The sequence below is a fragment of the Cannabis sativa genome, chromosome 4 (assembly GCF_029168945.1).
Source record: "Cannabis sativa cultivar Pink pepper isolate KNU-18-1 chromosome 4, ASM2916894v1, whole genome shotgun sequence".
In the NCBI taxonomy this organism is placed as follows: Eukaryota; Viridiplantae; Streptophyta; class Magnoliopsida; order Rosales; family Cannabaceae; genus Cannabis; species Cannabis sativa.
In genome coordinates this window covers 47,265,670-47,337,758 of record NC_083604.1, presented here as the reverse complement: position 1 = coordinate 47,337,758, position 72,089 = coordinate 47,265,670, and the positions used below count along the sequence as shown (strand labels likewise).

Below are 72,089 nucleotides of genomic sequence, written 5' to 3'. Positions count from 1 at the left end.
GGATTTGAAACCCTACTTCTGGTGGTATGGGATGAAAAGAGATGTGGTGGACTATGTGTCCAAGTGTTTAACCTGTCAGCAGATTAAGGCTGGACATCAGAGGCCGGCAGGGTTATTACAACCTTTAGTCCTTCCAGAATGGAAGTGGGAGGACATCGCAATGGATTTTGTAACTGGTTTACCTAGAACTACAGGGATGTATGATTCTGTATGGGTCATCGTGGACAGATTCACAAAATCGGCTCACTTTCTACCAGTGAAAATTACATATTCCGTAGATCAGTATGCTGAATTGTATGTGAAGGGGATAGTTCGTCTCCACGGAGCCCCTAAATCCATTGTGTCAGATAGGGATCCAAAGTTCACATCGAAATTTTGGGTGAGCCTTCAGAAGGCTATGGGTACCAAGTTAAAGTTTAGTACAGCCTTTCACCCTCTGACTGATGGTCAGTCGGAAAGAACTATCCAGATTTTAGAAGACCTATTGTGAGCCTGTGTCATGGACTTTGAGGGTTCATGGAGTAAGTACTTGCCTTTAATTGAATTCTCCTACAACAACAGCTACCAAAGTACAATAGGGATGGCTCCCTATGAGATGTTATATGGTTGAAAATGTCGTTCTCCTATTCATTAGGACGAGACAGGAGAAAGGAAGTACTTGGGTCCAGAATTAGTGCAGAGGACCAATGAAGCTATTGATAAGATCAAGGTTCGGATGCTTGCTTCTCAAAGCGAGCGAGTAAAAGTTATCAACGATCCGAAGCGCAGAGATGTTACATTTCAGGCAGGGGAACATGTTTTCCTGCGAGTTTCACCAATGAAGGGTATTAGGCGCTTCGGGAAGAAGGGTAAGTTAAGCCCTAGGTTCATTGGGCCATTTCAGATACTCGAGAAGGTCGGGTAGGTAGCGTATCGGCTAGCCTTACCACCAGCTTTATCAGTTGTTCATGACGTATTTCACATTTCTGTGTTAAGGAAATACGTGTCAGACCCGACTCATGTCTTGAGTTATGAAGCCCTTGAACTACAACCAGACTTATCCTATGAAGAGCAACCTGTTCAGATTTTGGATAGAAAAGAAAAAGTTCTTCGCAACAAGACTATTGCACTGGTTAAGGTGCTCTGGAAGAACAGTAAGGTGGAAGAAGCCACCTGGGAATTGGAGTCAGAAATGAGGACTCAACATCCAGAGCTATTCAGGTTAGATTTCGGGGACGAAATCCTATTAACGGGGGGATAATTGTAATGACCGCTCTAGTAATTTGGATTAGTAAAGGCAATTAGCACTAATTTATATTATTTTATTATTATTTATGAATTTATTTAATTGTGGACCCCAATATTTAGAAATAAATATTAGAGTTATAATTTCTCAATTTCGGAGATTTTATTAAACTCTAGGGGTATTATCTAGTTTATATGTATAATATGTTATTTTTGTAATTTTTGCTCGGCGACAACGGAAAATGCGATGGATGGCTAGATTGATCACATGAGTAAGTTTAGAACCCTATTTCATAGTGGGGAATATTTTAGAGAAAATAAATTATCGGGATTGATCGGGGTTATGGGATTTGACCATTTTACCCCTAGTTTTAGAAATACCCAAGTTATAACTTTAAGGGCATTTTAGTCATTTTATTTGGTAAAGGTTTAGGTGGCTGCCTAAAGGAGTGACACCTAGCAAATGATTCAGCTGAGATTAATTCTTTTAATCTTCCTTTTTCATTTAAGGACAAAATCAAGAAAATAGGAAAATAAGGAAAATGACATTTTCTCTTGAATTCTCTTTCTTTCTTTCCTTCGGCTGAGGCAACCAGGGCAAGAACCTACCTTTTCATCTTGTTTTTCTGGAATTCAACTAGGGAATCAAGCACTCTTGAAGCTAAGGTAAAACCCTAGAACCTTAGAACATGTTTTTAAAGTTTTCTTCTTAGTTTGAGCTTGTGTTTTTGAGTATTGGTGGCTGTTTTGATTTGAAATGCTTAGGGATCAAATTCTAGGTTTAGTTTAGGTTAATTAAGAGTTATATCAGCTGGTTTGGTTGGTTGATTTAGGTGTTGTGTTAATTTGAGCATAAAAACCTTAACTTAGGTCTTTAATGGCATAATTTGAATTATTGGTTTGTTCTGTGATTTGTTGGTTGGAAATGGATGTTTATGCATTGTATAGGTATACTGGAGAGTTTGGTAAGGTTTGGGATTGATTTGAATTAAGGGGGATGATTTTTTGGTTCCCGGATGAACCGGAATTCCGGTTCTGGAAGGCCAATACCAACCGGTCGACCGGTTGGTGACCCGTAACCGGGATGCGGTTGGGAAGCCGATGCACTGTTGGGGGAATTTCCAGAACCCTAGTTTTGGCCAATTTTGAGATATTTAGGGTATTGCCATGAGGTTTATCGATAGGGAAACTTTTAGTTTCAAGTTTTAAGCCCCGGAAAGTGATTTAGCGAGTCACTCATCTGTATTACTATTATTGTGATTAGGGCATCCATCTAGCACGTGAATTTCGTTCAGGTCGGCCAGCACACTTGAATTCGGAAAACAGGTAAGAACTGTGTATAATGTGTGATATGAATATTCGAATGTATGTATGTGTTAATATATATACATGCTTATTTGTTGTGATTCATACACTACCAACACTTGTACGGTTGTGGTACAAAGTGCATTGGTAAGGTGTATGATGTTTGGAAGTACATCATGGTGTTACCAGCACTTGTATGGAAAGGTACGAGGTGTCTGTGGTACAACACTTAATGGTACTCAAGGTGTGGTCCATACCCTACCTACACTAGTACGATGGTATACTGAGTGCATGTGGTACATGGTACATGGTCGTATCCTAGTTAGAACGTTCATACTCATCTGTTAAGCTCTGCAAATAGGTGTATGGGCGCCTATTTACAGGTCGGAAATTATATGATGTGTTATATGCATTTCTTACTGAGTCTGTTGACTCACAGTTTCTACTTTCATGTGTAGGTAAAGGAAAGGCTATGACTGAACAGGAGTGAACCCGAGCTCAGATGGGATTGTACATGTCAAGCGGCGCGACCTGGAGTGTTCGGTCTCGGGACATCTGGGAGTTGTATTTTGAAAGTCGTTGTGCGACCTAGAACTTGTGTATTTTGAAATGTATAATTTGAAAAGTAAATTTTACAAAGTTTGAAAACGGGATCTCGGGATTTGTAAATATTATATTATATTACAAAGTTTAATATTTAAAGCAAAAGTTTTAATTTGACACGTTTTTCGAGAAATTTCTTTGATTAGCAAAGATTGCACAATAATTGAAAAAGCACTGTAGCGTGCCTTAGCATTAGGGTGTTACACAAGTTTACTTTACTAATGTCTTGGAAAAGACATTCTACATATATAAGTGTAAATAAACCACATTGTTAATTATCATATCATTGTAAATCGATAAATCATGAGACTAACTAGTTTAATCACATAATTATGATTATTTTCTACTGTGTAGATAACACAATAATCATGAATAATAGTGTGATAGAAATTTAATAAAATTTGTATATCAAACATATGATCATGAATAATAACATGTAAAACAAGCAAAGTACTAAAATAAATAATGAAATAAATTCTATTCTTTATTGATAAATGAAATTAAGATTATATTGAAATTGAGTTTTAGGCACAAAAACCCAACACGGGCGCCTTCGCCCCACGAGCTAGAATTCTATCAGTGAGCCTAAAGTCATGTATTTACCTCAATAGTAGGTCTAACTTATACAAAAAAACCCTAATGGGTCATGGGTATGCTCAAATCCAACTTCTAGCTTATAAATATTACTTCACACCTTCATACAAATTACAAAGGGTTGGAATCTATAAGGTTAGAAAACTTGTAAGTAAGAAAACACTATAACAAGAATCTAAGGTTCTTGAGCTTGTAAACCTTATTGTAATACATCAAGATCATTTGGCTAAATACAAGTGACTCGTGAATCACATAAAAATTTATATCTCCATCTTGTACTAATTTATTTAATTTCTTAACTCTCATTTTAAATAGTTTCTTCGTAAATAACATGTATGTATAAGAATATTTTATTTAAGGAAATATATTTCTATTTAAAGAAATAAATTTCTATTTAAGGAAATAAATAAATAAATGATTTTTTGATAAATGAATATTTTATATTCATTGAATTTGGACAAAATCAATTATGTAATATTCTATATATGGTCAGATTTCTATATTCATTACCTGATTTGATTTCCTGAATTAATTGTCAAAATATTCTGACAATTAATATGGCGCAGATACTGATGGAGTATCTCACCTATAAATATAGGGTCTCGGTCCCCGAGCTCCTCACTCATTCTGTTCATAACAGCAAAATCCATCTAAAGAGAGTTGAGAGAGAGAGGAAGCCCGATTACCCACATCAATCGGTTTCGTTTGCAGATCATGCTTATGTGGGACTAAAGCTCAAAGATTCAATGGCTGGAGGTATTTCGATCCTTAAATTATAGTGCATATATGATTTATTAATTCCGCACTTTATTCATAATCATGTATGTTTTAGTCTATACAAATAAATGTCTAACAGTTGGTATCAGAGCGGTTTTTATCTCTGCCTTGATTTTAGTTGAGTTTCATATATATACACATATATACTGTTCATATATATATATTTGTTTTCGGTTCAGTTCGTGTGTATATATATATACTTATATTCATACCATTTATATTATATATACATTTTCATCAGTATATACATATATATATATATATATCTTTATTCATACCATTCATATATATATACTATATACACGTACGGTATATATAATTTTCATTTTTTGGTATATTTACATATATATGTATATATGTTTATATATATTGTATATTATATATATGTTTAATCGCATAATAATATTCATAATATTCATTTTCATTTATGTGATATATACATGCATATATATATATGCATATATATATAAGATAAAGTTATCGGTGTAAAGTTTAATTTTTTCCGTTTTTCATTTTTTGGGTGTTTATTTCGAATTCTATATATATTACTATATTCGTATAGTATTATAGATCGATCTAAGCATTGAAAATCTCTTGAAAAACTTAAAGATGAAAAAAAAAATTCAGTTAAAACTTTTTCGGACCCGATTAACTTCGTGATATTAAAGTTTATATTTTTTCGTGTTTTCGTGCATAAAATCTATGTGGATCTCTTTATTATTTGATTTAGAACATTTTAGATTTGAAAACACGCAATTTGGTCGTCGGAAACGCAATTTCATATCGGGTTTGGGTCGGGTCCGTCGGACACGCATGCAGAAAAACGGGTCAAATTTGACCCGGATGGAGGTTGAAGAAGCTGCCAAACGACGTGTCGTTTTTCGTGGATTGTGGCAGCCGTCGTTGGTCACAAAAGACATGTCGTTTCTGTCGTTCTGGACAGCTTCAGTCGATAAAACGACGTGTCGTTTTTTCCCCCCTGGGAAAACGATGTGTCGTTTTTTCCTTGTGATCAGCCCTCCATGTTGAAAAACGACGTGTCGTTTTTCCCTTTTGCAAAAACGACATGTTATTTATAGGCAGTGCATTTTTCAAAAAAAAAAAAAAAGAGGGAAAAATTCCGAATTTTTTATAAATTTTGTATTTATTTGGAATATTAATTATTTTTCCTATTTTGTGTTAATTTAGTCCATAAATTGCATTTAGTCAATTTTCTATTTTTGTTTAATACATATATCTAGTATAAATTGAAAATAGAAATTTGTTTTAATTTGGTAATTAATTACATGATTTATTTAGGCATGTAATAATTGTGCAATTTGTATAATTGTGCATCTAATTATTTATTACCAAATTTATGTAATTTATTGTTTAAATTAATAAAATTTGAAAAATCTGCCATTAAGTATAGTCTTTAATTCTGCATTTAATTCATTCCATATAATTAATTGTTCTAATTTATATATTTACCTTATTTATACAAATTAATTATTAGTATAAATATTTAAGATATTATATGGTCATAAATGCATAATTAATTATATATTATGGAATTAAGCATTTAATTTATTATCATACAATAATTGTATTAATTTGTATTTATTTGGCAGACTTATTTTTAATACAATTAATTTTGATTTGTATGATTTAAATGCTATACATAAATTCCTTTTATAGTGCTAGATATATTTAGAAATATTCAAACATTAAGATAGGTTGAATATTTTATGTAGCACATTAAGTTTCATAAAACTTCATAAAATTATTCATAAAATATTCATAAAACTTCCTAAAATGAATAAAATATGAATAAAATGTAAGTAATTTTGTGGTTTGACATAAGAAAACATGAACTTGGGACAAATGCTCATATCTAGAACGGCTTTTAATGATCTTCAGACGACCACACTAGGAGCACTAATCTCAATGATTGTCTATTAGGTTAATAACGAAATTACTTTTAGGTAGAGCCCAATACCTAATGTCAAAGTGAATATATAATTTTATATAATTAGGGAGTAGCCACAGCATCCTTATTTGTATAAAATTATATATTAATTAAAATTCACCTTAATGGACATAACTTGTAATTAATTATATAGGTATAATAATTTTACCCCACAGGGATTTTATTATATTTGTATAATTAATTAGGATAATATGTTAAATTAAATTTTCTTAATTTACCCCACAGGGAGTTATGGGGATTTAATTTAATAGTGTTATCACAAATTTAATTAAGGATAGATACTAACCTTCATTTTCCTAAACTAATTGTTTAATTAAATCTATCATAAGGTTCATCTAATTTTATTAAATTTAAAATTTAGCCCACAGGCAATTTTGGATTTAGTAAAATTTTAATCTTCAGTTTATACTTTGGTGTCTAGTGAACCACATAATTTTAAATAATTAGGGAGTAGCCACAGCATCCTTAATTATATAAAATTATATATATTAAGTGGATCAAGATCACATAATGGACATAAATTATGTGAACATAATAATCTTACCTTACAGGGATTTTATTATATTTACATAATTAATATATTAAATTAAATTCTCTTAATTTATCCCACAGGGAATTATGTATATTTAATTTAATAATTTTATCATAAAGTATAAAATTTTAAAACATTTATAAGTGTTTCATACCTTTCATTGAGATAGAAATATTAAACTTTAAGTTTTTTCATAAATTGTGTAAATCTATCATAATCTACATCTAAATCTAATCTTATTAAATTAAAAATTTAGCCCACAGGCAATTTTTGTTTAATAAGATTTCATATTTAAGCATGTTTATTCATTGGTAAAAACATGATTCATTTAAACCTCAAAACTATATATGTAATTTTATTACATCACTATTCATAAAGTTCTTCTATACCAGTAGAAATTTCCAAAATTTATTCTGATAACTTCATCTAAAATGTACAGTTTTCACTGTATAATTAAGAAAAACAAATCACACTCTATTATCACCAATAAATTTTAATTTATTGTGTATGGATTCATTCTAATATAGTTGATGTGATTATCATTAACACACAGTGGATTATTTTAGATTGTTATTCCACATTCATAATTTCTTGCAAGGTTTACAAATAAACCTGAGAAAGTCAGTAACTGTGAGCAAATCTTATCCACAGACAAGATAAGTTCTCACATTTAGAAGTTTAAGGAACAAGCAATATAGTAGTGACTTTGTTTTAAAATTGGCAAAGACCTTTATGTTCCAAGTGTTGGGTTTAATGCCCTAAATAAAACTCATTTCAATATAATCAAATTTACTTATTAATATAGATCAGAAACAACATTTAATGTTGCATGGTTCACATGATTTATTTCTTGATTATATGTACATAATGTATAAATTCATCTGAAACCCTTTTCACATACTTGATCCTGTTTATTGTGCCGTCAACACATTGGAAAGTAAACATGACTATGTGAATAAAGTTTCCTAGATTTATCAGACACAGGGTTTTACTGATATGATAATCTACAACAAGAGTTTACTTGTATTTGGAGAAATACTATGTTCTTTCCAGAACATTGGTTAAAGTAAAGCTTAGGTTGGATGCATGGAGTATGCATCGGAAGGGACCGATATTGAACTTTGACTTAGATTTATTAAACTTACCGTAATATCTATTCAAGTCAATATCGCCAAGTTGATCCTAGATCAAATGATCTTAATCCTGATATGATTAGGCTCAATCTTGAAAGGCTATTCGTGTTCTTTGATTTGTTAGTTAAGCCTACTTTTAGGTCAGGGTGATACGTACATTTTGGGAACACGGTAGTGCAATTGAGTGGGAGCGCTAGCATAAACATGGAATCTATAGCTTCTATCTGGCGAATAGTAAGCAAAGGATGATCTCCTTCGAGCTTGACCAAACGAACATAAATGGTGGAGTACTCATTTCACATTAGCTGAAATATCATTTATACGGGGTCAAGTGTTTTAAGGAATAAATACATTGTAGGGTGTAACGGTAATTTAATCCCTTTACAGTGTAGATCATTCATATAGAGGATCATTGATCACATTAGGATTATAACAATGGATAACTAATGATGTGTCTATATGGTGGAACATATAGAGCATTCTATATACTGAGAGTGCAATTCTAAGTTCTATGCGTGGATTCAACGAAGAATTAATAAGTTAGTGAATTTTAGTGCTAAATTCTTGATCTACTTATTGGAAGCTCGGTTATATAGACCCATGGTCCCCCCACTGGTTGAGATAATATTGCTTGTAAGACTCATGTAATTGGTTTTGATTAATCAATTATAATTCTCAAATTAGACTATGTCTATTTGTGAATTTTTCACTAAGTAAGGGCGAAATTGTAAAGAAAGAGTTTATAGGGGCATATTTGTTAATTATGATACTTTCTATGGTTCAATTAATAAATATGATAAATGACAATATTATTTAATAATTATTTATAGTTATTAAATAGTTAGAATTGGCATTTAAATGGTTGAATTAGGAAATTGGTATTTTTGAGAAAATCAGATACAAAAGGTGTTAAAATTGCAAAATTGCAAAAAGCAAGGCCCAATCCACTAAGTGTAGGGCCAGCCACTTTTGTAGGAAATTTAAACTGATTTTTTCATTATTTTAATGCCAAATAATTCAAACCTAACCCTAGTGGAATGCTATAAATAGATAGTGAAGGCTTCGGAAATTTACACTTAAATTTTCTATTTTTCCTTCGCAGAGAAAACACGAGCCTTCTCTCTCCCTATCTTTAGCCGTCACTTCTTCTCTTCCCTCTTGAGAATTTCGAAATCCTTAGTGATTACGATGGTGCCCACACACATCAAGTGATACCTCAATCATAGTGAGGAAGATCGTGAAGAAAGATCATCGAAAGGAGTTTCGGCATCAAAGATTCGAGAGAAGAGATCCGAGGTTCGGATATTGATAATGCTCTGCTACGTAAAGGAATCAAGGGCTGATATCCGAACGGAAGGAGTCATATTATTCCGCTGCACCCAATGTAAGGTTTCTTAAACTTTATATGTGTTTATTTTATCGTTTTAGAAAGTTCATATTTAGGATGTTAATAAACATACTTGTGAGTAGATCTAAGATCCTGGTAAAATAAATTTCCAACAACTGGTATCAGAGCCATGGTAATTGATTTACTTGCAAGAAATTTGGACTTTAAAACGATTGTTTGTATGTTCTTTGGATGGTATCATGTTGTATTGAGTGTTATTTGATGATTGATTGATGTTTGTGAAATTTTCGTGAAAAATAATTGTGATTTCGTTTCTGGAATTATTTTTATTGGATAGTATGGAAAAAATTAAGCAAGTTAGCCTTTTACAGAACTCAATTTGGATTTTATTTGAATTAGTTATGATTTTTTGAAGATTTGACAAAATCGGGGGCTGTCTTGATAGTTTCACTGATCAACGAACTGTCCGTACAGTTTCGGATTTTTCCTTTTTCTTCAATTTTTCATACCTTTTCATGGAATTAACTTCCAATTTTTTGTATGGTTTTGTATATATACTATTACTATTCCTAATTCAATTCTAATTATCATTTTGAATTAATTTAATTTTTTTTAAATTAATTCAAGATATTAGTGTAATTTGAATTCGAATAGAATTAGTATTTATCTTTTTGCTTAAATATCTATCTTATTTTTAAATTTGATTATATTTTTTTTAAATTTAAGGTCAGATTTTTTAGATATTTATAATATCTTTTAAGATATTTATAATATCTTTTAAGATATTTAAGATATTTTAAAAATATCTTTTAAGATATTTATAAAATCTTTTAAGATATTTTAAAATATCTTATCTTTTAAGATATTTAAAAATATCTTATCTTTTAAGATTTTTTTTAAATCTTTTTAAGATATTTTGACCTTATTTAAATTTAAAATAGACATTTATAATCATGTAATTTTAAATAGATATAAGATAAAAAGTAGGTTTAATTTTAAATTTTTTTTATTTTCGAAATTTAATTTTAAATTCCGAAATTAATTTTTTTTATTTTTCGAATATTAAATTTTTATTTAATTATTTATTTATTCGAAATTATTTATTTAAAATTAAATAAATCCTACTTCCAACTATCCGTATAACCATTGCGGGGAGTATGTGTTTTTAGCTTGTTTGTAAGTTTTCAAAACCTATTATTACTTGATTGCAAATAGCCATGGTTACTTTTTGCCGGATCTAATGATACGATGGCTCCATGGTCAAGATAATAATTTGTAACGAGGTATATTTACAATCTTCTTTCATACATGTATGACCTTTAGCAACATGATAGGACCCATCCAAAGTGTGCTGTGTGAGCCTATGTGTTTAATTTGATTATAGATACATATAGGTTGTTGTTGCTAAAATAAATTATCATAGTTCTTGATAGAATTTATTTAGGCCCATTTAGTTATTGGGCTTATTCAATTAATAACGAGTTGTTCTTATTAAGGTTAAATTCCTCTCTTTTAGGCCTTGTGTAAGAGTTGGGAGCCATAGAAGTGGGTACGACATACGAACCCCACCCTCACACAAACCACCCCAAATTGTGAAGGCCCATTTGCCTGATTTGAATGACTGTACTAGGTTAATTACACTAGTTTAACCTAATAAAAATTGATTAGCAACATAATTAATTTCATTTATTTTGAAATTAATTTAAGAAAAACATAGTTTAAAGAATTTTTTTTATTCTAAGCTAAACTGTGTATTTTCTTGTATTTAATTAAATATAGAATTATAACCATCTAGATTCTTTCCGGAACTTAATTTAAATTTTTCATTAAATATTCCTATTTAAGTTGATATTTAGTTATCTTACTAACCAACTTAAATGCAATATCTTTTGAATTCAAAATTTCAAAATTAAGTTGAGGAATTTTAGGCATTGGTTATTAAGATTCTTTAGATATTTTTTAAGTTAATATCTTTTCGAATATTAACTTAAAATGGAATATTTTCAAATTAAGTGGTTACAACTTAATTTTTGATATTTAATTAAATTTAAATTTGAAAAATATTTAAGTTCTAGATTTTTTTCTAATACAACTTAAATTAGATATTTTTTCAAATTTTGTGGAAAAGATACTTAGTCAAATAAGATATTTTCTAGATAGTTATTTCTAGACTACTTATTATTTCTAATATTAAATAGGAAAATATTATACATTGTGAAATTAATTATTTAAATAATTAATTTTGGTACAATTTATTTTAAGTATATTTTTTCCTAGTATTAAACTAGAGATTAATAATTAAGCCTTCTCTACACTTAATTATTTATTTCTTGAATTTAATACATTTAATTAATTTGAAAATTAAATATCTAAGTTGATTTTTATCATCATACTTAAATATTTCTTTTTCATGACATTTAATTAAATAGAAAATTATTTTTAGTTGAAATTTATTTTTTCAACTAAATTTAAATAATTTTCAAAATATATTTTTTCTTTATTTTATTAATCAATTTTCGAAATTGCATTTCTTAAATGCTAGAATTTCGAATTTTATCTTGAAAAATAGATTAAGTTGTAAATTAATTATTTTAATTAATTCTTGGATCAACTTAAATCAATGATTTTTTCATTTATTGATTAATTTAAAATAAATTGAATTAAAGTATATTATTAGAAATAGAATTAATTAGTCAAAGGAAAATCTAGATAGGTGATATTTTTGCTTGAAGTATTTTTCTAGTGTATTTAATTAAATAGAAAATTAATATTTAAGTTGATTTTCATCATCATACTTAAATATTTGTAATTTTTCTTATATATTTAATTAAATAGGAAAATTATATTTTTTGTTGTAAATTAATTTTATTAATTAATTTTGGGCCAACATTAAATTAGAATAATTTTTTCCAGGATTTATTTTTTATTTTAATATGCATTTTTCGAAAATTGTATTCTTATATACTTTAATTTTTCGAAATGCAATATATATTTATAGAAAATTAAATTTGAGTTGTAAATTAATTTAAATTAATTTTGTAACAACTTAAATATTTTTTCTAAATATTTATTGGAAATTATTACTAAGATGGAAATAATTCATGTTATTTTCATATCCATCTAAGTAAAATTTATAAATATTAAATTAAAATTTATATTTAGAATTTTTCATTCTAAATTGGAAATTGTAATTAAATAAATATATATTTAAAATAAATAGAATAAATAAAGAGAATAAAAGAAAATACAACTCTTTTCAAATATTGAGCTTTATTATAGAGACATTCGATCTCCATTGTGGGTTTTACACCGCGTTTGTTTTAGTGAGTAATCCTCCTAATGGAGGAACGTTCATTAAGCAATTTCGCACCGTTTAACCTCGCATGATAAGTAGTTTGTAAGTGTTTTGTATGGTATGGATCACCCTAATGGTGGCGACCATACTTGACTTGCAAATTATGAAACAATGGTGGAAGCTCATAAGATAGAATTGCCTTGACTCTCGCCTAAACGGGACAACGGCCCCGAATTCCAATCTTGATCGAATAAAAGGTTGCTAGAATGTTTAACATTTTAGACGAGGCCGACAACTCTATTCAATGAATGGTAGCTTTGACTCTCGCCTAAACGGGACAGCGATATCGGTTGTTGAAAACCTTGGAAATTATTTAGGATTGTAAGTTTTAGTATTTTCACTTGTCATTCCTACTTGCTATATGCTTATAATTTACGGAATTGTGTATGAATTTATATTGAACCATGTTATTTTCTCGTTATTAAGTTGTAGTTTAATTTCGAATCTTCATTGTTGGTCTAACTTGGCTTGTTTATCTAATGAGATAAATCCACTAGTGGATTTTCACCATTAGACATACATAATAGTGTTAGATCTCGAAAGATAAATATTGTATATGCGACATCTAGTTTGTTCATCCATTGATGACACCTTAGACTAGTATTTTTATGATATGAAACAAGAAGATTATATAAATAAGATTACTTTGACTTTCGCTAATCGAAGCATCGTTGGATTCTTATTTTAAACGAAATTATCCTAATTCCTCTTAGCTTATTCATTTCGAATTAGCTTTCAAAACATATCATTGGATGAATGGTCTATAAATCATTTCATGTCATTTTATATGACGCATATGATTATAATCCCGAAATTCTATTCCCAATTGATATAAATCCTCAATCTTAGAAATCTCCTACTTGTATGGGCAAATCGACTTAGAGTTTGTATTAGTAGTGTTTGGTCCAAGATAGAATTACTCATAATATTTGGTATAAATTTAAGTCTTTGACTTTAATTTTAGATTCCAAATAGAAATTTTCTTATATTTCTAATTCCGAGAATACAATACGGTTACACTTTTTCAAGTGTTTAATATCCATCTTCTATTAATGGATTAAAGCTTGTATGGAATATGAGTTAGGTATTCGTGACCGGGATCCACTTGAAGTATTCTAAGAACTCTTTGATGTAACTAAACCTATGTCATCATAGACAACTACCACATTTTCTTAATCTATGGCATTTGTATCTTGTTCATAGTGGATTTGACAAGATCAATCTCCGCAAAGAGTTAATATGCCTCGTATCCACCGAAAGTAGTTCATCTCAATCGCGGATGAATGTACATTCGGGGGTGGATATGAGTTTTTCGTTGTATTCTTAAAACGATAACTCTAGATTATACCTTATGCAAAGAAATTTGAAATGTTTGAAAAATTTCATAAATTTCTAGCAATGGTTAAAACCATTAAGGTAAGTGGTTAAAGATCTTGCGGGCGATAGGGGTGGAGAAATAGTTAGTAGATATGCGGTTCAAAGATCATTAAATTGATTTTTGAATTATATCCAAACTTACCTCTAGAAATTTCGAGTTGCAGGTTGATGATTAGTTACTAGTCGTTGCCTAAATCCTTCTATGGTAATACAATTTCGAATGATGTAATGGTTGTATACTTAATGTAAATCATTACTAGATTCATGGATGACCTAATCAAAATCTTAAGAAAGGCTAGAACTGTTAACCATGGTTTGTTAGCTTTTCTAAGTGATTAGGGGTGGACCATCCCATTGTCAATAGATAAGAAAGTGTTTGTTCAAACAAATACTACTTTTCTAAGAAAATGACTAAGTCTGAAAAACAAGTAGCAAATAAAGGAGATATTTATTCTTGATTCCAAAAGTGTTCTATCATCTTATAACATATGATGATCCCACTTTGCCTACGTTGTCTTGTCACAACCGAAGAGATCAATACCATTTAGTTTTCTTCGACATAATTCACAGTACCTTGTCGTAGTGGGAGAGTTTCTAGGAACTCACCTTCTTATGACTTGGGAGACACAAGTGATTAAAATCCATTGTGAGTTTAAACAAGTAATGGATTGTCAAGATAAGAAACTAAGAAGAAAGCCAATAGAACTATGGTTTAATCCATTCACATGGAATGACCTAAAGTTTTCTATTACAAGGACATAAAAGGAAATTTTCGTTAATAAGTCTATTCTATGGACTTAACAAAACTTCCTGTTCCTAGTATTATAGGTTTGAGTTTATCTAAACCTATGGCTTGTGGTATACCAGTAATTACTTACTCTAATGCAAGCAACTTACTTTAGTAAGATCTTTGAAGCATTTTCTTTCTAATGGCAATCTATAGAAGCTTCACAACTTCTTAGGTATAGATTTTATTTATCTAAGGAAAAGTCTTAACTATTCCGGAAAAGATAAAACCATGAAAGAATTTCTTACATCAACGATGAGAGGTCTTAGATATGCTTTTGTATGCCTTAGACCGGACACACAACTTGTTGAGTGGGAGTAATGAGTAGGTATCGGATTAATCCGGGGAGAAGAACATTGGAAGACAATCAAGTAAATCCTAAGATAAAGAAGAGGAACTATATGTTAGTCAATAAGGGTGTGTTTAAAACTCTTAGACTACACCATATCAGATTTCGAAATTTGCCTATGTGCTAGTAAATCTTTCTGATAAGATGGTGATTACTGCAGGGGTGGAATAGTGATTTTCGGAGAAGTGTAAAAACCTATACGAAGTCTAGGTCTACCGGAGAGGGGCGGAATGTTAAAGAAAGGCTGCAGGAAAGGTACTTATTCAGTCTAAGGAAAGTTCTATACATCTTTGGCACCATTCCAAATTGCCTTAAACTACTAGTGTTAATTTCCTGATTAACCAAAAGTAGTTGCCAAAGGTATAGAATCCAGTATCCCAAGAGAGTAGACATATAGAGAGGAATTTCACATTATCAATGGTTTTGTGATTAAGGAAGAGTAATGGTGGAGAAAAGGTTGTGTTTAATTCAACCTTTCAGATCCTATTACGAGGAGTTTACTACTACTACACTTGATTTGTATATCAAGGTGTTGAGATTATTTGAAACGCACTTTTTGTTTTATATTAGTGCAAGTGGGAGTTTGTTGGGTTTAATGCCCTAAATAAAACTCATTTCAATATAATCAAATTTACTTATTAATATAGATCAGAAACAACATTTAATGTTGCATGGTTCACATGATTTATTTCTTGATTATATGTACATAATGTATAAATTCATCTGAAACCCTTTTCACATACTTGATCTCCGTTTATTGTGCCGTCAACACATTGGAAAGTAAACATGACTATGTGAATAAAGTTTCCTAGATTTATCGACACGGGGTTTTGCGATATGATAATCTACAACAAGAGTTTACTTGTATTTGGAGAAATACTATGTTCTTTCCAGAACATTGGTTAAAGTAAAGCTTAGGTTGGATGCATGGAGTATGCATCGGAAGGGACCGATATTGAACTTTGACTTAGATTTATTAAACTTACCGTAATATCTATTCAAGTCAATATCGCCAAGTTGATCCTAGATCAAATGATCTTAATCCTGATATGATTAGGCTCAATCTTGAAAGGCTATTCGTGTTCTTTGATTTGTTAGTTAAGCCTACTTTTAGGTCAGGGTGATACGTACATTTTGGGAACACGGTAGTGCAATTGAGTGGGAGCGCTAGCATAAACATGGAATCTATAGCTTACTATCGGCGAATAGTAAGCAAAGGATGATCTCCTTCGAGCTTGACCAAACGAACATAAATGGTGGAGTACTCATTTCACATTAGTGAAATATCATTTATACGGGGACAAGTGTTTTAAGGAATAAATACATTGTAGGGTGTAACGGTAATTTAATCCGCTTTACACCGATTGTAGATCATTCATATAGAGGATCATTGATCACATTAGGATTATAACAATGGATAACTAATGATGTGTCTATATGGTGGAACATATAGAGCATTCTATATACTGAGAGTGCAATTCTAAGTTCTATGCGTGGATTCAACGAAGAATTAATAAGTTAGTGAATTTTAGTGCTAAATTCTTGATCTACTTATTGGAAGCTCGGTTATATAGACCCATGGTCCCCCCACTAGTTGAGATAATATTGCTTGTAAGACTCATGTAATTGGTTTTGATTAATCAATTATAATTCTCAAATTAGACTATGTCTATTTGTGAATTTTTCACTAAGTAAGGGCGAAATTGTAAAGAAAGAGTTTATAGGGGCATATTTGTTAATTATGATACTTTCTATGGTTCAATTAATAAATATGATAAATGACAATATTATTTAATAATTATTTATAGTTATTAAATAGTTAGAATTGGCATTTAAATGGTTGAATTAGGAAATTGGTATTTTTGAGAAAATCAGATACAAAAGGTGTTAAAATTGCAAAATTGCAAAAAGCAAGGCCCAATCCACTAAGTGTAGGGCCAGCCACTTTTGTAGGAAATTTAAACTGATTTTTTCATTATTTTAATGCCAAATAATTCAAACCTAACCCTAGTGGAATGCTATAAATAGATAGTGAAGGCTTCAGGAAATTTACACTTAAATTTTCTATTTTTCCTTCAGAGAAAAACCTGAGCCTTCTCTCTCCCTATCTTTAGCTGTCACTTCTTCTCTTCCCTCTTGAGAATTTCGAAATCCTTAGTGATTACAGTAGTGCCCACACACATCAAGTGATACCTCAATCATAGTGAGGAAGATCGTGAAGAAAGATCATCGGAAAGGAGTTTCAGCATCAAAGATTCAGAGAAAGAGATCCAGGTTCAGATATTGATAATGCTCTGCTACAGAAAGGAATCAAGGGCTAGATATCTGAACGGAAGGAGTCATATTATTCCGCTGCACCCAATGTAAGGTTTCTTAAACTTTATATGTGTTTATTTTATCGTTTTAGAAAGTTCATATTTAGGATGTTAATAAACATACTTGTGAGTAGATCTAAGATCCTGGTAAAATAAATTTCCAACACCAAGATTCTATTGAAACTTGATTTAGCCATATTTAGAGGTCTTTACTATAAAATGATGTCACTCATAAAGATATGCAAGTTCAATCTGACAATAAAAAATGTGTTGTTAATAAGAATTCTTCTACATTATAGCACCAAAAATTATGGAACATATATCCATAAATAGAATAAATGTTAGTAAATGGTGGGGATATTCATTACACTGATTTTACTAACTTTATTTAGAGCTTGTGTGAAATTCATTAAGAATATGTATTCCAACAAGTCAAAATCGGTGCATATTAGAATTCTATCATATTAGAAATCATACAAGTTAATTAATTTCGAAGACATGGACTCAAATTTTGCATCTCTTTTTTAATGATTACTCACATAAATTATATTTCTACAAAAGTATAGATTTATATGTTTCAAAGACATTTAAATCTTAAGTAGAGAAATAGTGCATATTGCATATTAAGATAGTGAGATCAAATATAAAATGGAGAATACTACATTAAAATTCGTGAGTATGGATAAACTCGCAGTCCATTTGCAAAGTTTCTTTAAAAGCATGGGTTCATTGCCCGATACATATGCCTGGTACACCTAAATCATAGTGTGTGACAAATTTAAGAAACTAAGCATTTTTTGGACATGGGGTGGAGCCTAAATAGCAAACTCCGAACTTTCCTAAATCTTTCTCTATTGATACTCTTCAATGGGGTGTACATATCGAATCGTGTTCTAACCAAAGTTGTTTCTCAAACATATTTTGAGTTGTGATAAGGTTGAAAACCGACTTGATGACATGTACACATTTTATAAATACCCATATACAGTTAGAGTACAATTGTCAAAAAAAAGATATGGGCCCAAATACCATAAATAAGCATTTCGTCATAAAAGCTATAAGGTCTAAGGGTTACATATTTTATTATCCATCTCACAATGCTAGAATTGTGGAATTAAGAATTGACTTGATCAGTGGGAGTGATCAATCTAGGAACCTAGTTTCTGAGAAAGATCATTCATATTTTCTCAAACTTCCACCTCAAGTATTAGATTAATTATGATTTAGTACAACAACCCTTAAGGTTAATGGTTATTGAGAATTCATAACTAACCATTAATAGTCTACAAGTCATTGATAAAATTCTAATAAGTTATGTTATTTAGTAATTGCTTATAATTTCTAAAATAACATGCATGTTGAACCATTTGCTCTTTTAAGAGTTTGTTGGTCTATCCTTAAGATGACTTATTAGAACAATAAGATCAATGTTTTCTAGTGATTACATTTTGTACAATAAGAGTTCAACTACAATATTAATTTGAGACACAAATTAAATTATAGAATGATAAAGAATTGAAGTTGTAGTACAACATGCCATGAATGAAGAAATGAATATCTTAAAGAACAATAAAGTTTATCTTTAGTAAAGTTGCCTAATGGGGTGGAGAACATTAATTAAGCATAAGTTTTTTCACCAATAATATTCATTAGGCAACATTGAGAAACATAAAGATATAAAAGAATATTCATTGCTAAGAAGTTCATTTTGAAATAAGAATCAATAATAAAGGAGATTTACATTCTCACTTGTTTTTATAAATGATTCTATGATAGACCTTGGCATTTGTTGCTCGTGTCAATTCATTAATCAATTCCAAACAGTGAACTAGAGAAGAAGGTATATAGACTACCATAAATTTTTCCTCTAATAGTGGTGAACATATGCAAGCTTAAGGTGTCTACCTATAGATTAAAACAAACATCTCACAAATTGGTATTATATCATCTTTTCCTTTAGGTTTGAAAAGAGAATTATGGAAATAATTATATACCAGAAGGTTAGTGGGAGTAATATTTGTTTTATACGTAGACAATATGTTACTTGCAAATGATGATAAAAGTTTTCTATATAAGTTGAAATAATTCATATCTCAAATTATTATTTTGAGATAAGGAATATAAATAATATATATAATTTTAAATAATTAGAGAGTAGCCACAGCATCTCTGATTAAATAAAATTATGTATTATTTATCTGATATAACTTTTATTTTTAAGTGTGATAAATTCAACTCGAACCAGCATCTGAAAAATGATCTGGAGTGATAATAAATTAAGAACATTCATTTGCTTCTATTTTAGAAGCCTAATGTATGCCTAAGAGTCTGAATAAAACTTTGCATTACATTTGTTTCAAGATCGTTAAGTAGTATCAGAATAACTAAAGTTAAGACCACTTTATTCTTCGTACAAAGTGATGAGGTATCTTTAAGATACTAAAAATCATATTCATACATATTTTGTTAAGATGAATTGACAATCTGGAAATATAGTTAACCAATCAGATTCCAACGTACTTCACTGGTTGTATTGATTCACGTAAATCAACATTTTATTACAACCTTAAGATTACCAGTAAGATTATATTGTGGAGAATCTTGATTGTTATTTCCACTATAGAAGTCGGATTCATTTATTGTTTTGAGGATACATCTCGTATGATGTATTATAGAGTTTCATAGTAGGCCTAGAGTTCAGAATTACAGTTTCATTAGGCCATTAAGAAAATTTTGCGATAAATTCAGCTGCAATATTTATGGCTAATAACTATAAGAGTACTGGTCGAAGCTAGCATATCGACATTAAGTATTTAGCCATAAAAAGGCGTGATAAGTGGTCATTAATCACGCAAACTGAATTGGGTGATCGCATATATCCTTGACTAAAGGCATGCCGCAACACAAATTCAAGGATCATAAAGTAAATATGGGATTCAGTTAACCTATATGCAGTTTTTTATATTTGTACAACCAAAAATTATTCAATGAAACTCTAATTTCGATATTTTCTTATATTTATGTGCACCTTAATTTCATCTGAGAAAATTATCGTAAGAGGACCTGAATAAACATAAGGTTTAGGGTTTATTCACTTAATTACATTGTCACATTAAGTACATTATTATATAATAAATATATCGTAATACATGGAAAATAATACTCGACTTATAATGAGGACATGTCGCTATGATTCGTATGTTTATTATATAATGAGGAACGTTTGGGTTTGAATGTTTTAGTCTAAATGCTGACCAAGTGGGAGAATATAAGAATATTTTATTTAAGGAAATATATTTCTATTTAAAGAAATAAATTTCTATTTAAGGAAATAAATAAATAAATGATTTTCTGATAAATGAATATTTTATATTCATTGAATCTGGACAAAATCAATTATGTAATATTCTATATATGGTCAGATTTCTATATTCATTACCTGATTTGATTTCCTGAATTAATTGTCAAAATATTCTGACAATTAATGTGGCACAAATACTGATGAAGTATCTCACCTATAAATATAGGGTCTCGATCCCCGAGCTCCTCACTCATTCTGTTCATAACAGCAAAATCCATCTAAAGAGAGTTGAGAGAGCGAGGAAGCCCAATTACCCACATCAATCGGTTTTTTTTTGCAGATCATGCTTATGTGGGACTAAAGCTCAAAAATTCAATAGCTGGAGGTATTTCGATCCTTAAATTATAGTGAATATATAATTTATTAATTCCGTACTTTATTCATAATCATGTATGTTTTAGTCTATATAAATAAATATTTTATGGCGTTTTTAAATTTAATGTGTCGATGGCTTAATTTTATTTCCCCATTAAAACTTTACGCGCTCTTCCCAAATTATATATGTTGATAGAATTAACAGGGTATATGCCCTGTGCAATATATAGGGTACATGGTCTATAACAAAACTACGACTACTGGAGGTCACTGATAAAATTCAAGAAAACAAGAAAAAAACTGTAAACAAAAACCCCCATAGCGAACCAAGAAACTCATGTCAAAAGAGTATGGCAGCAATTGTTTTTACTCTTGTACACTTCCATAAAAGCAAAAGTAAAGAAGAAAAAAAATCCCAAACAAAGCCTATGCACCCAAACCAGAAGCAAATTAATGGTCAAATTCAAATGAAATTTATATGAAAGATCTTCAAATCAAGAAACTGTAACTTTTAAGTAGCTACTTGAGAGGTAATCTGCTATGTTAACTTCTCTGGTATGGGAGATTTCACCAGATGGTCGGTAAGACTTGAGGCAACTTAACTTCATACTAAACCTCATAATGTTTGAGTCGCCCTTCGAGGTTTTATGTTACAACCAAAATAAACCTCATAAGGCTTAGCTTGTGTCTTCCTCATGAGGTTTATTTTAGTATGCAATTCTTTCACATTCTCATAAGGTCTAGCTGGTTTTTGTCAAAAAACCATCATTCGGACAATGTTTTACACTGAGTCACTTTAATAATGAACACATTTTAGCTGTACATTTGTGATTGAAAATGCCTTTTTGAAGTACATATACACTCGGGGTATGGATTTTCATAGAAAGATTCTTCAGTTCTGAACCGCCCTCGCCCTCTGATTCCTGGCAGTGGACCTTTTCTTTTCCTTGGAGCTCCTTGCCTGCAGTATTGGAAATTTTCTACATCATAAATTTCTTTCAGCATAAATATAAGCATAACTACATTTGTAATTGGTTTTAGTGGTGCAAACAGTTATAACCAAATAAAGTTACACTAGAAGAAAAATAAATCAAAACACTAAAAAATATCAATGTAATAACATTAACTATAAACAATTTCTAATAATATCATAATAAAATTATTTTTGAATAAATATAATATTTATACATGTATTATAATTTAGAATAAAATTATTAATTTTACATAAATAAATTTATAAAATATATATATTTTATTAAGATATAATTATTCTTATATAAGGTGTACTTATTTGTAATTGTTCCAAATTGGGACTTAATTTTTTTATAATAAATTAGAAATTATTCCTGGATAGAATATTCTTAAATAGAGGGTTTACTGTATCTAATTTAAATAAAAATTGTTGATGATGCACCAAAAATGGATATCTAAATAAAAACAGCATGGTTTCAAGAGATCTGTTGATCCTAGTAAACTTACCTGTTTTCATGCATTCGCTGCACAATTTGAGACAATGCGGTTTCTCTCAGCTGTCCGCTTTCCAGCATGTCAAAAACTTCAACCAGTCCTTTCCTACAAACAAATTTCATGAAATGCTTTAAAAGTACAACCACTTACGAAGAAGTGATCGTTTCCTCCATTTTTGTACAATGGCTTCTTAGGCTAATCAAGCATTTCATAGGGAAACACAACAAATTTCAGTGGCTCCATAAACTGAATCTTTATTGTATTTTGAGTTTAATATATTGGATGAAGAAGAAACTGATAGATAATGAAATTATGATAGTATCAAAGCTTTTCTAAGTTCAACAGGCACTAATGTAAAAAAGTGAATCAGGGCTAAAGGCCAGGAAGCACATTAGAAACTTGGAATTGGACCTTCATTTTCAATTTCAACCAGTAAAATGACAGAACTCAAAAACTTGAGTTTTTCTTTTTTTTTTTAAGGAAAAGGAAAATGATAGAATAATTACCAATACACAATAATAATTGTCTATAATTACCTATCGGGGGATATTGTCTTGCGGTACCCTAAGAATCTGCGATGCCCCTCAACAGCTCTTGCCATGTTACCAGAGTATGATGGAACAAACACATCACTTTCTATAGAAATAATGTAATCAAGAGCAGCACTCTGAGATGCGTGGTTAGCAAATGCTTTCAACTCTTTCTGAGTAGCAAGTGTTTCCTGTTACCAAAATAAATGAATTGAATTGATTGTACCCTAAGCGAAAGGTAGCTCTGCGAAGCTACTTTTCCATGACAAAAAAAGAGCAAAATCACTGACCGACCTTGAAAACTATGTTCGGAAAACGAGATTTGAGCTCCAAAAGATGAGTATCACCCCCATAGATTTCCCCAGCAGCAATATAAATTAGTGTTGATGGCGGATAGCCAAGAGCTCGAAGAAATATCCCCACCTCCTTGGGAGTTAATGGACAATAGCCTCCTGCTCTTTGCTCAGTTGAGTTTATCCTTTTCACTTTCCAGTGGTTTGTGTTTTCCCTAGAAAATATCATTATAAATAATTGATAAACTTAAAACAAATGCCACATACAGAAAACTTAATCACCAAATTTGCTTGTTCAAAATAGAGAAAAGAATAATAACACAGCATCCTATAAAAGATTTTTTTTTTCACTTACATAAATGAATAAAATATAGTAATTTGAATTTTCACAACATCTTGCTTTGGAAGGTTTTAATATTTTAATTTTTCTACAAATTATTTTTTATGAAGATTTTAATAATACTTAACCTTAAGTTTTCATCCATGTCCTGATCATACTATTGTTCAGATTTAAAAAACTAAAATAGGTTAAAAGGAATTTGAAAGGCCTAACAATATCACAAAATATCCAAAAAAAAAAAAAATCACAAAATACAGGAACAGGATCACAATTTATGAAGAATTCGCAAGCACAATAACACATAAAAACTTGTGGAGCACACTGTTGGCAAGAGTATGTTGTGATTTTATTTTAGTTAATTTGTCACGGTGTAGCAGAAGGAAACATAGGCATAGGTATTGCAGGTTTCACAACAAGCCAAGAAACATGAGCAGATCAATATCTATTAAATATGCATGTCAATTTCTTAACACAAAATTTTCAACATCGTTTAGAATAATAGAGAATAATATTGTATCAGAGAAGTTCTTGAAACAAAAATATTAACAAAATTGAAATGCTTTGATTTCCCGACATTAATAACTTAAGCTATGATGAGTTTTTTGTTGATATGAAACAGAAAACTGTAGTTATTAGAAATTTGTCTTCTTTCCCTCAAAAAAAAAACCTTTAAAAAGGTGGCCAGAAATGCAAATGATGCAAGACAAGGTGTCCACACAGCTTAAGGGGAAAAAAATGGCCCATACTGACTGGATAACAAAGAGTAATCCTTAAAATAATTTGACAAACAATACTGAACTCCTTCACCAACCAATGGCACAATTAGAGAAAAAGATGACAATGAACATACAAAATCAGCACTAGCATCCCTTCTGCAAAGAAAGGACCAGCTACATGACACAGACACGACTGTACATATTCTTCAGAAAATGGCCTCACACTTATTTTCCTAAACTTGTGAAGAATAGACTTTGCCCTTTCCTCTCTTTATCCGCAAATAAAGTTAAAAGAGCTCGCCTCTATCGAGCAGCATAGACATACACTAAATAGATCTTCTTACCTCATTATTCTGAGCTCTTCGGATTCAGCATCAATTAAACCATACGTACATCCAGTGAAGGATAACATGTCTTTCTCATATCTCAGATGTAGAGCAATGTATCTCTCTCCCCGCGATCTGAGCCGCTCCACCAGCTTCTGTGGTGTCACCGTCATGCATGCTCAGAACCTAATGTAACAGGAATCCCCATAGGAGACCTCTTAAATGCACCAATACTAAAAGCGAAAACATGTTTGGGAAGGTGGAGATTAAGTTATCATGGATAGTGTATCGGAGATATGTTGTAAGGTTCATATTATATTATCTAAAGATTTTTGGGGAAAAGAAAACTGCCATTACTGCTAAAGTTTAAGTTTGACCAACCTTAACTAATAAATTTCCATATATTTTCTAAATAAGAGAAGTGGAAATTGAGAGTTAAAATGTATTCATTGAGCATGAGTTAATGTGAGAAAACCAAAGAAATCATTCAAACCTTTCCTAGGTTCTCTATTGGGGGAGCAAAGCGGAGAGCTTGATATAGAGCTCGACACCTCAACCTTTGAATATCCAGAGGTAAATCATTGTTTGCAAGGCGAGAATCTGACTTTGCAACATGAAGAACCTACAAAAAAAAATATCTGATAAGTACACTAATTAGGCATTCAACATTTTAACTAATACTCCAATCATGCAAATCAAACAATTTGAGCCTGACATTTAAAAGCCCCCAACCAAAAAAACAACTAGCCGACAATACTCAATCTTGTTCTTTTCAAAAAGCATAAAACTACAATAGGAGAAAATTTAAAGCCACAAATCAACTTTAGGTAGGCCTGGCAAGCAAACAAGTCAGACTTATTCAATTATATATATATATATATATATATTATCATCCTTCAATGGAATAAAAAGTAACATGGTAGATTTGACACGTTCAAAAGACAATTTTCATTTGATTATGATTTTGGCATTGAACCCCATTATTGATCATAAATATGTAGTTTGTCATCATTTTAGGCAATGAACACATCTTCCCCTCTTCCTAGTAGGCCAACAACTGGTAATCTATTCCAATGGTTAGATCTAATCAACATAGTAACATACCCAAGTATATTTAAAGCTGGGCTAAATTCGTTGTATTACTTTAGCTACCAACGTTTTAACTTACATGGTAGACTACCATTAAGTATACAATTGATGCAGCAATATCCCATGAGTCAAAAACTGTTGGTTTTCTTTAAAAATAATTAAGTACTCATTTTAGCAATGTATAATAATCATTTGATCATATCCTTATGTTTGGGTAAATTAAAAAGTAGTAAAAATATACATAAAAATCTATACTTTCTTTTAGGAAATGATATGCACATCTTAACATTTAATAAGAAAAAACAATATAATCAAATGACCAATAGATTATATTAAAATAAGCACACAAAAAATTTCCGTCAAGAAAACTAACATGTTATCACATATGGACTATTGTTCCAACAATTAAATAATTCAGATAGTCTAGTATCTAAGTTAAACCCTTTATGGGACACAGTGACAATAATGGGTACAGCTCAGGGTCAAATACTAAAATTAGATGCCTGTAAATCAGTCAAAATCAGCTTGCAACAGCATCGGCTAAAGCTAAAAGAAGCTAACAAACTGAGCATGCACTCAATAGAACTATACATTCCTAGTTCAACAAAGAAGCCAAAAGATGTTTTCCAGAGGGATTTCCTAAGGTTAAAGAAAGATGCCCATATCACTGACTCATGAACATCGTTAAAGAAATTTGAACACTCTGTTGAAAACTCAAATAATAAGAAGCTGAAAGAATCATGAAAAATGCACTTTTAGTAACATGCCATCCTAGTTTGGTCAAGAAGCTCAACCTGATAGTCTTTCCAGAGCTGTGTCATGTCTTCATAGTAACCAACACTTGACCAGGAGGTGAAATGCTTCCGAGCTCGAGGAGCTGTTTCCAGTTCTTTAGGGAGCTGCTTAACTATCCGAATATCTTTTTTTAAGGTTTCAATAAAATGAAGTTCATCAAATATATCTGAAAACACACTGAGAATTTGGACATTTCAGTATATGAATAAACCAGCTAAAGATGGTATCCAAAGAAAATGTAAGAAATAAAAGAAACCCAAAAATGTCAAACATGAAATAATAACACTTGTTACCTCGAATCATGCCAGAATGACCGTTTATCCAGCTGAGGAATGACTAAAGTTGCATTCATAATGCGTGCCACAGCCACCATGTCTGATATCTGTTAAAAAGGTGTCAATGTAAAATTTGACTAAATATTGAAAAAGAAAATGTTAAATAGATAAAACTGATTCTCAATATAGAATCAAGAAGCAAACCCACATGCGTGTTTTTTATTAAAAAAAAAAACCAACTTCAAGAGGTCAACAAAATGTAATGTGCAAATCCCACATATGGAGATGAAAAAAATAATAAAATAAAAGGAATTAATCGATCTCATCAACTTACACCAGTGCGCATCTGATTCAGTCCTCCATTACTTCTCACAGTTATGTAGCGTTCTGAACCTACAGCCGCTGACATTGTAAAATGTTTGTATTGTAGCTGATCAGAAACGTACATTTTGGGAATATAGCATAATTTGCTGTTGACTATCTGACGTGCAAAAGACTAAGTGATAGGTTTATGTGCATGTATCTCTAAGATGTGTGCCTACACTGAACTTACAATAAACATGCTCAAAGAAAATTGAGAACAGTATTCTGTACCAAACTACCTTTATTTAAAATGATAGTTCTCTTGGTTTTTCTCTATTTCTTCTTTTAACAGGAAAAGGCAAGTAGAATGCTTTTCATCCGAATTCCAAAAGAAATGACACTAAAATAATGTCAACAAAATTTCAAATCTCCTAATACAGGGCTGGCCACTAACTCAGCAAATTTATTACAATATACCATGCTTACCTTTATACTTAGCAGTTGGCTTGATACACGGATGCAAATTATAATTAAATGGAGCATTCCAAAGTTGCTCATCTGACTTGCCATGAGTTGGCAAATCAGCCGTCTTATCCTAAGCAAACGGTAAAGAGAGAAAGTGAGAGACAACCTCATGTACCTCATGTCAAAATGCCTCATAAAGCTCATGAAATGCATTAATATATAATATGCTTTCTCCAAGCACGAAATAGCTATTGAGCCTGCCTCATATACTGTCACAAATTTGTGTTAACTAGTAGCTGTATACCATAAACATATTTTCCTTAATCATGACAAACTATAGCTGATAAGTAAATCTTGTCTTGTCTGAACTTGAAGAAAGGTTTTTTCATTTGTTAATATTGTATAATTTGTCTTTCTTTGAAGACACTACCAATTGAAAAGTTAGTGAATGTAAATGAAGTTGTATAGCTAGCCAAATAACTTGAGAAAAGTATATAAGTATAATAACAAATACAATTCTAGATAATTAACATAAATATATTTCAAGTAAAAGTATAGTTTTTTTCCTTTTTCAGCATTAGCTGCTTCTCCAACTGGATGCACTCCATAGCACCTAATAGCAATTGGGTTTTCACACACCAATTCCTGCCTCAATGTAATTTCCAGTTTGCATAATACAACAAATAACAACATATCTTATCGCCATCTATATCTTTGCAATTATAAATCCAGTCTCTATTAAAATCTCCTATGAATATCTAAACCAGAAATCAGCAGAAACATTCTAACGCAAAAACCCATACCCGAAAAAGCCAGCATAGAAAGAAAGAAAAAATCAAGCCTCAACAACCCCCCACTCCCCTCTCCAAGAGAGAGAGATCGAAGCATGAAATTACAATTAAAGGTTAGAACAGTAAAAGCAAAGCTCAAGTACCTAAAACGAATGAAGGAAAGAAGAAAAAATTGTAAATTTAGCGTACCTGATGGGATTGAGAATTTTTGTTCAAAAAAGGCTGTACGTGTTCATCTTCCAAGGAATTTCTTGTATAAACGAAGAAGACGAAAATGGAGAATGCAAATATGGAGAAAATTTGAAAAGTAATGGCAAAAGGGGTTGATTTTCTTGAGAGGAATCTACCAGTTAAGGAGGTTCTGTAGTGGGAAGAAGAGCCTCTGTTAACCATTTCAGATGCTGCTACAGATCTCTCGCCATTTCATTTCTTTCATAATCGAATTCTATTTTCCCATATTAAAATACTGCATTGGAGTGTGGGGAGGGAGACTATAATTACCTGCGAAAGGGCTCATCTTAGATACCAATAGATCTCCACTTCTAAAACCTAGTCATAAAAAGTGGAAAGTGAAAAAGGGACACTATAATCTCCACTTTTTTTTTTTTTTAAAGGAAAGCGTTCATATATTAGATAAAAGATACTTAGACCTCGCGGTCATTACAAAATAGGTGTTCAAGAATCGAGGTAATAGGAATATCTCGAAACCTCTGGTGGAAAAACGTTCACTTAGCCTACAAAATTACAGTTTCTACTAATATTAGAAAAATTACAACTAATAAACGCGGGAGAGAACTTAATACAAAAAGAGACATAGTTCTCAAGCTCCCACCTGGACTCAGTCCTGTTAAGAGCATTGATAACTACTTTCGAATCACTCTCTACAATAATAAACTTCAAGCCAAGATTCTTCGCTACATCCATCGCAGAGCAGCAAGTCGTCGCTTCTCCACATAGAGCATCAGCAAACAACACTCTAGAAGTATGAACCCATATCACCTTGCCAAAATGATTCCTTGCAACCACATCAGTACACATAGTGTCCAACCCCACTTTAACATCACAATTCAGCTTTATCCAGTCTTGCAGGGGAGGACGCCAGTCAATCGTCAAGCACGGAGGAGAGCAAGGGAACACAAAAGCATGGTGAACTGCAAAAGAAGAGTGAATGTTATCAATACACTTAGTTATATTAAAGAGACAGTTATCATGTACTTTATCATTCCTGATCCGCCAGATAGTGTCAACAGTTAACGAGGCATAAAGGAAGACTTCATCAGAATTGATGCCTTTGTTTTTAAGGTCACTGATGAATTTGACCCAGTCCCACATTCGGATGCCAGTATCACACACAGGAAAAATATCCCAGGGAGAGGACCTCCACAAATGGAAAGCCACATTACAAGATAAGAACAGATGTTCCATAGTTTCATTCTCGGTCCCACACAGAAGGCACAACACCTCCTTAATAGGAAATTTTTTACAGATCACAGAACGCACTGGAAGAGCCCTGGCCAAAATACACCACCAAAGAGTTTTTCAGTCTTTCAAAAAATTTGTTATTCCACAGTCTGTTCCAAAGAGACGGGGCAACCTCACAAAGAGGTGCTCTGTCAAACACTTGGGCAAGATAAGCTGATTTGTTCGAGAACTGTCCATTCCCTTTCAATGTCCAAATCCATTTATCGTTGCCTAGAGCAGATGGATTACCCCCTTTTAAGATATCAGAGACAGTTTCCTTGTTGAAGATACTGTTTAACAAGGGGATATTCTAGCCTCCATTATCTAACATAAGATCAACAACTTTGGTAACCCCAAACGTGGAGGAGCCATTAGTACGAGGGAAGAAATCTTTCCTGTGAGCGATCCAAGGGTCATCCCAAATATTAGTATCTTTCCCGTCCACCACCAACTTACAGGCTCCTTTTTTTAAGATAGAGTTAGATTTAACCACATTTTTCCAAAACCACAAATCAAAATTCTTGGATGTACAATTAAGAATAGGCTTTCCTTATTTTGCTTCCAGGATCCGACAGTAAAAGGATTGGTTTCCTTTTAAAAGGTTCCACCCCCATTTAGCCAAGAAGGTGAGGTTCATTTCTCTCGTTTTACGAAAACCCAACCCCCCTAAAGACTTAGGAAGGCAAAGCTTATTCCAAGCTTTTAGATACAAACCATGGTTACCCTTTTCAGACCCCCACAAGAAATCACGAACCATTCCATCAATCTTAGCCACAAGGCGATTTGAGAGTATGGTCGTTTGCATGGCATACATAAGTAAGAATAGGCGAACGAACTTTTATGAGAGTGGCACGACCTGCTTTAGACAGAGACTTAGCTTTCTAGCCCTGAAGTTTAAACATGAGGTGTTCGATGATGAAATTGAAGTCAGCGTCCTTAATTTTGTCTGGAGCGAAAGAGAGGTAACCCTAAGTATTTGATGTTACCTTCTGGGGACCCAATGCCCAGCACCGACTTAATACCTCTTTCATGCCATTGGAACTATTTTTACTAAAAATAGATCGAGGTTTTGAGTTTATTGACTTGTTGGCTCGACTAAACACAAAACCTCTCAATGCATTGCCAATAACTTTTAGCTTCTTCCAAATTTGCTCTCCCAACCAAGATTAAATCATCTGCAAAGAAAATGTGGGAGAGTATAGGGCCACCCCTGCTTAGTCTAATACCCTTAATAGACCGATTACATTGTGCGTCGATCAAAAGTCTAGACAAAATTTCTGCCGCGCAAATAAACAAGTAAGGAGCAAGGGATCTCCCTGTCGAAGGCCGCAAGAGGGCGTGATGTTACCAAACTGACCACCATTAAGGCAAATATTGAGAGAGGTGGTAGTGATACATTGGGAAATCCAACCTCAAAACTTTTGCGGCGCCCCAAACCCAACAAGCACATGGTCAATAAATTTCTAGCTCAGTTTGTCATATGCTTTCATAAGGTCAATTTTTATGGCAAAACAATCTTCTTTGCCTTTTTTTCTGTTGAAGGAGTGGATAATTTCCTGGATGATGACATTATTGTCCTGAATATTCCTCCCCAGAACAAAAGCAGCTTGGGTAGGACAAATCAGGGAGGGAAGCAGAGGCTTAATTCTATTAGCAATGATTTTAGAAATAACCTTGTACATAATGTTACACAGCAAAATAGGCCTATGGTGATTTGTTCTTTTTCGGGTTTTGGACCTTGGGGATAAGGACAATATTCGTAGTGGTGAAACATGCTCTATTATTGAATGAAAATATTTGTTGGATGGGAAAAATTTCTCCACCAATCTTTTATGTGATTGTAACTTGTATGAATTATATTGACTAATAAAAGAAATAATCTTCCTTTAGGCTATGTTTGAAAGTTAGATTTTAGAGCATCTCTAATGGAGTGCTAAAAAAGTGGTGTATTACTATATTTTAGCACACTTAAGAAAAATACTACTCCAATGGTGTTCTAAAAAGTAGGGCTGTTCAAAAAAAATTTACAAACCGTCCAACCCGAATAAATCGCCCAAACCAAATAAACCGACAAAAGTATAACCCGAATAACTTTACAAAAAATTCAAACCGCCCAAGGAATATATTGGACGGGTTGAATATTATTCTAACATGCCCAAATAACACGAACAAACTGAATAAACCGATTTACATATTTTTACTAAAATTATCTATAATATAATATATAAATTACGTTTAATAGTTAACTTAATTTACATTTAAAGTTTGTATTTTATAGTATTTAATTTGAAATTTAGAATTTATAGTTGATAATTTTGATTGTATTTGAATATTGAAGTTGAAATTTAAAATTTACATATGGGTATATTTTTATTCTATATTTTGAAAAATATTCTTTAATAATTTAATATTTATTCAATTTATATTTATTTTTTAACATTAATTTAAACTATAAATATTTTAATTTTGAAAGACTTGTACTATACATTTATTTTTTCAAATCAATTATTTGAATACCAAAAACTAACAATAATGAAAAAAAATAAAAAATAAAGATCGGTTTAAACAGGTTAACCTGACCAAACCGATGAAAATCATTAGGCGGGTTACACTTTTTTTATTTTTTCATTGGACGGGTTACAAATAAATATTTGCAACCCGATATTTATATTGGGTTGGTAAAAATACACTATAACCCGACCAAACTGACCGATGTACACCCCTACTAAAAAGTGTGCCAAATTTGGCACAAGATATAGCATTGTGCCAAATTTAGCCCACGATAAATTCTATATTTTTTATTTACTATAGTGCCACTAATTATTATGATTCATTGACTTTTACATAATTTATACTATATTACCATTATTTAAGCAATAAAAAATAAAAAATAATGATGTTTGTATATTTTTAATACAATATTAATGATGATCAATATAATTATATTTTTTTTACATCTTTACATTGGAGCACAATTGTAAATAGTAGGCTAAAATATAATACAAACTCAATTTTTGTGCCAAATTTAGCACAAATTTTACATTTTGCATTGAAAATAGTCTCAGTGAAAGAAGAAAAAGATAAAGCAAATGCAAAAAAAATAAAAGTGCTCAGAATTAAAAAAGAATTAATTTTTCATGTTTGGCATGAAAAAACTTATTGAATCAAGTGTTATCTTATACTATTTTTCTCATACTTTTTAACTTTTTTTTTTTTTTTTAAAATTTTTCCATATAATATATCTTTTTTCACATTAGGGGACGGAGATTTGAATTTAAGACCTCCTTAAAAGAAATGTGAAACTACTAAACTACATTACTATATTTATGACCACAAAATAATTAATTTTTCTTTCTTAAGAAAGCCTCTTATAAAAACTAAAATATAATTTCTAAACATAAGGTTAAAGCAGAAAAAAAAAGACCTTGGATAATAAGTTCGTGAGCTTAATCTTACTAAACCGTCGAGGAATGAAAGAAAACTTCCATATCCAAATTTAACTCAGACCTAACTTGTTTTTTTTGAGTGTGAAGCAATGTCAAACTAAAATACCTAACAAACATTAACTTTCTCTTAAAAAGAGGTGAGCCAGCCGCACCTTCCAATACGGCTACCTTCTTCCGACTTCCCCACTAAAATGTAACTTGTAAACATACATAAGGTTAAAGTGAAAAAGAAAAAGTAAAAGAATGTAAAACATTGAAGTTAGGGGAAGTATTTAGAAATTTTAAAATTTGTTTCCAAAACCCACATTTTTGTTCTCTTTGAAAACGGCATAATTGTAATAGTGTTCCAAAAAAAGGGATATAATAGATGCTGGATAATATTTTCCGGCTCCTCCCATTATTTCCACACCGGAAAGGAAAAACAGTAGAAAAGAGCAAGAAAAATACTTTCACAACCACAACAACAGCGTCCTTTAATGGTGGAAAATGAATTCCCAACCATTAACGAGAAGTGATATAATTCAACCACCAAACTGCTTGTTATACCCCTCTAAAACCCCTCTTAATTCCTTTCCGGCATTTTATCGAATACGTCCTAAACGTTGTTTGGGAGCTAAGTTTCAGGCCTATGGTGACATTGCTAAGTTTCTCAACCCAACGAAGCTCAGAATTCGCGCCTGTAAAGCTTCTGTTTCGAGTTCGAACTCGGCTGTAGTGCCCGCGAACGCCGAGGAAGACGTTGAGTCTGCTCAGCTATTCGAGGTTTCTTTCTTTTTTAATTGTAGATAATATCATCAGTTAGGGATAAATTATTGTCGTTTTTATCAGTGCAGTGACATATTTAGCTGGGTATATATACTAATGTGCCGTGTTGCTGGTAAAATGTTTTTTCGAATTTTCAAATGAAATTATGTATGGAAATTGTTATTGTAAAACAAAGTGAAATCGGTTATGTCTCCTGAGATGACTTTTGGGGCTTGGGATATGGTGGTAGGTTGGTAAATAAGGTAAACGAAATAATAATCGGTTGTTGTAAAGATGAAAACTGTTTTACATGAACTTGTTAGAAGGGGTGATTGAATTTGAAAGTTTATAATGTTCGGAGTTGGATTCATTTAAACTGTTTATTCTCCAATAAATTCCAATGGAAGGGTGGGGTGGTTGTACGGAGTGCTGTCTTTTTATGTTCTGAATGAGTTTTGGAGGATTATAATTACTCAATGTGACATTTTTCTTTTCAGATTTACTTGTGTTCTTGTGAAGCATTTAACATTATAAAGTTTGACATTATCTAATATGGGAGCAATCTTATTGACATGACACTTATCTTTTGATGATTCCTTGTCCACTGCTTTGTAGTGATTGAATTATGAGTTTTGCTTCTAGAGTTCTCCCTGTCTATGTGAGCTGTACATTTACAATGTGTTAGCCTCTTACATTATCAAAGAAGTCAAAGAATAATGTTTTGGCATTCACTCCAATTTAGTTATCCCTGTTCTATTCATTCCTTACATTTTTCGCTTCAGTTGTCAATCTTAGTGACAGGATACTAAAACTTTCTTATAACTTGTTTTCTAAGCCCATCTTTTCATCCTTTTTCATTAGATATATATATTTTACATAAACTTGCTGAAAATAATTCTTGTCTGTTCATTAAAATTTTATGCCATTTTTGTAATTAGTTCATTGTTGAATTGAATTTTCTTTCACAGAAATTAAAGGATCTTGAAAGACAACGGATTGATGAATTGGAAGAACTTGATCGCAAAGCAAATGTACAGTTGGAAAGGCAACTTGTGATGGCTTCTTATTGGAGTAGAGTCTTGTTGACTATGCGCGGAAAGTTGAAAGGAACTGAGTGGGATCCTGAAATCTCACACAGGATTGACTTTAGTGATTTTTGGAGGCTTCTTAACTCAAATAACGTGCAATTTATGGAGTATTCAAATTATGGTCAAACAATATCAGGTAAGACGTTTGATCTGCTCATTTCATTTGGGTGTCAACTTTGCCATAGAATATTGCTCTGAAAGTTAGTTCCCTTATTTCTACAGTGATTCTACCTTATTACAAAGATGAGAAAACAGGAGAATCTGAGGTAACTTCGAATAAGGAAATTGTTTTTAGGCGTCATGTAGTTGACCGCATGCCTATTGATTGCTGGAATGAAGTTTGGCAGAAGTTGCACCAGCAGATAGTAAATGTTGATGTTTATAATGTGGACACAGTACCTGCAGAAGTATACACCACTGTTGCAACTGCAGTCATTTGGTCTATGCGGCTTGCCCTTTCTATTGGTTTATATATTTGGATTGATAACTTGACAAGACCAATATATGCAAAGTTGATTCCTAGTGATCTAGGAAAACCAGGCAAAAAAATTAGGCAACCCCTTAAGCGCCGTGCACTTGGATCATTAGGAAAAAGTCGGTAAGTGGAGGATGATTTTCCATTGGCATGTTTTTGACTTTCTCGAGCAGTAGTTGTTGGAAAAATACTCTTTATTCTTTTTACAAGTATTTTCTTCTTCTATTTTTATTTCGGATGGCTGTTTCTATAATTTGTGGGTGGCGACATAGTTTAAATTTGCTTGTTGTTGCAACTTGATATCTAAGGGATGACCAAGAAGGGTAGCTCAAATGGGTGATTTGCTTCCACAAAGTTTGACGTTCAAGTCCTTCTTGGGTACCCACACAACAATTGTTATAGTTTCTTACTCTCCAAATATTGTAGGTTAGGCGGAGAGCCTAGTTTAAAAAACAATAAGCATTATTGGTATTAGGAATATGCAAAATTACATATCAAAAAAATATAAATGTTAAATTTTCTAATGGCAAGTTTATGTATCAAATTTTCATTTTGTATTTGGCCCTTTCATGGTTCGCCAGGCAAAACATTTCTTTGAGGCTATTTTAGAGGGAAAAAAAAATGTGTCTATTAAGAGTGTACTTAGGCTGGTGGAGTGGCTTCTGAATTTAAGCTTAAACTGTATTTTTTTTAGTTCTTATGTATTTATGCTAGATTAGCAAAATATAGTACCTTGCTTCTCTATCTGTTTCAAATTACAACTAGGTTCGTAAGTTACCAATGGTGTACAAAACTAAAGATGAAATATAAATTGTATTGTCTATGGAAATAATTTCTTATCAGAATCATATGGAGCAATCAGTTTGATGTTAATTATTTCAACCAGAGCCTTACATTTTGTTATTAACTCTTACTTTTAAATGTTTCTTGTATGTTCTTTCTTGGCAATGGTAGATCATCATCGTATTCTGGAAAAAGAACGTTATTTATTTATTTTGAAAAGAGATGAATTTGAGATAAAGTTGGTAGCTCAGATAATTTTATTTTTGCTTTCAATCCAGGGCAAAATTTATATCAGCAGAAGAATCTACTGGTATCACCTTCGATGATTTTGCTGGTCAGGAATACATAAAGAGGGAACTTCAGGAAATTGTTAGAATTTTAAAGGATGATGAAGAATTTCAAGATAAGGGCATCTACTGCCCAAAAGGTGTGCTTCTTCATGGTCCTCCTGGAACTGGTAAAACACTGCTAGCGAAAGCTATTGCTGGTGAAGCAGGACTTCCTTTTTTTGCGGCAAATGGCACTGATTTTGTAGAGGTTAGGCCTGATCAACTTATATTATTAATTAAAGTTTATATTATTAAAATAGCATGAAACATGATACTTATGCACTTTTTCTGGGATATATAACAAAATGTTTATCCATATAAGGAGTTTCATGCGAGTTTCATATAAGGAACAAAGCAATTTTCCAAAGGGGGAAGAAACATTGCCTTCAAATTGCATATATTTGAAACATTTTTTTACTAAGCCCTATTTTGCCTTTTTGCAATTTTGATAAGTCACTGCCAGTCATAGATTTGATGAATATATTAAATTTGGGGTTTTTTCTGTAACAAAAAATAAAATTACAAGGTCCTTCGTGATATTTATTGTTATTTTAATTTATTTTCGTGTCACTACAGTTTTCCTCTGCCATAATTGAGGTTCTTAATATATTTTGAGTGAAGATCAGTCTAAGACAAGTGACCTTTTACTATTTGGACATTGTAGAATTTAAAGCAAACTTCTTAACGCTTTAATTTCTCCAGATGTTTGTAGGTGTGGCAGCTTCTCGTGTCAAGGATCTTTTTGCTAGTGCTAGATCATATGCACCATCAATTATATTTATTGATGAGATTGATGCCATTGGTAGCAAACGTGGTGGGCCTGACATTGGTGGGGTAGGTTAATACATACCATTCTTTCCTCAAACCATATTCTTTAATGCCCCATCTTTCTGTTGGTTTACTCCACCTCACAAAATTTAAATAACCTAAAGAAACTTGTATTGGTTTGTTATTTCTTTCTTGTATTTATTTTATGTTTATAATTTCTATGCAAATTAAAATAGAAGTGGAATTTATTCGGGTGGCTCGAGTTTCATTTTGTGTTGCATGTTGTAAGAGGTTTTTGATACATCTCTTGTATGCCTTATGAGCATAGTTGAACCTTTGGTTGGTGATCCTTTAAACTTATGTTGCGAGACAGGTATGTAATGCACAGGGCGAGATACATGCATGGAATGCAAGGTTTATTTATATTTTTATTGTTATTGTATAAGTAGGTCCTTGGATGATCTGTTAGATTCATTGAAAATTAGACTTTTCTATCTGAAAGTCAAAAGGAATCGTGAGAGTTGGGTTGAATGGTTATTCCCTCCTGAAACTCACCTAGCAATTAACTAGAGTTTCTCGCTTCCATCAGTTCAACTGGAGGATAAGTGCATCAGGAGGAAAAAAAATGTGTCCAATGGGCAAGTGTTGAACATACAAGTGTTTGTTGGAGTGTTGAATTTTTTTGTTTTTGAATTAAGTAAATGTTAGGCCTTAGGATAAATAGAAAGGGTACATTGGTCATTGTAATGGGGAGTATAGAGATAGTATATATGAGAGTTTTAGAGGGGTTTTGGGGAGAGAATTATTTGGTTAGAGTGAGCATTAGCTCTTGGGAGAGAGCTGGGTCTCTTGAATACCCAGCAAACTTATTATCTTTATTACTCTAACATCAATATATCAGTTGCTTAATCGTTGTTGGGCTCCATTCTCTCTATTTTGCTTTTATTCATACCAAATTGATAGAAAAATTCCTATCATGTGGTATCAAAGCACGTTGGTCTATGGGGCAAGGTGTGACAAAAATTCGATCGGAGTTTCAGCAAGCTCTGGAACTGATGAAATCAGTTCTTGAGGCTACGATTGGTCCCATCGTGAAACTGTTAGACATGATGATCAATCGAATACAGAAATCCGGCGAGAAAATGGCTTCCCCAACTCTTTGTCAATTAATTTTGGCCAAGTATGCATCCCTTCGTCCACCCTCACGGCGATCCCCACCCTTTGCTCCGTCGCTGGTGGTTGTGAGTCGCAATCGACAAGTCGCAGCTCTAAAAGAAGCTTCGTGCGATTAGAAGAAGAAGGAAATATTGTTGTGAACCCTTTGCTCTTGATAGACACAACTACCAGGGCACATTGTATTTTGATGACATAAGTATTCCAACTTTCACTGTGTTCATTGGATTGGATTTCTGCCACACAAAGAAATATTATTGTGAACTCTTGGCCTAGGAGTATTTGAAAGAGCCAAGGAATTGCAACTTGCTTCAACTTACATTTTAGCACTAGGAATTCTTGTTTCATGTGCAATGACTGGAATCTCTCGTTCTTCATTGTAGTTTCGGATGGCTGGTTGCTTTTGGGTTTGTGACAAATGATCATTTTCAGCTTCATATCGTGAGTGGGTGTTACACATCTTCAATAGCATTCTATATGGGCATGTCATGGCTGTGGCTCACCGAATGCACTTGCTGGCTTGGTTCTTTGATAGAGGACGAGCACAAGTTATAGTTTCAGATTCGTGCTACGACCAGGCGGGTAGTTTCACAGCTACTTGCTGGATTTTTGATAGAGGGCGATGGCCCGAATTCTCATTCCAATGCTTTCTCGCAAATGGTTGGTTTGGACAAACACTGTTGTGGTAGCTTGTTGTTCTTCACCTTGAGGACAAGGTCAAGTTTGGATGGCCGGTATTGTTAGGCCTTAGGATAAATAAAAAGGGTACATTGGTCATTGTAATGGGGAGTATTGAGATAGTATATATATGAGAGTTATAGAGGGGTTTTGGGGAGAGAATTATTCGGTTAAAGTGAGCATTAGCTCTTGGGAGAGAGCTGGGTCTCTCGAATGCCCAACAAACTTGTTCTCTTTATTACTCTAATATCAATATATCAATAGGTACCTTTATTTTACTTTAAAAAAATTGGTTTTTAAGGTTGTTCAGGAACATTGTAACAGCAATTATGTTGTACAACTAGTGGTAAGGTAGGTAAGGGTAGTGGTGGTTTTATGAAATTATTGGATTTATAGAATCTATTTAGAGCCTGACAAAGTTCAGTTTCTTTTCAAAAATAATAAATAAGTAAATAGAGCTTCCAAAGCTTTAAATGACAAGATTAAAATGTGCATAAATATGTTTTAAAGGATCACCTTGAGATTTATCTCCAAGTTCTAACTTGGTACTTGAAAAGCTTCATTTAGTGTGATATAGTTCAAAGTTGATGAGGTACTGGCTGCAAAACCATATTTACTCTGTAAACATACCATGTGGAAAACAATTATAGCTCTTACTTTGTATAATGCTATCTAAAATTGTGATTGATTATTGTATAGGGTGGTGCAGAAAGGGAACAAGGTCTACTTCAGATATTGACAGAGATGGATGGATTTAAAGTTTCTACCTCACAGGTTTATATTCAAATTCTGCTTGGCTTTAATGGAGTTAACTGGTTTTGATTGTTCAATTTGGGTTTGTTAGGTACTGGTAATAGGTGCCACAAATAGACTGGATATTCTTGATCCTGCACTTCTGCGAAAGGGTCGTTTTGACAAGATCATAAGAGTTGGTTTGCCATCTAAGGATGGTAGATTGGCTATTTTGAAGGTTTACTTCTCCTTCCCTTTTTCTTTTTACGCTTTCCCCCTTCCCCATTTTATCTTTCTTTTGTTGGCAGCATTGTTGGTATAGATACCATTTTAGTTTTGTAATTAATACTTTGAGCATGGCAGGTGCACGCTAGAAATAAATATTTCCGTTCTGAGGAGGAGAAGGATGTTCTCCTTCAGGAAATAGCAGAGCTTACTGAAGATTTTACTGGGGCAGAACTGCAGAACATACTGTAAATGCTTAATCCAAATTTTTTTTTCTTATCTGTTCCGCATCAATAGTTAAAAAGGCTTATGCTAATCATTCTAATAACAGTAATGAAGCTGGAATTTTGACTGCAAGGAAAGATTTAGATTTCATTGGTCGAGATGAGCTGCTAGAAGCTTTGAAAAGGGTTAGTAGTGCCTTCCAAGAACATATCACCTACCTGGGCTACCTCATGCCTTCTAAAACTTCTGTGTAGCTGTTTCCTGATATTGTCATTTCTGTTTTGTTTTTGTCTAATCTTTTTTGCAGCAAAAGGGCACATTTGAAACAGGTCAGGAAGATAATACTGAAATCCCAGAGGATCTAAAATTAAGGTTGGCATACAGAGAAGCAGCTGTTGCTGTCCTTGCCTGCTACTTTCCAAATCCTTACCGTCCATTTACCCAGGTCACGGGGCTGCCTTTATTATTCAGTTTCTTAAACTCTTTTTATGCCTAAAACATTGTAATTTTACACCCTTTTCTGTTGTATGCAGACGGATATAAAATCAATTCGTAGTCAGCCAAATATGTGTTATAATGACATTCCGGGCAAGGTCTTCGCAAGAAAATCAGATTATGTGAACTCTATAGTGCGTGCATGTGCTCGTAAGTTACAAAGATAAACTTTGATGACAAAATCATAATGCTGCAGGGGTTTGCCTTTGTTCATTACTTTAACAGTTCCTTCTTTTATTAATTCCTTTTTTTTTTGTCATTACATCTTTGGTTGCATTAATCTAAATATTTGCTTCCTTTAACTTTGGAATCTGTAAATTCTAAATCCAGACCTACTATTATCAGGATCTGAAGTGTTTATAAAATTATTTCTATAGCTATTTTTTCATGTCTAGATTATTGTAAATAAATGTACCATTTCATACTTGGGTAATTCCAGGGCTGGCCCTAAATATAGTGGGCATAGGAAAAAGATTTTTTAGGCTCTTATTTAGAAAAAAATGTGGTATTTTATAAAATCAGTAAAAAAAATATAATCTAAAAGGGAATTTTTTTTTTGGACCCTTGTACTAAGTGGACCTTAGGCACAGGCCTAGCTGCCTATGCCCAAAGCCGGTCAGGGGTAATTCTCAAAAGTATTTGCTTTCATTTGTTCCAAGAAGCTTAGACTTAAGACAATATATATATATATATATATATATATATATATATTTATATATATATTTACTATGTTTGATATTTCTTTGTTATAGTCATGTCTTTAAGATTATGAGAATATTTTTCATCTTATCAACTTCTTGGAAGAAGTTGAGCATCAATCCTAGTTATGATGGTTGTATTATCGTAATACAATAAAAGGCTAATTGGATCATGCAAGTTGGAGGAGACCATTTGTGTCCCCAGTCCTTTAAACAAGAATTACTCCTACCAAGTTTGTTACAAATTTTATTTTACAGATGAAATTTAACTTTCCTGGCGCATTTGTCACTTTCTTTGTTTAGCCAAAGGTTAGGGCTCTTTTGCTGCATGGCTAGGTTAAACTCCTGGAATTAGACTATACACTGGGAAACTTTTTTTAAGGTGATTGTTAAGGGATAAGGTCAGCTAATTGATTTATTGATGGATATTGTAGCCATGGACGCTTAAATAGTTACAAATGGTGGAACAGTTTGAAATTGAATTGCCTGCTGTTTATGTTCTTAATCATTGCCTTATGCATGTCGTTTATTCCTGATTTTGGTGCTTTCAAATGCTTTTTATTTCATATTTGTAATTAATTAATTTTTTTGTAGGTATGTTCTTAAGCTCTGTAATTTCATTTTTTTTTTTAATGTTTTTTAACAATAATGCTTATCAAAGACTAGAGTTCATTGGCTACATTTTTTATTGTAGCAAGAGTTATTGAGGAGGAGATGTTTGGGGTTGACAATCTTTGTTGGATCTCATCGAAGGCAACATTAGAAGCTTCGAGGCTGGCAGAATTTTTAATCCTGCAGACTGGAATGACAGCTTTTGGGAAAGCATTCTACAGGAATCAGAGTGATCTCGTACCCAATGTATGCTTGTGTTTTCCAAGTATTTGAATTTTAGTCCCTGCATTTGTTGATTGGACCATGGTTTAAGAAAGCTATTGAGGCTGATGCCTTGGGGTGAGGTGCTCCAAAAATGCCTCAGAAGCTAAGCCTCAGCAGGCCTCGCTTATGCCTTCGAGGCTATTGCCTCTGAGGCGTGTGAGGGTTAAGCCTCATATTGGTGAAGTCTTTAGGGCTAAAAATTGTATTCAAGAATGACTGATTGGTTTTTCACTTTTTTTTTTTAATTAATTATTTATTTATTTTTTTTTAAAAAAAAGTGTTCTGATTACATGTTTGGCTTTTAAACTTGGTCTGTCTATGCCACAAAAAGTAAAATCCAAATTCCAAATAAATAAGACATCCTTTACCTGCTTCTATTCTCAGTGTCCCATTTGTGTGATGCTATACTTATTTTCTGAAGCTTTCATTTTTAGAAAATCTCAACAGTGATGATAATGATCATGAAAATGAGGATTCCTTAGTCTTTTAAGTTGATTAAGACTTTAAGCTCTACTCTTATGTTATTGATTAGGATTAGGAATTTTTATTTTAAACTTATAAAGAATTTAGTTTGTGCTTTTATGACTTAGAACTAGTAATTTCATAAATTTGAAATTAGCTTTAGAACTTCTGTTATGCAATTATGTGTATTCATATTACATTTATGAAACTTACAACTCAGTTTGCCTTGCTGAGCTAAAGCAAAGCACTTCATTTCCCAATTAAGTTTTTAGATAGGACTATTTCACATAACTAACATTCGTGCCTTGCTCCATTTCAACAGCTTGCAGCTAAGCTTGAAGCACTTAGGGATGAATATATGCGTTATGCTGTTGATAAATGTTCATCTGTGTTGAGGGAGTACCATCTAGCTGCGGAGACAATCACAGGTGACTAGTGTTTATGATTTGTTTATTGTAGTTCCAACCAATACTGGGACAGTGTATACTTTGATCTCTAATTACTTTGCTTGAGTTTACATTATCGAAACTAGATTGACTTTTAGATAACAAATTGTAATGTTTGAATACTTGCCATATCTTTTTATTATGCAGACGTGCTACTTGAAAAGGGAGAAATTGGAGCTGAGGAAATTTGGGATATTTATAAAACGACTGCTCGAATACCCCAGGTAGTTGTCAACATAATTTCTTTTATATAGTTATGAATTACGATTTTTTTCTTCGCACTAAATTGGTTATGAATTACAAAGCTATTTGGTTCAAATGGAAATGTCTTCCCTATTATTCCAAGAATGCAATTTATTTTTCGTAATAGCTTTTCAATACGCATCTTAAATCTTGCTATTATGGGTTACATTGTTCTTTTCCCTGTACCTGACTTGTTCATATGTATCAGTGGATGCATTTTGATGCAGTGTACTAGTTCACTTTTCCAACTCTAATGATATTATGATAAATGATTTTGTAAATTGCCCAGCCGGCTGTGAGTCCAGTGGATGAATATGGAGCCCTAATATATGCAGGGAGATGGGGAATACATGGGGTTTCACTTCCTGGTCGGGTTACATTTGCACCTGGAAATGTTGGATTTGCAACGTTTGGTGCAGCCAGACCTATGGAGGTAATCTGAGACACTATGCTGCTGGGGTTATGCTATATGTTTTTTCTTCAACAATTAATGTGACTGTTTCTTTTTCCTTTTTAATTATTTTACAGACCCAGAAGGTGAATGATGAAACCTGGAAGTTGATAGATGACATTTGGGAAAAAAAGATTGAAGACATGAAAGCTGAAGCTTCAGCAGTGGTTGAAGAAGAAAAACAAAAACCTCAACTTCTAATGGCCAGCCATTTTCTATAAAAGTAAACATCTTTCCCTACTATTTGGAAATTTTATTCTATATTGTTTCCACTATGAAATCAAAGGGAATGCCAAGGAGCAACTGCATATGCTGCTTGAATTGTCTCATGAGAAAGAGAAAAAAGGGCCACCATTTCTTTATTGGGTATACAGTGTGAGGACAAAAAAAAGGCCAAGGGAGGCTTAATATAGTTGGCTGTTAGATTAATTCTAGCTCTTCAGTAGCGTTTAAGTTTCCGGTTACCTGAGTGTAGCTGTGGGATTCATCAATTAACTTGTGCATTGTATTTGATCGGTGAACCTGTAGCTCATCCCACTTTGGGGAAATTTCTCTAATAAGTCTTCACTCTTGCAGATTAACATTTCCTTTCGAGTTTGTTTATAATTAGCTAAAATTTTGTGTTATTCTACTTTTGCAGGCAAAGGATTACTGGATGGTAGATATTTTGAGGATACATGGTATGTTTAATGGTTGGTAGCTCTACAGATTTCTTTACGACTAGATTCCTCGCCATATTATAAATATTTAGGAACTAGAACGCTATAGCAATTGCTATGTACTCAGGAGGAGGGGCTTAATCGACCAAAGAAGTAGAAAGGTAGTTTCTTATTAATTTGTAGCGCACATGAAAGAGAGGGCATGTCGGGGGAGGGGGAGAAATGCAACAACACTTTTCAGCAATTACAGATATAACTTAGAATGAATAAATTAGAGAACAAAGACATACAATGTCAAGTGTTGTATTAGCCTTTTAAAGAATTGGATTAAACTCTGAATGACAAAATGTTGAGATCTAATTCTCCCTGAAGTTTGCGCTGTGGAGGGAACTTGGGCAGTTGACGAGCAATCTCAACGGCAGTCTTTAAATACAGCTCAAACTTATTGACAATTCCATTTTCCTTAGCTTCTACGTTTTTGGATTTTTTGAGTTGTTCGCTCTTCACCTCTGCTGCATTTGTACTATTTGCAAGAGGCCTGCCATGAACATTGCAAGCATTATCCTTGATGAGGCATAAAATTCCCTTGTCTCTGGCAGTCCAACTACCTGTTCTCAAATCAAAGTTATAGAGAGTGAGGAACCGCTGTCCATAAGTAGCTACAAATTCCAATGCTGCCAAAATGAACTCAAATTCCTCATTGGACATAAAATAGGGAAAACTGATTCTTGTCCACCCAGGTTTCACTCCAGCGTAGCCCTATTCATATTAAGGAGAAACACGGTTTAGTTATGCCTTTTGTAACAAGAATATTATCAGAAATGAGAATCCCATGTACTATGTTTATGCATTGATTGTCAATTTTGCAGTTTAGTATTAGTGTAATTTATGGAAAGCAAATTAAGTAGCTATAAACAATAGGGTTTTCAAACTTAATTTTATAGCTGTGCTGTGATTCATGTTGTTATAAAGCATTTAAAAAGTGCTCACCTCTTTTATGGCAGATCTATAGGCATGAGCTTTAGCCTCATCAATTTTGAGCAGACTGTGACCATAGGGTCCTGCACAGGCACAACCGCCACGAGCTTGGATACCGAAGAGGTCATTGAGGAGGGCTGCAACGAAAGCTCCATGAAGAGGCTTACCTCTATTGTTTCCAGTCTCTCCCCACATGTAAAGCCCTTCTTCTCTGCTGTCACTTTGACGCCCATTTTTAAGGTTTGTTGAGTAAGAATTTGTTGTGGAATAAACGAGGAACGACAATATGGCTTGTCGTTTAACACTAGTATTTCCTAATACTTGTATGTTCTTATTCGAAAGAAGCCTCTTTAGTGCTTTTTCTGCATACATATGCTCATATCTCTCAATCACTTCATAACCAATGTATTCTTTCACCCAAAAAGCCAATGCTGCTCTTATTGTTTGTATTATTTGTGGTGTTCCAGCATTTTCTCTTTCTTCAATGTCCTCATTATATATTGTCGCCTGCATTCATGTAGTAATATTACTTTGTTTACTTTATTTCACATCGCTTGTTGTAAGGAAAAAAAAAAATAGAGCTTATTATCACAAGTAGTGACATCGCTTGCTGGACTTCTATGCTATCAACACATTAAACATTTGATACGTGTATGAAGATATTATATAACTATTTCTACCATTTTAACATTTCCTCCCTGATACCTCTTTTCATAATAGAGTAAGCATGATGGTATTGGTATTACACCTCTCTTCATAAAGAGTATTAAGTCCCACGTTTGAAGAAGAAGAAGATGTGGGTGTGTAATTACCTCTTCAGAGAAGCCATTAACGTAAGCAACAGTTCCACCTCCACAAGTTGATGGGGGTGAAGTCCTGAGCTGATATAGGGCCTTGCTCATTAAGAGTATGCCTGGGGTTCCAGGCCCACCAACAAACTTGTGTGGGCTCACAAAAACAGCATCATATCCCTCCATCTCCCCTGATCTCATCTCTATCTCAACATACGGACCACTGCATACAAATATATAGTAATTATATATAAAATAATAACATCAATTGTTTGGTTGGGTGTTAAAAGTGGATCATGTACCTAGCTGCGAAATCAAAGCATGCAAAGCCTCCATACTTGTGAAGAAGTTGGGCAATTGCTCTTGTATCAGAGTAAATCCCAGTGACATTACTACAGGCAGAGAAAGAGCCCAAAATAGGTCTATTTGCATATTTATAAGACTCAAGCTCCAATCTTAAAGCTTCCATATCTAATAGCCCATTTTGGTCTAAACCGATCTCAACTACTTCAGCCAAGCTTTGTCGCCATGAGAGAAGGTTGGAATGGTGCTCAAAAGGTCCAACAAAAACAACCCATTTCTCTTCATTGGTTAGACTCTTCATCACTCTTTCTCTAAGTATGGATGGCACTGTAAGCCCCATAACCTCTTGGAGTCTCTTTATGGCGGCAGTGGTACCTGACCCACAAAACAAGAGGGCATCCTCTTCTCCACCTCCCAAACATTTTTTCACGTAGTTCCCTGCTTCATGAACCATTTTTGTCGTTCGGAGACCCACGTGACTGTCGCACGTGTGTGTGTTCCCTACACACGTATGGTACATATATATTAACATATTATATAGTGGATGAGCTAGTTAGACATATAATATACAATTATACATAATACAAGTGTTCAAACCATTAACAAAGTGTCATATATATATATTAATATTAATTTAGTAAGAAATACAAAATATATCGCTCTTTTGTGATTAAGAATTTAAGATGCCTAATAACAATGTAATTGTAAATATATAAAAGAAGAGGTAGTTAGTAGTGGAAGGGGTGGGGTGGATTGAGTGCGTACGTACCATAGAAAGGAAGAACATTATTGATGATGAAGTTTTCAATGTAGAGAAGAGATCGGCCAGAAGCGGTGTGATCTGCATAAACAATGGTTCGTTTGCCAAAAGGAGAATCATATTCCACTTCATAATTGCCCCCAATGATCTGAGAACGAATCCAAGCTAATCTCACTTCTGCAGCTTCAGACTTGGGTACACCCATTTCCAATGTCCGGAATGACTCCGAACGACTATTACAAAGACCACCATAAGATTTTTTATCATTATTAGGAGAAGGAGAAGAAGAAGAAGAAGGCCTAATTGTTCCAACTCCTATACTCTTTTTACTCTCTAAACGTCGTTCTATTATGGGTTCATCATCATCAAATAAATATTCCATCTTAATATTTTTGGACCAAATTAAAAGAAAATATCAAATGATATGTGGATTGCTGAGTAGTGTAGGAGAAGATTATATTATCAACGAAGACGAAAGAAAAACTTAGTAAGTAGCTTAGTTCGTGAAAATCTGATACTTATACATGTTATTCGGTGGGCTAGTCTCTTGTGTATATATGAATTCATGTGGCGGCTGAGCCTAATATAATACCAGACAATCGGCCATATTAATTAATGGGATTTTCATTTTTCTTTTCTATGGAAGAAAAAAGGGATGTTGTTCGTTTCAATATAACTGGTTTGGATTTTCGACGAGCGCTGTTGGTCTCATATCTATTTTTATATTTTTTAAATTCAATTATATAAAAGTAGACAAAACTGAAAAAGTCTTTAGTCAGGCACCTAATAAGTTGGCTTATAATATAAATTGATTAAATAAGTCCTACCGGGATTGAAATCCACCATTAATTCACAAGCAAAACTGGAAAAGTTTATATATATTCCATGGTATGGTGTCCCTGGATGATTGTTATTCATAAGAAATTTTACGTGGGCAACCACTACACTAGTAATTTTTCATAAGCGATTCTGGTTAAAGTATATGTAATAAATAGATAAACAACAGTCCATATAAATTACAAAACAAAACAATAGGTGTATCATCATTCCTTTAGCCTGTAGTTTAGCTCCCAAATTAAAATCACCTGCTGGTTTAAAAAGCGAATAATTGGACTAAATATAATAATTTATTTATTTACTTTTTTTTTTGGAGAGAAAGATATCCTAATTTCAGATTTTTTTTTTAATGATGAAAACGGTGTAGGAATTTAATTAAAGACAAGATTTAGTCAACTGAAATTAGAAGCTTTTTTCTTCAACTCGTATAGCTTTCGATGTTTTCTTTTTTTGTTATTTTTTTTTATGGGAGGTAAGATATCTGTTACATTTTTTCATAAAATTCTTGAATTGTCCCATTCATTCCTGTGTGCCTCGGTTAGTTAGATAAAAGAGAAAATTACCTGCATTGGTTAGTTAGATAAGAGAGAAAATTACCTGCATTATCTGACATCATAACTAAAAAATTATTTTTTAAAAATAGTTTTTAGAAAACAAATTTACAAAAAATAAAAATTTTGAAAACAACAAAATGTTGTTTTCTATTTTAAAAAACAATTCACTTTTGATCAATATTGTTTTTAAAAAACGCTAACCAAATGGGACTTGTGTTTTGAAAACTTCAAAAATAATTTTTTATTCTCATTTCTAAACATACTTAAAACAAAAAACAAAAAATAATACTAAACATGCTCTAAATTTTTGATAAACTTTTTACAGATTAAATAGGAGCGATCCACATAGAAGCGAGGTAGGGCACTTAGAAGAAAAAATATATATACATTTTAGTTAGTTACAACATATATTTATAATAAAAGATGATTTTTATAGACAATATGAACTTTTAGTATAATAATCTAGATTATATATAGGATAGAGGTAATGTTTAAATTCCATCATGAACATTTTTTTTCCTTTTTAAATTTACTTTTGCCTTGCCTTACAAAAAAAAAAAAAAAAATTATGCCCCCTCACTTTAAATCTTGGGTCCGGTTTAAAGTATTTTTTTTTTTTAAATATTTTTACAATATTCTATAATAATACAAAAAAAAAAAAAAAAACCAAAAAAATCACATGAAAGTAATAGAAAAACAACAATAAAATGACATCAAAACAGCATAAAAAAATAATGTACAAATAACAAAAAATCAACATCAAAATAACAAGAGTACAACGTAAAAATACATCAAAAGACCGTATTTTCTGTAAATAAAATCTTAAAACCGTAAAAATATTTAAAATTTCATAGAAGCATATTTTTTTGTATTTTTTTTTTTATTATTTTTGTGTATTTATAAAATTATCCCTAGATAAAAGGGAATTTTTCATAAATATGGGAAAAAGAAGTTGCTGAGTATGAAGTTCTAATTGCTGGCCTCAAGCTAGCACACAAAGTGCGGGCAGATTACCTGGATATATACAATGATTCCCAGTTGGTTGTTAATCATGTCCCAAGTGAATATACAGCCCGAGGTGAAAAAATAATAGCATATTTGAGCAAGATTCAAGACTTATTAAGTCAGCTCAAAGGCTATACTATAAGGCAAGTTCCCAAAATAGAGACTGCAACAACCGATGCACTCGCTCGTCTAGCCAGCAACACCTTGGAAGACAAGGCAAACTTAGTACCCATATAGTTCTTAAAAGAACCAAGCATCACTATTTCAGAAGAAATAGACATGCTGGATGACAGTCCAACCTGGATGACACCCATAGTAGTGTACCTCCAGACAGGAATCTTTTCAGAAAACAAGAATGAAGCAAGAAAAATGGGAGGAAAACTGCTCAGTATCTAATCTTGGAAGGGGTTATGTATAGACGTGGTTTCTCAATACCACTTCTAAGATGTGTCACCAAGACAGAGGCTGAACGACTATTGATAGAAGTACATGAAAGCTTCCACGGTAATTATGCCGCAGGGCAAAGCCTACTCAAAAAGATACCCATAAAAGTGTATTTTTGGCCTACTATGATCAAGGATTCAATGGACTATGTCAAAAAATGTGACAAGTGCCAAAGATTCTCAAAGATCCCGAGAGCTCCACCAAACAAGCTCACATTAATGCAGTCCCCTTGGTCCTTTGTTGTGTGGGGAATAGACCTAATCAGTCAACTCCCTAAAAGGAAAGGAGAAGTACAATATGCCGTAGTCGCAGTTGACTATTTCACTAAGTGGATAGAAGCTGAACCATTGGTGACAATAACTTCCAAGACAGTCCTCGACTTTGTTGTTAAAAACATCATATGTCGGTTTTAACTCCCACAGAAGATCATGTGAGATAATGGAAAATAATTTGACAGTGATATGTTCAATGACTTTTGCAACAGACACGATTTTATTAAAAGCTTTTCTCTAATCACGCACCCTCAAACAAATGGGCAAGTAGAAACTATAAATAAGACCCTCAAATAATTATGAAAAAGTTTCTAGAAGAGGCAAAAGAAAATTGGCCCGACTTACTCATAGAGGTACTCTAGTCACACAGGACCACCGAGAAGACAACCACTGGGCAGACACCCTTTGCGCTAGCCTATGGCTATGAAGCAATGCTATCCGTTGAACTGGAACCAACATCCCATAGGAGGGCAGCCTATGACCAAGAAGTAAACCACACCTGCTAACAGTATCCCTTGACAAATTAGAAGAAAGAAGAGAACAAGCAACCTTAAAGCTGCATGCTTACCACCAAAAAGTTGTCAGGTACTTCAATAAACAAGTAAAGGAGAGGAAATTCTTCATAAGAGACTTAGTTCTTCAAAGAGTATTCTTGAATACGAAAGATCATGCAACAAGAGTGTTTGGGCCAAACTGGGAAGGTCCGTACCAAGTGACAGAGATCAGAAGTAAAGGTGCGTACAAGATGGGCAGATACAATGAGAACATAGAATTAGTTCTCCTACCAAGGTACTGGAATGGGGAAACATCTCAGAAAGTACTATCAGTGACCAACTTAAAGACACTACTCTTCAGTAGCGTCTCCTGTACAACTCACCGTACATGAATTAGTATAAAAGAGCTAAGTTTATACCACTCTTCAGGGGTAGCCAAAAAATGAGTTTTAGAAGAAGACTTTAGATTTGTAAGTGATTAGTGGTAAAAAATGTATACATATCGATTTCAAAAGTCAAATTAAATTAAGTTTAAATTGATATTTTCATAAAATCTATTGAATACATATTTATAAGTGAAAATATTTATTTTAAATTTAATTTAATTTATTTTGCAGGAATTATGTTGCATTATGGTATAAATAAAAAGAAAAGAAAAATAAAAAAGTGATATTTTGCAAGGAAAAAGCCCAATTGCTTAGGCCCAGGCCATCAGCTTATTTCTTTGCCTTATTTGCGCGTGCCAGATAGCATTTAGTCATTTGCCATATATGAGCTGCCTAACAGTTGTTTACCGATATCAGAGGTTGATCTTCATTAATTGCAAAATTTTTCATATCAATCAGTGGCTCCTATTTTATTGCATGCGCGTGCCTAAGGAAAATTAAAGAGCCATTCAAATAGATATTCCATTTTTCTTATCTTCTCCCAACCATGAGTTGCCACGCGTCATTTATTTGGTTTCATGTCCATGCCGTCTATCTACAACAAATGAAGATGGGCAATTTTTCTTGAGCATTGCTATTCGGCACCAGTGGTGCCTAGTACCTTCTTGACATGTCGCGTTGCGATTGGTTAGCGATACTCCTTAAAAGCTATTATATTAAATTATATGGGACCCGATACTTAGTTGGACCAATAACGATATTGACACGTAGGAGGGTGCTAAGCACCACTAGTGCCCTTTAGCATTTCTCATTTTCCATAGCATCAATATTTGATGATATCAGCAAAAAGAGATTTTATTATTAATATTTTTAGTTTTATGTTTGTAGCCCCAAAACTATTTTTATTTTATTTTTTTTAGTCCTTTGAGACTTATACATAGGAGCTTTACCTTGGAGTGTGTATTATTTATTGGCAAAAACTATAGTAAATTTTAATTTTATTTTATTTATCTCTTTTCATATTTTCTCTTTAGATTATTGTGAGAATGACTAGTATTTTTGGCTAGTTTCCGGTAAATGATGATCTTATATGTGAGGTAATATTTACTTGTATTTTGATTCACCAAATGCTTAAAGTTTATACATTTGAGTAATATACTTTTTTTCTATTTTCTATATCTCAATATCAATATATTTATCTATTTAGTATTATATAGAATTAGTCATGCTTTTTCTATGTGATTATGATTAGGATAAATATATATTGATATTATAATTTTATAATTAGTCTTTTATTGCATTATTGCCAATAAGGTATATTGTCATTCTTAGATTTTTCATAAGATTATGATGCTAACGTGAGAATTATTATTACTCGAATATGTTTTATTATATATGTTCTTCATGTTTTATCTTCCGATTAAATTGTGGGGAAGTGAACGATTTAATTGTGTTATATGTGTGAATCAAAATCCAAATAAATGAGTCAAACATATAGGTGATTCTTGAAATCTTATCACTTTTGTTATTGAATTTTTCAACCAATTTTATTTTCAAAATTTTCTCAATAACCACCAATGATTTATTTACTTTTTGCGCTTAAAGTTCTACTAATCACTTTTTGATAAGATATCTCTCTGTGGATACGACCGCCCATACTACACTACAACAACCGCTTTGTGAAGACAAGTTTGGGTGTAATCAGTAAGCTTTTAGATTAAAAAATTGTATGTTGCACAACAACAACACATATGTAAGACCAATTAATGAATAAAAATATTTTTTCAGTTCAAAATTCTGTCAAACAATTTGCTAATAGGTTAACTTCTTAAAGTTAATCTTTATTTTTTAGTTCCACATGCGTACAAACAAGTCCCTTCAAGAAAATACACAGGAAAAGGTCTATAGTACTTGGTGGATTGCAAGTGACCAAGAGACCATAAGTCTGCTCGATCACTTGGGGCACCCACAACGTATAACATCAAACAAGGACAACTAAACTTAAGCAAAATTTAAAGCTTTGTTAAGAAAAAAATTGAAATCTATCTAAGTGCGAGTGACATACTTCAGATTAGACATAAAGAGCATAAGTTCAGACAGCTACATGTCTAACAAAAGAAGTTAAAGCTAGGATTAAAGATCGTCTTGTTGGTCATCTGTTCAAAAGTAAAAGGCCCTAAGGCCATACATGAACATTGTTAAAAAATAAAGGGCCTATAGGCCATAAAAGAACCAAAAAAAAAAAAATAATAAAGTATGTGAAATAAAAGCATGAAATGAACATAAGCCTTCAAACGTCCTCAAGAGTAATGAAGAGAGTAGGCGAATCCAAATTGGTTGAATCCTGAACAACGACGTTAGCCTGGGCAGTTGGGGCCTCTAAAGTGGGTTCTATAGTCTGACCAATAAAAGGCTGGTCGGATGGTATCTCATCCACAGGCTGGCCAGCTAGCACTCCAGTAAGCTAGTCGGTAGGTGCCTTTGGGATCTTGCCAACTAGCACCTCATCACCTTGGCCAACTTGGTCCACTGGAGGTCTGCTCTCATACAACTACTTACCTCGAGCAAGCCAGCTCTCACGAAGAGAAGAATCCATGTATGAGAGGTCGACGTTGGGGTTATGGAGAAATACCTCATAAAGAACCTCCATGGAAAATTCAACAAACTCATCCAAAGCTTCATGCTTCTCCTTAAGGGCCACTTGCTTCTCGCTACGCTCCATCTCTAACTCCTTCTTCAGCTTGGTGGTATCAGATGTAAAGTTTATCACCTATTGGTTACGAATACCGAGCAGTTGAGCTATGCCATCATACTGGTCCTAGACCTCCCTCAGACGGGTCGATGTTACGCCCATATTAACCCGCACCTCTGCAAGCTCATCATCTTTTACCTTGAGTTCAACATCCTTGCTCTTAAATTTTTTTTCCTGAAAGTCATCACAAAACCCTTAGCCCTAGCATGGGTGTGGCTAAGCTTCAATAGTACCTGAAACCAAGAAGAAGCAAAGTTAAAAAAGCTATACAAAAAAGTTGTACGAAAAGTATCAGTAAGACAAGTGTAATAACAACTTATAGAGGTAGCATCTCAAAGGGTGCTAGCTATTTGGTAATCTAGGGTGTCGACATCCAACTCCTGGAGCTGCTCATCAATGCTTGGCAGGCACTTGCCATTATAGTTGTGGGACCTCTTTTTCCCTCTCACCCTTGGTCAAGTAGGCTGCCTGACTGTGCTTTTGGGCTGCCTTGCTTGATGATCTCTAAGGAGAAGGAGTGATCCTCGAAGGAAGATCCATAACCATAGACTGGTTGGCCGGTGGGGGACTTAAAGGAGGAGGAGGCAGGCTGGTCTGGGTCATGTTAGAAGACCCACATGTTCTGGCCACCTTAGCCTGAGGCCGACCAGAAGAAGAGCCACCCGAGGACCTTTTCACAAGGTCTCTCATCCTAGAAGCCATATCTACAAAAAAGAAAATAACAAAGTTAGAATATAAGTTATAAATAACAAATGCAAGTAAAAGTAAGAAAATTACTACTGTCAAGAGTCAAAAGTGGGATCTGGAAACCTCTCATCCTTGGAAGAGGACTCATCATAACAGTCGTCAGAAATAGTAGCCTTGCCTTTGTCTCTAGATGCAAGTGTTGGCTAGATAGGTCTAACAAACTCTTATCTTTTAGGCTTGATCAATATGGGGGCATCATCAATTGTGCCTTCCCATGCTAGGCGTTGCCAAAAGGCCTGCTCCCTTCTGGTTATCGTTCGAGCAATCTTGGCCAAGGGGATGTCATCATCAGACTTGGCCTTTTCTTGTTCAGGCACTTGATTTTTCTTTTTTCCAACCTCCTTCATCACAGGAGTGTTATCTGAATCCTCAGGAGGGTTTCTAACGCCCTTGGCATCTTGTCTAGAAGGATACAAACCATACTTTCTAAATTTGTCCTTCTAGGAAAACTTGCAGATGTTGCACCTTTTTGTAGGGAGAGACATAATATGGTTAGCTCTGTCCCTCGGCTTGAGGGTAGGAATTGGGCGAAGGTAAGTTATGACCTTTCAAAAGTAATGGTGTACGTCCTTGACATCCCAAGCAATGAAGTAACTCTTATAGTACTTCCCAATCCTTGACATGGCCTTGTCGTTGGTACCTCCAAGCCAATGATACCCTAGCTGGCTAAGGTAAATGTATCCATACCTACCTTGCTTAGGGGTAGATTTTAGCTAAAAATAGTAACTCACCTCGTAAGGTGAGGGCTGCGACAAACCTGACTCTACATACATAACAAAGAGTGCCAAAAGGTACTTGATGCCTTTCAAAGCAATCTGAGTCGGACACTGCCTAAAGAACTTGGCTATGTCCCTAAAGTAGGGATACAAGGGCAAGACCCCCCTTGCTCAGTGTCATGGGCCGCCTATTTGGACACCCCCAAATAGGTGGAACGTGTAGCACTTGCTGGCACACCGAGCTAGCAAGTCAGCCTAAACGCGCCTGCAGGAAAACAAGTTCAAAGGTTAGGCACGATACATGTCTCACACATGTTGAGTGCAAACAAGAAGCATGAGCAAGTAAACACATAGCATCCCCAAGGACCAATCTCACACAACCCACAAGAAAACATATAGACAAATGGCACACAATGGCCCAACAAAGGCAAAAAACAGGCATCACAAAGACCATATAGAAGCCTACACAAGAAGCATGGATAAACATTGTTTTATTAATATATGGCCTTGATAGGGCAAGGGAGTACACAACCGAGCCCCTATCATGCTGCAAGGTGCTTCATAAGTCACTAGGTCACCCCCCCTAAAGAGCTTATTGGGGTTTTAAGGGATTTCCAAGAACATAGATGATCTTAGTGTTAGGTTTTATGCCCTAAATAAAACTCCATTTCAATGTAATCTATTTTATTCGACATCAATAAAGAAACAGAAGTATTTTTCATTCATTTGTGTATGTTTTGGTTCACTTTATCAATTGCTTGTCTATTTGATTTATAAATTCATCTTAAACCCTTTTCACATACTTGATCCTATTTATTGTGTTGTCATCACATTGGAAAGTAAACATGACTATGTGAATAAAGTTTCCTAGATTTATCAGACACAGGGTTTTACTAATATGATAATCTACAACAAGAGTTTACTTGCATTTGGAGAAATGCTATGTTCTTTCCAGAACATTGGTTAAAGTAAAGCTCAGGTTGGATGCATGGAGTATGCATCGGAAGGGACCGATATTGAACTTTGACTTAGATTTAATTAAACTTACCGTAAAATCTATTCAAGTCAATATCGCCAAGTTGATCTTAGATCAAATGTTCTTAATCCTGTTATGATTAGGCTCAATCTTGAAAGGCTATTCGTGTTCTTTGATTTGTTAGTTAAGCCTACTTTTAGGTCAGGGTGATACGTACATTTTGGGAACACGGTAGTGCAATTGAGTGGGAGCGCTAGCATAAACATGGAATCTATAGCTTCGATCTGGAGAATAGTAAGCAAAGGATGATCTCCTTCGAGCTTGACCAAACGAACATATATGGTGGAGTACTCATTTCACATAAGCTGAAATATCATTTATACGGGGTCAAGTGTTTTAAGGATAAAATACATAGTAGGGTGTTATGGTAATCTAATCCCTTTACAGTGTAGATCATTTATATAGAGGATCATTGATCACATTAGGATTATAACAATGGATAACTAATGATGCGTCTATATGGTGGAACATATAGAGCATTCTATATACTGAGAGTGCAATTCTAAGTTCTATGTGTGGATTCAACGGAGAATTAATAAGTTAGTGAATTTTAGTGCTAAATTCTTGATCTACTTATTGGAAGCTCGGTTATATAGACCCATGGTCCCCGCACTAGTTGAGATAATATTGTTTGTAAGACTCATGTAATTGGTTTTGATTAATCAATTATAATTCACAAATTAGACTATGTCTATTTGTGAAATTTTCACTAAGTAAGGGCGAAATTGTAAAGAAAGAGTTAATAGGGGCATATTTGTTAATTATGATACTTTGTATGGTTCAATTAATAAATATGATAAATGACAATATTATTTAATAATTATTTATAGTTATTAAATAGTTAGAATTGGCATTTAAATGGTTGAATTAGAAAATTGGCATTTTTGAGAAAATCAGATACAAAAGTGTTAAAATTGCAAAATTACAAAAAGCAAGGCCCAAATCCATCAAGCCATGGCCGACCACTTTTGTAGGCATTTTAAACTGATATTTTCATTATTTTAATGCCAAATAATTCAAACCTAACCCTAGTGGAATGCTATAAATAGGTAGTGAAGGCTTCAAGAAAATTACACTTCTGAATCAGAAAAACTGAGCCTTTCTCTCTCTACCTTGGCCGCCACCCTCTCTCTCTCTTCTTCCTTAGAATTTCGAAATTACCTTAGTGATTAGAGTAGTGCCCACACACAGCAAGCAATACCTTAATCATACTGAGGAAGATCGTGAAGAAAGATCATCAACTAAGGAGTTTCAGCATCAAGGATTCAGAGAAAGAGATCCAGGTTCAGATCTTGATAATACTCTGCTACAGAAAGGATACAAGGGTTAGAAATCTGAACGGAAGGAGTTATTTAATTCTGCTGCACCCAAATGTAAGGTTTCTTAAACTTTATACGTGTTTATTTCATCGTTTTAGAAAGTTCATATTTAGGATGTTAATAAACATACTTGTGAGTAGATCTAAGATCCTGGTAAAATAAATTTCCAACACTTAGCTCTCTATACATATGTGAGTTGAAATACTAAGAAAGAAAGCTAAACAACAAAAGACTCCCCACCCCAATGAGGTGCTTGGTGCAAGACTTGACTAATGATCAAGCACCAAGGCATGCTCATATTATAAAATGGCCCCATTGTGGGTGTGCCATGGGGCAGCACGCCACATTCTCCCCCACTTAATTGTTCGGCGTCCTCGACAAACCTGCTGCATGATATTCGGTCTTCTGCATAAATTGCTACAAGTCCTCCGCCTTCTCCCAGCTAATCTTGTCATCAGCAAGGCCCTTCCATTTGGCCAAGTAGTCTTTTCTCTTCTTTCTCTTCACATGAACAGTTCTTTCGACAAGGATTTCTTCTGGTTCTCTGCTGCTGCGTCGTTGAATGCTGATTTCGTCCCTGGTAGACTGGTTGCGTGCTGGTGTTGAATATATTTTACCAGGATCTAGATTTACTACCAAGTATGTTTTATTAACATCCTAATATGAATTCTAAAACAATGAAATAAACACATATAAAGTTTAGTAAACCTTACATTGGGTGCAGCGGAATAATATCACTCCTTCCATTCAGATCTCTAGCCCTTAATTCCTTTCTATAGTAGAGCATAATCAATATCTGAATCTGGATCTCTTTCTCTCCTTCCTTTGATGCTGATTCTCCTTCTTGTTGTTTGGATTCTCCTACAGTCTTACACACTATGATTGAGATACCACTTGATGTGTGTGGGCACTACTCTATCACTCAAGAAATTTTGAAATTGAAGAGAGGAAAAGAGAGAGAGGGTGGCGCATGGCTTTTTCTGAAAAGGAACAATATGCAATTGTAATTTACTGTTCACTGTATTATTATAAATAGTGGCAGACAAGATCGAAAAAGGGACGAAAAAACTCATACAAGAGAAGCCCTGAAAAACAATCAGAATTCTGAATAAGATTGACTCATGGACTATGCAGAATTTTTACTGCAAAACTACGTAAAAAAACCCAGTTTTCATACTTTTACTTTTATAGATTTTATTTTTTTCTGTGTGAAATCATTACTTTGAGGCTCAAATTTGGTTAACAAAATTCTGCGTTAACAAAACCAATAGAAGAGAGTAGCAAGGTTACATGTGTTGGGTTTTATGCCCTAAATAAAACTCTGTTTCAATGTAATCCAGATTATTCTATATCAATAAAGTAACAGAAGTAATTTTTCATTCACTTGTGTATGTTTTGGTTCACTTAATCAATTGCTTGTCTATTTGATTTATAAATTCATCCAAACCCCTTTCACATACTTGAACATGTTTATTGTGTTGTCAACACAGTGGAAAATAAACATGACTATGTGAATAAAGTATTCCTAGATTTATCAGAACACTGGGTTTCACTGATATGACAATCTACAACAGAGTTTACTTACATTTGGAGAAATGTTATGTTCTTTCCAGAACATAGGTTAAAGTAAAGCTCAGGTTGGATGCATGGAGTATGCATTGGAATGGACCGATATTGAACTTTGAATTAGATTTTGAAACTTACCGTAAACATCTATTCAATTCAATATCAGAAGTTGATCCTAGATCACATGATCTAAATCCTGATATGGTTAGGCTTAATTTCAAGAGTGTTATTCGTGTTCTTTGATTTGTTAGTTAAGCCTAAAACTTTAGTCTGGGCAATACATACATTTTGGGAACACGGTAGTGCGATTGAGTGGGAGCGCTAACATAAATATGGAGTCTATAGCTTCTATCTGGCGAATAGTAAGCAAAGGGTGATTTCCTTCGAGCTTAACCAAACGAGATAAATGATTGAGTACTCATTTCACTTAGTTGAAATATCATTTATACAGGGTTAAGTGTTTTAAGGATAAAATACATTGTAGGGTGTTACGGTAATCTAAGTCCCTTTACAGTGTAGATCATCCATATAGAGGATCATTGATCACATTAGGATTATAACAATGGATAACTAATAATGTGTCTATATGGTGGAACATATAGAGCATTCTATATACTGAGAGTGCAATTCTGAGTTCTATGTGTGGATTCAACGAAGAATTAATAAGTCAGTGAATTTAAGTGGTAAATTCAAGATCTGCTTATTGGAAGCTCGGATATATAGACCCATGGTCCCCTCACTAGTTGAGATGATATTACTTGTAGGACTCATTTAATTGATTTTAATTAATCAATTAAGAATTCTCAAGATAAACTTGTCAGTTTGAGAATTTAGCACTCATTAAGGGCAAAACAGTAAATAGAGATTTTGAAGGGCATATTTATTAATTAGGAAACTTTAATTAGTTTCATTATTAATAAAATAAATGATAATATATTATTTGATAATTATTTTTAATTATTAAGTAATTAGATTTATCATTAATATGGTTGAACAGTGGAATTGGCAACATTTCACAAAAAGGGAAACTATCAAGTGTAGGAAAAGGAAAGTTGGAAAAGAGGCAAGCCTTGTTTCCACATTGCCTAGGCCGGCCCCCTTTACCTTCCTTTTCCCTTGATTTTCTCAGTTCAAAATGTCAATCATAGCCCTTGGTGGTCTTCTATAAATAGAAGGCAAAGGCTTCAGAGTTTCACACAATTTTTACATCTCTGAAAAAGCTTTTCACAGCATTATTCTGAAAGAATTTTCTCTCAGAAAATTCTCTCTGAGCCGCCACCCTCTCTCTCTCTATACCTACACTGTTTCGAAATGTATGAGTGCTAGAGTAGTGCCCACACACATCAAGTAATACCTCAATCATAGTGAGGAAGGCTGTGTAGATTTCAGAGACAACAAAGAAGGACTTTCGGGCTCAGATCTTGATTATACTCTGCTACAGAAAGGAATCAAGGGTTAGAGATCTGAGTGGAAGGAGACATATATATTCCGCTGCAATCACTGTAAGATTTCTGATACTCTTATGTGTTTAATTTCATATCGTTTTAGAAGTTCATATTTAGGTTGTTAAATCAACATACTTGTGACTAGATCTAAGATCCTGGTAAAATAACTTCCAACAACTGGCACCAGAGCCATGGTAATTGATTTGCTTGCAAGAAATTTGGACTTAAAACGATTTGCTTGTTTTTTGGATGGTATCATGTTGCTTTGAGTGTCATATTGATGTTTGAATGTTGTTTGTGAATTCTGGGAAAAATGGTTACTGTTTTTATTCTGCAATTATTTTTGTTGGATAGTTTGGAAAATTCTAAGCAATTTACTTTTTTACAGAACTCGATTTCGATTTAATTTGAATTAGTTATGAATTTTTGAAAATTGGAAAAATTGGGGTGACGAGCAACCTCATCACGCACGCGGAAGGGCTGCTTGCAGCCTCCCTGCACTGTGATTTCTCGGCCAATCACCCCAGATCCGCGCGCGGATGGCCATGCACAGCATGCCATCCGTACAGTTCATCCAATTTTCCAATTTTTCGATTTTTCATGCTATTTCATGGAATTAAATTCCGATTTTTTGTGTAGTTTTGTATGTTGATTTTTGTTTTTCAAATTTCAAATCTAATTATCAGAAATAAATTAATTTTAATTTTTTAAAATTAATTTTAGATATTAGTGTAATTTGATTTTGAAAATAGGAAAAAATCAAGTTTTGCTTACCTTTTTCTTATTTCCTTTAAAATTTGATTATTTTATTTTTTAAGGTCAGATATTAATTTTTTTTGGTAACTTGACCTTAATTAAAATAAGATCACAATAATCATGATAATTTTAAAAGAGGAAATAAGGTATTTTTGTTAACTTTTAAATTTTGTTATTTTTTAATTAAATTAAATTGTAAAACAAGAAAAGGGTATGTATTTACCATTTTCTATTTTATTTTTTAATTTATTAAATAACATGAAATTTAAAAGGAAAGTTAGCAATTTATTTTGAAATGACAATTAGGTTACCCAAAACCTAATTTTTCAAAATGGTAGGTTTAATTTTATTTTATTTTTCGAAATAAATGATTAAAATTAAATAAATCCTACATCCAACTATCCAAATCTAACCTTGTTGCAGGAGTATGTGTTTTAGATTGTTTGTAAGTTTTCTAAAACCTATTATTGCTTGATCTAAATTGCCTTGGTTAACTTGAAGATAGATCAGATGATCTAGTTTTAACCAAAGGTTCAATTGACGATAGATCAAGTAAATAATTTGTAACAGGTAATTTTTACAAACTTCTTTCATCTGTGTATGACTTAGCAACATGATAGGATCCATCCAAATGTGTATGCCTGTGTGAGCCTATATGTTTAATTTCTATTATAGATACATATAGGTGGTTGTTGCTAAATAAAATATCATAACTGATAGATTTTATTTAGGCTCATTTAGTTGTGAGCCTATTCAATTAATAACAGTTATTCATTGTAAGGTTAAATTCCTCTCTTTTGGGCCTTGTGTGAGAGTTGGGAGCCTTAGAAGTGGGTGCGACATACTGGACCCAGCTCCCCCTCACATGAACAACCCCAATTGTGAAGGCCCATTTGCCTGATTTGGATAACTGTGATAGGTTAATTATATTAGTTTGACCTAATAAAAGATTGATTAGCAACATAATTAATTTCATTGTTCCTTGAAATTAATTTAAGAAAAACATAGTTTGAATAGTCATATTCTAGAAAGCTATATGTATTTTTCTTGTTTTAATTAAATATGGAATTATAACCATATAAATTCTTTCTGAATCTTAATTTTATAATTTCATTAAATATTCCTATTTAAGTTGAGATTTAGTTAAATCTATCAAATCAACTTAGATTTGAATATTTTTGAATTTCCTATTATAAATTAAGTTGAGGAATTTTGGAAATTGGTTATTAAGATTCTTTAGATATTTTTTAAGTTGATATTTTCTAAATATGGGAACTTAAAATGGAATATCTTCTAAATTAAGTGGTTACTACTTAATTGGTAATATTTAATTAAGTCATTTTTGAAGAATATTTTAAGTTGGGTATTTAGATTTTCTAAACAACTTAAATAAGATATTTTTCAAAATTATTTCATTTTTGAAATTTAATTAAAGTTTTTACTTTAATTTTTAATATTTCATTATTGAGATATGGAATATTAATGATTAGACAAAATACATGTTTAAATAATGAGCTTTAATCAAAGAGAAATTCGATCTCCATTGTTGGTTTTACATAGCTATTGTTTTAGTGAGTAATCCTCCCTAATGGAGGAACGTTCATTAGCAAGTTAGCGCCGTTTAATCTCGAAAGATAAGTATTCTTATAGGTTTATTTATATGGTTCATGACCACCCTAATGGTGGCGACTATGTAAGACTTATAAGAATACGAAACAATGGTAGAAGCTCATAAGATAGAATTGCCTTGACTCTCGCCTAAACGGGACAACGCTGAATTCCAATCTTGATCGAATAAAAGGTTGCTAGAATGTTTGACATTTTAGATGAATTGACAACTCTATTCAATGGATGATGCTTTGACTCTCGCCTAAACGGGACACTGTATCAGTTCGTTGGAAACCTTGGAAAATAAACTATGTTAGATTTAGTATTTTTATAACATAAGTGATTGTTTGTTTTCTGAACCTGTGTATGAATTTATAGAACCAAAACCTTACTTCTGTTTATTGATATGTTGTAGTGCCAAAATGAATAACCCTCATCCCGATCCACTCCTAGTTAGTATCTTTGCAAAAGAACTCAATAGTGTGAAAATGCATCCTGGTAGTTGCATTAACTCGCACCTATTGTTGATGAATCTGAAATTCCAAAAGGCAAATCTACTAGGAATTGATTTATCAAAGGAACAATGGGTGAAACTCATACTTTATAATCTTCCTCAGGAGTATAACAGTTTTATTCTATATTACTTATTGAACAATCCTAACTCCTCCGACATGGACAAACTCGAGTCTGAGTTGAGGGCCCATGAGCGGGATCTGATTGCAATGAGACCTGCTAGCATTGCAAGTTTTAATCAGAGGAAGAAGATTAAGCATGAGGGCTCCAACAAAGCTGCTTCTTCAAGTACAAATGTCAGACATCATGTTCTATGTGCTAATTGTAATGGAAAGGGACATAAAGAAGAACAATGTCCCAGGCTTCTAGACAATTCAAACGAAGGTGATGCTTTTGTATTTGAATCATGTGTTTTAGAGAACGACAAATCCTCCTGGATTGTTGATTCTGGATCTACTAACCATGTATGTTCTTCATTACAGCTGCTTGAAACTTGGGAGAATCTTCACCCAGATGAGTTAAAGCTTAAAGTTGGAAATGGCGAGTTGGTATCAGTTAAAGCAAGAGGAACAGCCCGAATCAAGTTTAATTCTAAGAAGTTTTTACTTTTAGAGAATGTTTTATATATTCCTAATTTTAGTAGAAACTTGATTAGTGTTTCATGTTTACAGACACAATTTTATATATTGAATTTTTCGAGTTCAAATTGTTCAATTTCTCGTAATGGATTTCATATATGTGTTGCAAACATGGAACGAGGGCTTTATGTTTTAAGACCTGATACTCAAATCTCACTAAATACTGAACTTTTCAATGTAGCTAGACCTAGAAGCCTTAAGAGAAAAGAGATTGATAATGATGATCAAACTTATCTATGGCATTTACGTTTAGGTCATATAGGCTTTGATAGACTCAATAGGCTAACCAAAGACGGTCCATTAAAAAATGTTGTCTTAGGAGAGCTGCCAGTCTGCGAGTCTTGCCTAGAAGGAAAAATGACCAAACGTTCTTTCTCTGCAAAGGAAGAGCGTGCCAAAGAACCCCTAGGGTTAGTACATTCAGATGTTTGCGGACCACTGAATGTAAAAGCCAGAGGAGGTTATGAGTACTTCGTCACTTTCATTGACGATTTCTCTAGATATAGTTTTCTTTACCTAATGCAAAGAAATCAAACGTTTGAAAAGTTTCAGGAATTTCATGCTTTGGCTCAAAACCAATTAGGTAAAACATTAAAGATCTTGCGAACTGATAGGGGTGGAGAATATATGGATATGCAATTCAAAGATCATTTAATTGAACTTGGAATTGAATCCCAATATACTGCCCCTAGCACTCCACAGCAGAATGGAGTTGCAGAAAGAAGAAATCGCACTCTCTTAGAAATGGTTAGGTCTATGCTGAGTTACTCAACTCTGTCTACGTCCTTCTGGGGATATGCTATTCAAATGGCAAATGACATTTTGAATGTTATTCCATCTAAAGCAGTCCCTAAGACACCCGTCGAACTATGGAATGGTCGCACACCTAGTTTGCGCCATTATAGGATTTGGGGGTGCCCTGCTCACGTCTTAAGAAAGAAAGAAAGCAAACTGGAATCGCGAACTGAGGTTTGCATGTTTGTCGGAAATTCTAAAGAGACTAGGGGTGGACTATTCTATAGTCACAAGGATAACAAAGTGTTTGTCTCTACAAATGCTACTTTCCTTGAAGAGAACTATATGAAAGACAACAAACCGAAAAGTGAAATTGTATTAGAGGAAATGCTCACAGATACTGTTCCTTCAAATGTACCATCTTCTTCTACTCAAGAAGAGGAACATCCCACTCCCTCAGTTGTAGCAACTGAGAAAACTACTACTAAAGCTCCTGTTCAGAAAGTCACCGCTCCTCGTCGTAGTGGGAGGGTTTCAACGAAACCATCTCGTTATGGCTTGGATGGTGAAATCAATATGGTCGTTGGTGACAGTATTGATGACGACCCATTGACCTATAAACAGGCAATGGAAAGTCTGCAACGGAAGCGATGGTCAGCCGGTATGGATTCAGAAATGGATTCCATGAAGAAGAACAAAGTCTGGGAATATGTAGAACCACCTGAAGATTTTCGTCCAATTGGATGTAAATGGGTCTACAAGAAGAAAAGAGGTGCTGGAGGCGAAGTCGAAACTTTCAAAGCTAGACTGGTCGCCAAGGGTTATACCCAAAGAGAAGGTGTGGACTATGAGGAAACTTTTAGTCCTGTTGCCATGCTCAAATCCATCCGAATTCTTCTCTCCATAGCTGCCGCTTTAGATTATGAAATCTGGCAAATGGATGTCAAGACAGCTTTTCTTAATGGGCTTCTTGAAGAAACCATCTATATGGAGCAACCAGAAGGTTATGTTCTTCCTGGGCAGGAGAATAAAGTTTGCAAGTTAAATAGGTCCATATATGGGCTTAAGCAAGCTTCTCGCTCATGGAACAAAAGGTTTGATGAGATCATCAAGACCTACGGCTTTCATCAGAATGAAGATGAACCTTGTGTTTACCAACTCAAGGAAAACCAGGTAGTAGTATTCCTGGTCCTTTATGTTGATGACATTTTGATCATTGGAAACAATGTCAAGAAAATGACTCACATCAAGGAATGGCTTGACACTCAATTCGACATGAAAGACTTGGGTGAGGCAGCCTATGTTCTTGGTATTCAGATTGTCAGAAACCGAAAGAACAGATCCCTTGCTCTCTCTCAAATAGCCTACATTGACAAAGTTCTTGAGAGATTTTCCATGACCAATACCAAAGGGGCAAACATGCCCTCTAGACATGGTATCCGTCTATCTAAGGAACAGTGTCCTACTGATCCTCAAGAGATAGAAGACATGGCAAAAATTCCTTATGCTTCTGCAGTTGGGAGTCTGATGTATGCTATGCTATGCACTAGACCTGACATCTGCTATGCAGTTGGAATCGTGAGCAGGTATCAGTCAAATCCAGGAAGGGTACATTGGAACGCGGTTAAGTATATTTTGAAATACTTAAAGAGTACAAGAGATTATGTATTAGTCTACAAGGGTGGTGCTTTGAATCCCTTAGGCTATACAGACTCAGATTTCCAGGGATGTCTTGAAGACAGGAAATCTACATCTGGGATGGTGTTTACTCTTGGGGGTGGAGCAGTGGTTTGGAGAAGTGCTAAACAAACTACAATTTCAGATTCTACCATGGAGGCAGAATACATAGCTGCGGCTGAAGCAGCTAAAGAGGTTGTCTGGCTTAGGAAGTTCTTCACCAGTCTTGGTGTAGTTCCTGGAATGGAAAGGCCTCTAGTCCTGCTTTGTGATAACACTGGAGCTATAGCCAACAGTAAGGAACCTCGGAGCCACAAGAGAAGTAAGCACATAGAAAGAAAGTATCATATTATCAGAGAATATGTGGCAAGAGGGGATGTACTGGTGGAGAAAGTGGATACGCAGGATAACTTGGCTGATCCATTCACCAAAGTCTTGGCAGTAACTTCATTCGAAAAGCACCGTCAGAATTTAGGATTAATTGAAATGTACTGATTTGTTTTATATTAGTGCAAGTGGGAGTTTGTTGGGTTTTATGCCCTAAATAAAACTCTGTTTCAATGTAATCCAGATTATTCTATATCAATAAAGTAACAGAAGTAATTTTTCATTCACTTGTGTATGTTTTGGTTCACTTAATCAATTGCTTGTCTATTTGATTTATAAATTCATCCAAACCCCTTTCACATACTTGAACATGTTTATTGTGTTGTCAACACAGTGGAAAATAAACATGACTATGTGAATAAAGTATTCCTAGATTTATCAGAACACTGGGTTTCACTGATATGACAATCTACAACAGAGTTTACTTACATTTGGAGAAATGTTATGTTCTTTCCAGAACATAGGTTAAAGTAAAGCTCAGGTTGGATGCATGGAGTATGCATTGGAATGGACCGATATTGAACTTTGAATTAGATTTTGAAACTTACCGTAAACATCTATTCAATTCAATATCAGAAGTTGATCCTAGATCACATGATCTAAATCCTGATATGGTTAGGCTTAATTTCAAGAGTGTTATTCGTGTTCTTTGATTTGTTAGTTAAGCCTAAAACTTTAGTCTGGGCAATACATACATTTTGGGAACACGGTAGTGCGATTGAGTGGGAGCGCTAACATAAATATGGAGTCTATAGCTTCTATCTGGCGAATAGTAAGCAAAGGGTGATTTCCTTCGAGCTTAACCAAACGAGATAAATGATTGAGTACTCATTTCACTTAGTTGAAATATCATTTATACAGGGTTAAGTGTTTTAAGGATAAAATACATTGTAGGGTGTTACGATAATCTAAGTCCCTTTACAGTGTAGATCATCCATATAGAGGATCATTGATCACATTAGGATTATAACAATGGATAACTAATAATGTGTCTATATGGTGGAACATATAGAGCATTCTATATACTGAGAGTGCAATTCTGAGTTCTATGTGTGGATTCAACGAAGAATTAATAAGTCAGTGAATTTAAGTGGTAAATTCAAGATCTGCTTATTGGAAGCTCGGATATATAGACCCATGGTCCCCTCACTAGTTGAGATGATATTACTTGTAGGACTCATTTAATTGATTTTAATTAATCAATTAGGAATTCTCAAGATAAACTTGTCAGTTTGAGAATTTAGCACTCATTAAGGGCAAAACAGTAAATAGAGATTTTGAAGGGCATATTTATTAATTAGGAAACTTTAATTAGTTTCATTATTAATAAAATAGATGATAATATATTATTTGATAATTATTTTTAATTATTAAGTAATTAGATTTATCATTAATATGGTTGAACAGTGGAATTGGCAACATTTCACAAAAAGGGAAACTATCAAGTGTAGGAAAAGGAAAGTTGGAAAAGAGGCAAGCCTTGTTTCCACATTGCCTAGGCCGGCCCCCTTTACCTTCCTTTTCCCTTGATTTTCTCAGTTCAAAATGTCAATCATAGCCCTTGGTGGTCTTCTATAAATAGAAGGCAAAGGCTTCAGAGTTTCACACAATTTTTACATCTCTGAAAAAGCTTTTCACAGCATTATTCTGAAAGAATTTTCTCTCAGAAAATTCTCTCTGAGCCGCCACCCTCTCTCTCTCTATACCTACACTGTTTCGAAATGTATGAGTGCTAGAGTAGTGCTCACACACATCAAGTAATACCTCAATCATAGTGAGGAAGGCTGTGTAGATTTCAGAGACAACAAAGAAGGACTTTCGGGCTCAGATCTTGATTATACTCTGCTACAGAAAGGAATCAAGGGTTAGAGATCTGAGTGGGAGGAGACATATATATTCCGCTGCAATCACTGTAAGATTTCTGATACTCTTATGTGTTTAATTTCATATCGTTTTAGAAGTTCATACTTAGGTATTTAAATCAACATACTTGTGAGTAGATCTAAGATCCTGGTAAAATAACTTCCAACAGCTAGATGATGCTTTATGGGCTTACATAATTGCATTTTAAACACCTATTGGTATGTCACCATATTGGTTGGTGTTCAGGGAAGCATGCCATCTATTAGTAGAACTATAACATAAGGCATTTTGGGCCATGAGGACCATGAACATGGATTTGGCAGCAATAAGTGAAAAGAGACTGCTGCAACTGAATGAGTTAGAAGAATTTCAAAACGAGACCTTTGAGAAAGACAAGATTTACAAAGAGAAGACAAAGAAGTGGCACAATAAAAAGTTGGTCAAAAAAGAGTTCTAACCTGGACAACAAGTGTTATTATTTATTTCGAGGTTGAAACTATTTCTTGGAAAGTTAAAGTCAAGGTGGTCTGAACCTTTTTTGGTGGTTAGAGTATTCCCATATGGAGTGGTGGAACCGAAGGGCGAGAAACCGAAGACTTTCAAAGTCATTGGTGAAAGATTAAAGCTCTACTTGGGTAGTTAGATTGACCAAGCCAAGTCTGCCTTCCTATTGGCACCGCTATGAAGAGAAGATCAACGTCCGACTATATGACGATAACGACAGCGATCTTGGGAGACACCCCAAGTTATTTATTACTTTAATTAAGTTTGAGACATTTGAAATTTTATTCCTTTTTAGCTTTTTAATTTCTGTTCTTTGAATTTGTAGAATTTTTATATAATTTTCAAACCGTGCAAAGCGTTAAAAGTCGATTTTTTTTCGGGACCACGTATAGTGGCCGCAACAAATTAAACCTGGCCGCGACAAGCCTGATTTATGGATGCAGTAAAAAATGGGCAAAAATCCCTAAAAATTTGGTTCAAGTGATTTGGTCACGACGAGGCCAATGCTCATTGCGGTGAAAGAGCCCATGACGACTATTTAAAGGCCCAACTCAGGCTAAAACACTTTTAAACCTCTTATTCAACCCTAAACACTTTCTAAACCTAGCCCTAACTGTCTCTACCCAAAATCATTACCTTCATCACCAAAAATTCAAATTCTCATCTCAAAAACCACAATCTCTTCATTTTTCCTCAAATCTTCACTCCCATTCACTTCCAAATATCTTTTCTTTCATCAATCCATCTTTTTCCCTTAAAAATCATTCCTAAAATCACCCATTCTTACTCAAAAATAAGAAGTTCACTATTCATCATCTTCAACCTCAAGATTCTCAAGAATAGTCAACAATAGATGTTGTCTAAATTGTCTCTCATCAATGTAAGTATTTCTCATATTTATTCTTCAAAAATTGTGAGATTGTATTAGATTTTTGGTGCTTTTTGAAGAATTGGTGTGTGGATGGTGTTTATTTTGGATTAATTTGTTGTTGAGGTTGATTGTGTGGATATACACTAATTGATAATTAATTGGGAAGTCACCCAAAAGTGAGAAAATTGAGGGGAGGTGCTGTTGAGTTTTTCTGGAAGTTTTGGTGTGAACTTGAGTTTTAAATAATGGGTCTAAAGCAATCAAGGGTAAGTGCAGCGGGTGCATCATCATCCAGCCCTCCAAGAGATTCGGGAAGGCCAACATTGGATATGGCGAGGTTTGTAAGCCTTGAGGCCCAAGATAGGGGTATTGAATATAGTAATTTGCATGTGCCTAATCACCTATTGTTTGAAACTATTGGGCTCCAAATTCAAAGAAGAGATTGCGAGCAATTTGTTGATGTCAAGGAAAGGGCGAACCAAACTTTAACCCTTGAATTTTTTGCTAATTGGCTTGAGAGAAAGAATAAAGTGGTGAAATTAAGGGGAACCGATATTCTAGTCACAACGCGGGCGATTCATGCTTTGTATTCGCTTTCTACCTTCCCATATGAGGAACAACATTTGAGAATTATTGAAGAGGATGAAAAAATTAACTATGTTGATGTGGCTGAAACAATTGGGTACCCGAGCATAATGTTTTATGAATATGATGGAGAACCTTATCAATTGTATTGGTGTGAGTTGAACCAAGTGGCTCGTGCTTGGTTCTCCTTTGTGAGTGGCAGGTTGGTGCCAAGTAAACACTTTTCAGATTCTTAGATGGATCAGTTGAAATATGTACATGCCATTATGAAGGATTTCAATCTAAATGTGGGTGACATTATTCGGAGAAGTTTTGATACAATGGTGGGAGGAGCTTTTGGTGGAGGACTTAGGTTA

General features: G+C 33.5%; 3 protein-coding genes across 6 annotated transcripts; 1 reads left to right on the top strand and 2 right to left on the bottom strand.

Annotated features, from left to right (window-relative positions):
- Positions 1 to 21,645: 21,645 nt before the first annotated feature.
- Positions 21,646 to 29,253, bottom strand: LOC115714580 (O-fucosyltransferase 38). Of its 3 annotated transcripts, none has more exons than XM_030643319.2 (11): positions 28,924 to 29,253; positions 27,965 to 28,073; positions 27,510 to 27,577; positions 27,194 to 27,282; positions 26,900 to 27,077; positions 25,510 to 25,638; positions 25,035 to 25,171; positions 23,636 to 23,849; positions 23,348 to 23,532; positions 22,824 to 22,916; positions 21,646 to 22,305 (listed from the first exon to the last, which is right to left on the bottom strand). In XM_030643319.2, the coding sequence occupies exons 1-11, from the start codon at positions 29,125 to 29,127 to the stop codon at positions 22,158 to 22,160; spliced, it is 1,554 nt and encodes a 517-aa protein (XP_030499179.1). In that variant the 5' UTR covers positions 29,128 to 29,253; the 3' UTR covers positions 21,646 to 22,157. The 3 variants fall into 3 exon arrangements, with proteins under 3 accessions (XP_030499179.1, XP_030499180.1, XP_030499181.1); XM_030643320.2 differs by having other exon boundaries at positions 25,035 to 25,168; positions 28,924 to 29,214; XM_030643321.2 differs by lacking the exon at positions 21,646 to 22,305 and having other exon boundaries at positions 22,867 to 23,006; positions 28,924 to 29,220.
- A 4,433-nt stretch (positions 29,254 to 33,686) lies between these two features.
- Positions 33,687 to 46,621, top strand: LOC115712140 (probable inactive ATP-dependent zinc metalloprotease FTSHI 4, chloroplastic). Of its 2 annotated transcripts, none has more exons than XM_030640383.2 (18): positions 33,687 to 34,403; positions 35,354 to 35,609; positions 35,696 to 36,071; positions 37,010 to 37,268; positions 37,763 to 37,894; positions 40,379 to 40,453; positions 40,524 to 40,649; positions 40,775 to 40,884; positions 40,968 to 41,046; positions 41,169 to 41,306; positions 41,395 to 41,506; positions 42,749 to 42,912; positions 43,715 to 43,820; positions 43,986 to 44,062; positions 44,371 to 44,514; positions 44,610 to 44,755; positions 45,173 to 45,212; positions 46,196 to 46,621. In XM_030640383.2, the coding sequence occupies exons 1-16, from the start codon at positions 34,128 to 34,130 to the stop codon at positions 44,751 to 44,753; spliced, it is 2,574 nt and encodes an 857-aa protein (XP_030496243.1). In that variant the 5' UTR covers positions 33,687 to 34,127; the 3' UTR covers positions 44,754 to 44,755; positions 45,173 to 45,212; positions 46,196 to 46,621. The 2 variants fall into 2 exon arrangements, 1 of the variants encoding a protein (XP_030496243.1); XR_004010794.2 differs by having other exon boundaries at positions 33,724 to 34,403; positions 45,173 to 45,224.
- LOC115712141 (uncharacterized) lies at positions 45,345 to 48,867 on the bottom strand. Its single transcript, XM_030640384.2, has 5 exons — positions 48,033 to 48,867; positions 47,263 to 47,764; positions 46,982 to 47,183; positions 46,182 to 46,676; positions 45,345 to 45,950 (listed from the first exon to the last, which is right to left on the bottom strand). The coding sequence occupies exons 1-5, from the start codon at positions 48,403 to 48,405 to the stop codon at positions 45,519 to 45,521; spliced, it is 2,004 nt and encodes a 667-aa protein (XP_030496244.2). The 5' UTR covers positions 48,406 to 48,867; the 3' UTR covers positions 45,345 to 45,518.
- Positions 48,868 to 72,089: the final 23,222 nt, after the last annotated feature.

Bases quoted from the DNA above. Each gene is read 5' to 3' on its own strand.
- LOC115712140 (XM_030640383.2), top strand. From the start codon at position 34,128: ATGAATTCCCAACCATTAACGAGAAGTGATATAATTCAACCACCAAAC. The intron at 40,650-40,774 runs GTTTACTTCTCC...TGAGCATGGCAG, and splicing joins GTAGATTGGCTATTTTGAAG to GTGCACGCTAGAAATAAATA. The intron at 41,507-42,748 runs GTAAGTTACAAA...TTTTTATTGTAG, and splicing joins TATAGTGCGTGCATGTGCTC to CAAGAGTTATTGAGGAGGAG.
- LOC115712141 (XM_030640384.2), bottom strand. From the start codon at position 48,405: ATGGAATATTTATTTGATGATGATGAACCCATAATAGAACGACGTTTA. The intron at 47,765-48,032 runs GTACGTACGCAC...ATACGTGTGTAG, and splicing joins TAATGTTCTTCCTTTCTATG to GGAACACACACACGTGCGAC. The intron at 47,184-47,262 runs GTACATGATCCA...ATTTGTATGCAG, and splicing joins TGCTTTGATTTCGCAGCTAG to TGGTCCGTATGTTGAGATAG.
- LOC115714580 (XM_030643319.2), bottom strand. From the start codon at position 29,127: ATGGTTAACAGAGGCTCTTCTTCCCACTACAGAACCTCCTTAACTGGT. The intron at 25,172-25,509 runs GTTTGAATGATT...GTGACACCACAG, and splicing joins CAATAGAGAACCTAGGAAAG to AAGCTGGTGGAGCGGCTCAG. The intron at 23,533-23,635 runs GTCGGTCAGTGA...TTTTGGTAACAG, and splicing joins TTCCGAACATAGTTTTCAAG to GAAACACTTGCTACTCAGAA.